The sequence below is a fragment of the Urtica dioica genome, chromosome 7, assembly GCF_054948205.1.
Source record: "Urtica dioica subsp. dioica isolate 48M chromosome 7, U.dioica_male_clone48M_v1_H2, whole genome shotgun sequence".
Taxonomy (NCBI): domain Eukaryota; kingdom Viridiplantae; phylum Streptophyta; class Magnoliopsida; order Rosales; family Urticaceae; genus Urtica; species Urtica dioica.
In genome coordinates, this window is record NC_142762.1 from 27620158 (window position 1) to 27691899 (window position 71742).

General features: G+C 36.6%; 6 protein-coding genes across 8 annotated transcripts; 3 read left to right on the forward strand and 3 right to left on the reverse strand.

The window, feature by feature from the left end:
• Window positions 1-4676: 4676 nt before the first annotated feature.
• Window positions 4677-8605, reverse strand: PGI1 (phosphoglucose isomerase 1). The gene is made up of 14 exons (XM_089620170.1): window positions 7912-8605; window positions 7717-7833; window positions 7537-7635; window positions 7351-7434; window positions 7024-7167; window positions 6863-6928; window positions 6492-6560; window positions 6313-6420; window positions 6134-6186; window positions 5893-6031; window positions 5653-5809; window positions 5393-5471; window positions 5125-5191; window positions 4677-5018 (listed from the first exon to the last, which is right to left on the reverse strand). The coding sequence occupies exons 1-14, from the start codon at window positions 8404-8406 to the stop codon at window positions 4884-4886; spliced, it is 1812 nt and encodes a 603-aa protein (XP_089476296.1). The 5' UTR covers window positions 8407-8605; the 3' UTR covers window positions 4677-4883.
• A 12579-nt stretch (window positions 8606-21184) lies between these two features.
• Window positions 21185-23039, forward strand: LOC149390635 (uncharacterized). Its single transcript, XM_089618511.1, has 5 exons — window positions 21185-21512; window positions 21596-21673; window positions 21779-21854; window positions 22497-22570; window positions 22653-23039. The coding sequence occupies exons 1-5, from the start codon at window positions 21414-21416 to the stop codon at window positions 22722-22724; spliced, it is 399 nt and encodes a 132-aa protein (XP_089474637.1). The 5' UTR covers window positions 21185-21413; the 3' UTR covers window positions 22725-23039.
• A 340-nt stretch (window positions 23040-23379) lies between these two features.
• On the reverse strand, window positions 23380-25531 carry LOC149390636 (Pentatricopeptide repeat (PPR) superfamily protein). Its single transcript, XM_089618708.1, has one exon. The coding sequence runs from the start codon at window positions 25220-25222 to the stop codon at window positions 23708-23710; it is 1515 nt and encodes a 504-aa protein (XP_089474834.1). The 5' UTR covers window positions 25223-25531; the 3' UTR covers window positions 23380-23707.
• A 6284-nt stretch (window positions 25532-31815) lies between these two features.
• On the forward strand, window positions 31816-33119 carry LOC149390637 (14-3-3-like protein B). The gene is made up of 3 exons (XM_089620160.1): window positions 31816-32283; window positions 32769-32891; window positions 32994-33119. Exons 1-3 carry the CDS (start codon window positions 31816-31818, stop codon window positions 33117-33119), a joined length of 717 nt encoding a protein of 238 aa, XP_089476286.1.
• A 2009-nt stretch (window positions 33120-35128) lies between these two features.
• On the reverse strand, window positions 35129-36959 carry LOC149390638 (protein CutA, chloroplastic-like). 2 transcript variants are annotated; one of them, XM_089621214.1, is made up of 7 exons: window positions 36794-36943; window positions 36708-36760; window positions 36488-36603; window positions 36003-36065; window positions 35891-35922; window positions 35665-35759; window positions 35129-35516 (listed from the first exon to the last, which is right to left on the reverse strand). In XM_089621214.1, exons 1-7 carry the CDS (start codon window positions 36872-36874, stop codon window positions 35435-35437), a joined length of 522 nt encoding a protein of 173 aa, XP_089477340.1. In that variant the 5' UTR covers window positions 36875-36943; the 3' UTR covers window positions 35129-35434. The 2 variants fall into 2 exon arrangements, with proteins under 2 accessions (XP_089477340.1, XP_089477339.1); XM_089621213.1 differs by having other exon boundaries at window positions 36708-36959.
• A 30060-nt stretch (window positions 36960-67019) lies between these two features.
• Window positions 67020-69505, forward strand: LOC149390639 (cyclin-D4-1-like). 2 transcript variants are annotated; one of them, XM_089620804.1, is made up of 6 exons: window positions 67020-67667; window positions 67999-68085; window positions 68190-68285; window positions 68376-68592; window positions 68748-68878; window positions 69073-69505. In XM_089620804.1, the coding sequence occupies exons 1-6, from the start codon at window positions 67356-67358 to the stop codon at window positions 69313-69315; spliced, it is 1086 nt and encodes a 361-aa protein (XP_089476930.1). In that variant the 5' UTR covers window positions 67020-67355; the 3' UTR covers window positions 69316-69505. The 2 variants fall into 2 exon arrangements, with proteins under 2 accessions (XP_089476930.1, XP_089476929.1); XM_089620803.1 differs by having other exon boundaries at window positions 67025-67667; window positions 68187-68285.
• Window positions 69506-71742: the final 2237 nt, after the last annotated feature.

Below are 71742 nucleotides of genomic sequence, written 5' to 3' on the forward strand. Positions count from 1 at the left end.
GACTTCAGGATATCTAGTATAGTGTAGATCATAATCACGAGTGAATCGTAGATACCTCAGTACCCTTACGATTGCTTTCCAGTGTTCAACACTTGGATTACTCGTATATCGAGCTAGTCTACTCACGGTGTAGGCTAAATCCGGTCTCGTACAGCTCATTAAGTACATGAAACTGTCTATCACCCTCGCATATTCAATTTGAGAGATGCTTTCAGCTTTATTCTTAGACAAGTGTTGACTAATGTCTATGAGAGTTCTCGAGACTCCAGAATCGTCTTTTTCAAACTTGTCTGGAATTTTATCAACATAGTGTGTTTGACCTAGTACAATCTCATTGGGTGTTCGGGTAATCTTGATCCCTATAATTACATCAGAAATTCCCAAATCTTTCATATCGAACCTTGAGTTCAATATATCTTTTGTGGATTGGACCATACGATCATTATTTTCAACTATGAGCATGTCATCTACATATAAACAGAGAATCACATATCCATGTTCAGTGGTTTTAATGTACACACATTTGCCACACTCGTTGATCTTAAATCCATTTCACATCATAACGTTGTCGAATTTCTCATGTGATTGCTTTGGGGCTTGTTTAAGGCCATAAAGCGATTTGACTAGTTTACAGACTTTTTTTTCTTGTCCATGTGTAATACAACCCTCAGGTTGATTCATATAGACCTCTTCTTCTAGATCTCCATTAAGAAAAACAGTTTTTACATCCATTTGATGAATTTCAAGATTGCGTAATGCGGCAATTGCAATTATCAATCTAATAGATGTTATTCTCGTCACAGGAGAATAAGTATCAAAGTAATCAACACCCTCTTGACCATATTTTAATTTCTTTTACAAAAAAAAAAATTTAAAAAAAGTTTGTATCTTTAAATTGTTAAATTAATTTATAAGAGCTACAATATCGCTGACGTGAATTGTTTACATTATCAATACAAAAGTCAATACATCGACGTTCCAAGCAAAGTTGCAATTGAAACTTTAGGTTTCGTTCGGCCATGTTATCTCTGCTTTGTACCCAACACAACACAGCGAGCACATTGTTATCATGTGACGTGATTGAAAAAGAAACGTCAAGGTCAAGCCATTTGAAAAAGAAATTTGGTATATACTGTAGACCTTATTACGAATGAGATCATTAGTTTACAAAAAAAAAAAAAATGATAATGGCAACAAACATGAAAGGGAATCTAATTCTTTGGGTTTTTTTTTTCGTTGCTTGATTTTGTTGTGAGATATAATGTAAAGACAAGGAGAGTCACAACTCAAGCAAAGATGGGGACAAAAAAAAAACTACACTCATTGTTAGAAACATTGAGAGGATGAGAAAGTCACGAGGGATGTAAATATACAAATGGGGTCCAAAGTTTGGAGGCTTACTTTAATTTGAATATTTGAATTTTCTTTTTCCCGTTCTTTGTTTTTTATTATTATTATTTATTTGAATATACCCCCTTTCTTTGGTTTTGGGTGGATTAATTTACGATTAAGTGCTTCATCATCAATACAAGTGACGTGGGCCCATAAAATAAGTAAAACTAAAACTGGAGACAAGGGTACAAACATGCACAACGTTTGTCGTTTTCGTTGAGTTATGTAATGTAATTGGTATAATATTATTTCTATTTCTTTCCAAAATAAATAAAATTATATTTCATTCAAATAGTTAACTGATTCCCCGAACCAGCCATCCGATCCTGATTTGCCCGTTCTCAAAGTTAATGAGCAAATTCATTCACATACATGGAAACCCACTTAAAAAGAGTAACAACAAAATGAGTATAGTTAATGTCGTTTTTTTTTTTCCGGATCTAACACTTGAAGGACACGTGACTATTCAAGAACCGAATTTGAGATGCCAAATGTTCTATTGACACTGTTAACATCACTTTTCCGTCGGTCTAAAAAAGATCGTATTGCAACAAGAACAAATGTCATTTTTCGTTGTCGCGAGGAGACCGTGGAGAATTAGAGCGGATTCGAACATCCACATTCTCCACAGAGCCTTAGAGAAGACGACGAAGTTGGTGGTGATAGTCTTCATCTTGACCTTCTCTTCGTCGAAAAATTGATTTTCCGATCTCGGTCACCTAAATGAGAAAAGACAAATGAGTTAGAGGGCGCAGAGTGATTTTTCTCGACGCGCGCTCCGACAATCAACATTAATTCGGAGATGTAAATGAGCTTGGAGGTCTCAACTCGTCTCTAGAGGGTAGAGATTGAGATAAAACTTACCTCACTTTTGTATAGAATGAGGTATTTGTTGGAGTCTTGACATGGTTTGGCCCTGGCAGGCTCACTTCGACAATTGCGGGGGAGGTCGGCCTACTTGCATGGTGGCACAAGCTCTGGTCGAGCTTGGGAGGCCGGCCCACATGGGAGGACAAACTTCTCGGAGGGCCGGTGCATCTCTCCTCGAATCTCACAATCAATGTTTATCCCTCATTTATGATTGATCTAGTAACGCCTACATTGATGCCAGCTGTTACTTGGGAAATAGCCTCAACTAATAGCAAATATTTTATACTAAAATAATATCAACTATGTTTTTTTTACACTTTTACTAGTAATTGTAGATTTATATATCTACAATTGTTGTTAATTGTAGCCTTGTAAGTCTGTATACTTTCATGTTCACAGTTACTAGTAAAAGTGTCCAAAACATAATTATTATTATTTTGGTCCAAATTATCAAAATTGATACTAGTTGAACCGTTCAAATTTGTTTTCCACTCTTGTCCCTTGAGTTGAGATAGGCCTGGCCCAATTAATCTTTCACGATCAGCATCTTTCTTGAGTTGAGATGGGCATGACCCAGTTGACTTCTCGACTATTTTTCTCAATGGTCAAATCCTCCAAGTTATGTTGGGCTTCCTTTTTATATTCAAGTCCAATATTCTATCAAATTAAACGTGGACGAAATCTACACCAGACAATGTTCATAACTTATTAAAAATGACTGTAAACCTTTATAAATATATAGAAGAGATACAAAATTTTCTATGTATTTTATTTGACTATTTGAATTAGAATATGAGAGTGAGGTGGAATTTAAAAAAAAAAAAAAAAAAAAAAAAAAAAAAAAAAACTAATTGCTAAAAATTTGGTATATGAATTAATTTTTGTCTTTTTAAAATTGATTGTGTTTTCTCTTTTAATTCGTTTAGTTTCTTCTTTATTCAATTACTTTGAAAACGTGAGCTAATAATTATTAATTTATTTTGATCTTTATTAACTCATTTATATTTGTTATTGGCTAGATAGCAGAATTAACCAATTGTTGTAAAATCAACATTGTTTTTGTTTACCGTTTCATTTTGAATAGTATCAAAATCGTTTGATTTTTTTTATTTGATAAAAAAGGTATTTTATAGAAAGTTTCAGAATCTAGGTATTTTTAAAATTATTATTTTCAAATAAGATATCTAGGTAACTCTAATCAATGGGTTGCCATAATTTATCTAGTTATTTGTCTTAGCCACTTGGCCCACGGGAAGGATTTTCTAGGCAATTTTATCCCGTAAATATACATCTTGTTTTTGTTGTCTGTTAATCAAGGATTAAAATATCGATACCGATACCGATGTTTTGATTTTACTGATATATTGAGTATCGACGGATATCTTATAACAATTTCAATACCAAGTACCGATGATATAGATGATGTATCAATGATATATCGACTACCGACGGATATATCGACTACCAACGGATATATCGATAAAAATCCTATAAAAATAGATATTATGTATATATAATTTAATGATACATATAACAATTATATTTTAAATATATATATATATATATATATATATAACATATCTATATATATTTATATCTATAAATATACGTAATGAATGAATATATAACATTTATTTGAATTTTGGACCACTTGATTTTAAATTGAAACAATGGAATGCAAAAATATAAATAAAAAAATAAAAAATCTTTGATGTTATTTAGCTAACAAATAAAGTTAATCTTATTGTGAAATTAAAAAATTTAAAGAAATCACTCTATATAAACCTATGTGGTTCTATAAATTTTAATAAGCAAGAGTGGGTCTTCATCCTCCTAAGAACTTAAGTCTAAATTTTGGGCCTGTTTAGAGCTATAAAAATAGGTATTTCAGGAATAATTTTTCTGTTTTGGCTGTCATAGTAATTTTCTATAAAAAACAGTATTTTGGAAATAAAACGATATTTAAGCTGTTATGGTAATTTTTTTTTTACCGAACTTCCCATTTTTCCTAGATATCGATGATATATCGGGATATATCGTCGGTATTTTGAACATTAGTCTACTTCCTGAGTTTGAATAAGTTTACTTTCACCGAGAAGAAGAAGAAGAAAATCGTTGATATATTCTGGCTTGCTTTGACCATGACTACAATTATGTCACGTGTCTATTTTATGATTACTTGTACTTTCTGTCTAGTAGTATTCTATAAGATTCCTTTTACCCAAAAAAATCGTCCTATTTCATCATGGCGTCGTAGTATCAATGATTTTCAAGATTTGTAACTGCTGTCACACATTCGAGCAATTCAACATCACTTAAATCGTGCATGAACGTCACTTTCACGGGGAGAGTGGGACGGAAAGAGCCAAAATTCCATACAAAATATCAGAATATGGCGCTGTACTTGCTAAAGGTTTTATCAGAACAAAGAAGCGTCTAAATATTTTACAACGGCTCAGATTTGTACAATTCATGCTTGAAAACAAATGTTGAATAGTTCTCCTCCTTAATTTAAATTAATCCATGACTCCAAACAAACAATTTGCCGAACCCAAAATATTGGTTTTTATTTTTATTTATTTAAAAAAAAAAAAAAAAGCATAACTTGAGAAATAATTGACTCAAACATACATGTCGTCAACAGTACACTCTGGAAGAAAGACTTTAATGCTTCGCGGCGATCCGCAATGGCCTTCGGCGATCAGTGCTCTGTCGTTGGCGGCCATGTGAGCGATGATCTTGTAGATCATTTCAATCTACCAAAAAGGAGAGATCATTTCAGTCTATCTACGCAATAATAATTAAACATACTACAATGCAAAGATGTGCAAGTCTCAAGACCAGAGGGCATGAGATACTTACATCTTCCGGAGCGTGGCAACGGTCGGCTACTTCTTGAAGAGTCAACGGTTCAAGGGGATCTTTACAGCTGAAACAGAATCACAACGGTGATTACTTTAAAAAATGACGACGAATATTCGCAGATGCGATTTATGCAACGTTTTTTTTTTTTGGGTCTATTTTGGAGGGTGCCTTGACATGGCTAGAGCTCATTGCTTCAAATTGATTCTTGAAACGGCCGAATACAAATCGTCCTATTGTTTATAGAGTAAAGCAAATAGAATAATACCTGGCTTCATTGAGCACTGACAAAACCCGCTTTTGAAGAGCTAGTACCTCCCCAGCTGCTTTCTTCCCAGCTTCTACACCTGAGAATGGATGGGATTATGAGATACAAAGGCGAAAGCAAAAAAAACAAAAGTTCAAATTAACAAGGCGTAATTTGAATTTCGAATGAAAGGCGTAAACTAAAATCCCAATAGACAGGGATTGGTATGTTTTTGCTTGAGAAACACAGTGCATAAATGATCTGGTGAATCAATATTGTACCAGGCTGGTGGTAAGCATTAATGTTAACAACCGAAGCATAAATCCCAACTGCTCGCTCGTAAAGAGCTATCATAGCACCCACAGCTCTGGGTGTCACTTCTTGCACGGTTACTGTGATCGACTCTCGATCATTGGAATATAGCGCTGATCTCGTGCCCTGCAAAAACAACACTTTTTTTTCAATTTACATTTTGGGTAAAAAGCAAAACAAAATTCATGCAGAAAAAGAAAAAAACCAACCTGCAACATTCCGAAAAGGTAGTCACCACATGTAACACCCGGTTCAAGCTCCCAGTCATGACCCGGAGGCCTATCACGCAGTACTTCAATGAAAGTCACAAAGAAATTATGCACGCCTTCCCTCAGTTGTTGGATGTAGCTGCATAGTAATAGAAATAATAAATAAATAAAAACAGGTTGTTCCCAACGGCATTCAATACAGCAGAAATGTAAGAGTTTGAAGAAGAAAAAAAGAACTTACGCATGCTGGTCAGTGCTTCCTTTGTTTCCGTAGACAGCTAAGCCTTGATTCACCTGAAAAATCATATGCATACTTAAATATTTTTTTTTTAAAGTGAAATTTTATTATGTAATAATGGAAGTAAATATCTATTTAAAATATCAGGCGCCGAAAAACAGTTAAAATACTGTTGGACTTACCCGATTACCATCAAGGTCAAATTCTTTGCCGAGAGATTCCATAACAAGCTGCTGAAGATAGCGACTGAACAATAACAGGCTGTCTTTGTAAGGAAGAACCACCATATCCTTTTAAAGGCCAAAGAGGAAACAGTCAGTGCACACAAATAGGAACAAAGTGTAATGGAACGAGATGATACCTTGGATCCTACTCCGTCAGAAGCCCAATACCAGCACATTGCCAGCAATGCCGCGGGGTTATTTTTCAGCTGCATGATAAAAGTTCGGCTCAGCAAGCTTTATACTACTCGTAGACAAAGACAACTATGAATTCACAGTAAAAACGAGATGAGATTATCCATTCTCAACTCTAATAGACAACATTCTAGCAAAATGGTCGAATTCGGGACAATGTAGGAAGGCCATACTAAGATAATCCTTTGCAAGATGTTGTATCGTTTTATGTCTTTACAAATGGGTTGTTTTCACCACACTGTGGGGATTTTATCTAGTTGATCGTATGATAAACTAACCAAATAGTGGTTGGGAGTAGTAGAGACGATATACTGACCTCAGTCGTCCTGTTTGACTCGTCCATCAATTTTGCACCAGCAAGCATTTCTCTAATGTCGATTCCCTGAAGCACAAATAACATTCATAGCATCGGTAAGAGATCTGAGTCTCACTCAACCAATTCACCATCAAAGTGATGAAAATAAAGCCGAAACCAACCTGAAGTGCTGCTGGAAGGAGACCAACAGCCGACATTTCGGATGTCCTTCCACCGACCCAGTCAAACATAGGAAATCTAGCCAACCATCCCTCGATTCTCGCAGTGTTGTCCAGCAGCGAATTTTCTTGTGTTATAGCGATGCCCTGCGTGATAAAAATAAAGTGGCGACATGGATATATTAGAAACAACATTTGGGTTGTTACTGAGACATGCATTAGATTACTCCGCGAATTGAGCACTACATAGCATTGGACTAAGATATGCATGTAAAATTAGGCGGAGGAAGCCAATGAACAAGCGGAAAAGAAAAACCTGAGGTTTGAGACCTGTTTTGCGAAATTCAGACCGGCTTCACGAAACGCCTTTTGAACTTCCAATAATCCGTTCCTAGTTTCAGGAGTGCCTCCACTCTGAAGAAGAGAAAACAAAAATGAACTATAAGTTGCAATGCACATTTGCATTGGACAATATCATCAAGCAAACACAAACGCTTAAGTAATTCAATGTCATACCTTAGAAATGACAATGACAAGAGTGGATGCCAGCTCAGGACCGAGCTGAGCAATCTGATGATCAATCCCCGCCGGGTCGGTATTGTCGATGAATCTTATCTGCCATCACAACAACAAAAAACTCACAAAAAGGAACCCCAAAACTCGGCATCAGAGCTGCGAACGGGTCAATGTACGTACCTTGAGAGGAGGATTATCCGGAGCCAAAGCCTCGGCAACGAACTGCGGCCCGAGCGCAGAACCTCCAATCCCGACCGACAGAATCTGGGTGAACTTCTCCCCGGACGGTGTCTTGATCTGCAAAACAGAACCCCAATTCACACACAAGACGTATTCACAAAGGGATAGGCCATTTGGTCGAGGATTTTGACTGACCTCGCCGGAGACGATGTCGTCTGCGAAGGAGGAAATGGAGTCGAGAGTCTTCTCGATCTGCGACTTGAGGAAAGTGGTGGGAGCGAGGTCGGGGTTGCGGAGCCAGTAGTGTCCAACCATTCGGCCCTCGTCCGGGTTGGCTATGGCACCGCGCTCAAGCTCATCCATGGCTCGCAGAGCATTCCGGAGCCGAGGCTCCATCTCCGCCACGAACTCCTCCGAGAATCCCACTCGGCTCACGTCAAGGAAGATCCCCAGCTCCTTGTGCTGGTACAGCCACTCCACGTACCGCCCCCAAAGCGCCGCCGGATTCTTCTCCAGCGGGACCTTCGCCGCTGCGGACTGGACGGCCTGGACGCGGGATGAGCCGCCAGGCCGGAGAGGCCGCGCCGGGAACGAGACGGAGCTGTGGCCGGCTCTGAGGAGGGGCTTCAGTCTGGACTGCTTCAGCGACGGCGTCGACGGGGACGAGCAGATTCCGGAGATCGACGCCATTGACGCCGATCGCGACTGGTTCGGTTTAGAAGATTCTGTTTTCTGTTTCTCGCCTGGCTTCTGATATTTTTTTTTTTTGTCGATTCTTTCTGATTTCTGTTGGCGTCGATATCAACCTGTGTCTGTCTGAGAGAGAGAGGGGTTTTGTGAAAGACCGCTAAATGGTTTTGGGAATGAATCAGCTTTCAATTAAGGTGTCTTATTTTTTTTTTTTTAATATTTCCAACATTTGTTTATTTATTTATTTATTGGGAATCACTGTTGTTTTTTCTTTATGATTTGAAAAGGCAAATTAAAAATTAAAAGGCATTAAGAATCGTCACCAGCCATTTCATTTTATTGAGGGAGGGTAAAAAAAAAAAAAAATTGATAAATATTTATTAAACCATTAATCACACCTGTTGAAGTGGACTAATTTCTTATTCATACAATTTATTGATATTAGAGGGCTTTTGTCAGTATGGTTTGCTTCAATTGGTTGAGTTTGTTTAAGTTTGGGTTTGTTAGTGCAGTGATGGACATGGTTCACACACATTCGATTGGTTCTTCTACTTTGCCGTTTGTTGACGGGAAAAGCCAAGCTTTGACTCTCATATTACTATCCTACCATCGAATATTCCTTTTTTGCGCCTGCCTCGACCGTATCGATAGTTTGTCTTTCTTCTTTCTCTCTACTTTAACTTGTTTTTTTAACGCATGAGAGTTGCAACTTTGTTTTAGAAAATTGGAGTTATTTTCGAAATAAACTAATCAAATTGCAGATTTTTTTTTTCTTACACCAATCAAATTACCGTAAAATATATTGCTGATCTTTTAATAAAATTCGTAAGCCTTGCGGTTGCTTTGTCCTAAGAGCTTTTCTCTCTCTATACATATACTCAAGGTTTGAAATTCCGCGGATTCCGATCGAAAATCGGACCGAAAATCATTTTTTTAGAGTCCCAATACCGGTATGTAAAGTATCGAAATTTTTCTTGGATTTCGAGGGACCCGCTCCGGTTTCCGGTGGTTTCCGATGAATCTTTCCACTTTCCGGTTGTCTATAGGCAAATTCTCACGCATTGCGACGAAAACTTATCAGTAAGTGGTCAAATACTGATCATTCTTAAAATCCGATGATATTTAGTGTTCTTCACGAAATTTTTCGTGAGTTTTTGATGATTTAGTTCAAATTCTTAGTTTCTAACTTCATTATTGTGTTTAATTGGAGTTTGTATCCAATTTTTTTCAATTTTTTTGTTACATAAAAAAAGGGCTATTTTGCTAACTAGCCAAATCAACCTATTAAATTTAAGAGAATAGCCAAAGTTTCAATTAATTAAGGGAATAGCCCAACTAATCTAAACTACCTAAATTACCCTTTCACATAACTCTCTCTCTCTCTCTCTCTCTCTCTCTCTCTCTCTCTCTCTCTCTCTCTCTCTCTCTCTCTCTCTCTCTCTCTCTCTCTCTCTCTCTTCAGCATATTCTTCTGCGTCGCCGAGGCTCCGCTCGAACATGATCGCCGCCGAGAGCCCGAGGTAGCCGTCGAGCGCCGCGATGGAGACGAGGTCGCTTGCGCCGCTGGTTTTCACGGTCAGGGTGCTTCGGGATCACCGCCACCGCGTCGCCGTCGCTCAGGCGGCGGAGCGCGCACACGGAGAGGCCGCGATCGGGGGAGTCGAGGATGGCTATGGCGTCGCTGTACCGTTTCGATGTCTGTACGCTCGTCCTCGCAGGAGATTTCTCCGGCGACGGCCTCGAGTCGTCCGAGCTCTTCCGATCGTTCTCGGAGATGGCGCGGAGGGTTTGGCTCCTCCACTGCCTTGCTTTCACGATCGAACCTGAGGTCTCAGAAGTCGACGGCGAAGCAAAGCCCTAAACCTAACCCTAACCTCGGGTTCGCTGGAGGTGGAGAAGAAGAAACAATTCGCGAATCGGTTAATTTAATTAACCTACTGGAGTGAGTTACGTTAATTAATTAACTGATTCGTGAATAAGTTAATTAATTAACCTAACTCACTCCAGTAGGTTAATTAAATTAACTTATTCGCGAATTTACCAAGGGCGTTATGGTCTGAGCCGAAAATATGGGCTATTTGCTTAATAAAATGAAACTTGGGCTATTCCCCCAATAAGAATGACAAACTTGGCTAGTTACAACAAATTTCACTAAAAAAAATAGAGTTTAGTTTGAATGTGTTTTTGGTTATCTTTTTTTTTTTGTTAAATTAGTTGTAGAATATAAAATTTTATGTATAATTAGTTGATTTTTAACATGAATATTATCATTATTTTGATTTTATACTTTGTATTAAACTATATCATTAAATTCGTGTTGAATTTTCGTTGAACTATTATTGTAGAGTTTTTCTATTTTTATTCTATGTTATATATGAATTTTTTTAAAAATATTTATTCACTACATTCCTCTCGGTAAGTACGGTATTTGACGGTATTCCCAACGGTACATTTTTTCTTTTCCTTTTCTGAATTCCACGGTATTCCTATGGCTTATCTTCGGATACAATTAAAATTTGAGTCCCGGAACGGTAACGGTAAATGTATTAATTTAGGTAAAATAAACAAAAAACAATAAGTTAGAAAAAAAATGAAAAAAAAACTTAAAAATCGACACATGTCATATTATCGTCTAGAGAAGTCACGTAGTGGTCTCTAGATGAAAGTTAGAAGTGTTGGGAACGAGAGTGATATCATAAATGAACAATCGCTCTAATACCACTTGTTGGTGAAACACGTAGGATATCGGACACGAACAATCGCTCCGATAAAACTCGTCGGGATTATCTGCTCACCTTGATAACCATATAAGTTGCGGAATCACTACAAGAAATACCACATTTAGCGACGAAACTATTAGCGACGACTTAATCGTCGCTAATCACCCTTTTAGCGACGATTTTATCGTCGCTAATTTTTTGGTGCCAAAAATATTAAAGTTTGGCGGCAAAGATAATTAGCGACGACTTTATCGTCGCTAATTCTTTTTTGTCGTCGCTAAGTTCCCGGGAAAATAATTAGCGACGATAATATCGTCGCTAAATGTTTTTTTTGTCGTCGCTATACAATTAGCGACGATAAAATCGTCGCTAAATGTTTTTGAATTTTGACGAATTTTAAAGAGGGAAAAATCCCTCACATTTAATTACAACGAAATGATTTAGCGACGAATTTTGAACATTTAGCGACGATTTAATCGTTGCTAAATGTTTTTGAATTTTGACGAATTTTAAAGAGGGAAAAATCTCTCACATTTAATTACAACGAAATGATTTAGCGACGAATTTTAAACATTTAGCGACGATTTAATCGTCGGTAAATGTCTTTAAATACCAGGTCGCGTATCAGTTCCCTCGTGAGCTCCCAAACCCTAAAAAAAAATTCAATCGGCCATCATCAACCGAGCTCTCTCTCTCGGCAGCTAAACCCCCCACAGCACCACCCTCTCCTCATCTCTTCTTCTCCGTGCTTGAGCTCGGCCAGCCGCCCATCTTCGAGCCGCGTGCACACCACCAGCCGAGAGGAGAAGGTCGCCGCGCGTCCTAGGAGCTCTGGCGAGCACCTCCGGCGAGGGAAAAAAAGGGTGAAGACGGTCCAAATGGTCCGACTCTTCAAGTGAGGTATGGATTTCTTGGGCTAAAGTGAAAGATCCGAAAATTAGGGTTTTGATGAAATTGATTTGGGGGTTTTACATCTGAACGTGGTTGATGCTTTGTGATGTGATTTGTGCTCGGTTTAGTGTTGATTACTTATGGGAGTGTTGATTTTGGACTGAATTCTTCTTTTGATTGTGGTTTGGACGGGTTTTATGTGTGGAACGTGTTTTGGCCGTGTGTTTGTTTGCTCAGCTGTGTGGTGTGAGTTGAGATTTTGGGTTTGTGATGTATTGATTTTGTTTGAGGCTATGATGATGATCTCTTGGATTTATGAAATTTCTTGAGTTGGATTGTGTTTTTCTTTGGCCGTGAGATTCATTTGGCCGTGTGTCTTGTTCTTCTGCCGTGTGTTCTAAGGGGTTGATTGTGATTTGTTATGGTTAAGTTGATGCTCATATTTGTGAAGGAATTTCTGGTTGAATTAGGAGGCTATGAGGATTTTTGGAATGTTATGTAATTTGGTTTGGAAATGGTTATGGCCGTGAGTTGTTTTGGTCTTGAAATTTTTATTTGACCCTGTGATTTTTGGCCGTGAGCCATATTGTGATATTTGTGGCATTGAGACTGTTTTGTGATGATGAAAGTCTGAGCCTCGGGAATTTTTGAAGTTTGGAGTTGAAAGTTATGATTTGTGATTTGAGATGAGATTGTACGTTACGGGTTTTTGGTTTGAATTTAAAATGTGGATTTAATGACAAGGTTACGAATTTTGTGACAAGTTAGTTTGGATTCGTGTTTGGTTGTTGACTTGGTTGGGCTCGGGTTTTTGAGTCGAGATGTCGGATTTGGAATTTTGGATATTGATAAGAGTTTGGATTTAAGAAATTAACTCGATGTCGGATTTTCGCGGTTTGATGACAGATTTGGGCGGACGAGCGGGAACCGGACGAGTCAAAGGTGACGAAGCCGGATTTTTGAAGTTTTCAAGAAAGAGTTATCCAAATTAAAGCTCGATTAACTCATGATTTTTTTAAATCGCTTATAGCGTTTAAATACTCTCATTTGGTTATTGAAATGTATTTCATTTATTTAAATAAATAATTTATGATTATTTATTTAATAACGTTCGAGAATTTAATTAATAACCACGATTCAATTTCAAGTATTTTATATATAAGTTCATTTCGATAATATAATTTGATTTTTATTTGATTTTTCATTTTAGAATTTCATACACAAAAAAAATAAATAATAACTAACGATCATAAAAAATGAATAATTTAAAAAATTCAAAAAAAAATTAATAATTAGCGACGAGTTCACCCGCGGGAATGAATCGAAATTCACCCGCGGGAATTAGCGACGATTAAGTCGTCGCTAAATAATTAAAAAAAACTCCTAGTTTAAACATTTATGGACGAAAAAATCGTCGCTAATATCGTCGGTAAATATTTAGCGACGATTAATTCGTCGCTAAATATATTTAGGCACGGGCATTTAGCGACGATAAAAATCGTCGCTAAAATCGTGATTTAGCGACGATTATGGGGTCATTAGCGACGAAAAAAATCATCGGTAAATGTCCTATTTGTTGTAGTGAATAAATTAATTACACTAACAAGAGCTAATTAAAAGGATGGTTATTTAACAAGATCTAGATTTACTTTATTAATTAAATAATGAAAGCATTCAATCAAGTCAAGCAACCAGTAAGAACGAAGAACAAGGTTCATAGAGAACTTACGGATTGGGCTCACAAACAGAAACTTCTAGCTTTCACAATTCGTCTTCAAACGCATTGATCTCCTTCTTCAAGCTTTTCAAATCCTCGTCTTTGAATGTCTTGGTCTCCTTCTTCAAGCTTTCAGTTCCTCGTACTCCTCTTGATGACACCGTAGTCTTCCGAAACGTAATCTCCGGACGAATAAAGAAATACAGCGTGTGACCACAGTCTTTAATCTCACACGATCAAGAAACAAATATTGTTTCAAGATCTCACTCTTATTTTCTAAGAACGAAATAGAGCAATTCCAAGGGGTAGAGAGAGAGAGAGAGAGAGAGAGAGAGAGAGAGAATCGGCCAAGAGAGAGAGGGAGAGCCTCTTGGTCGATTTTTCTGAATGCACAGAAGTGTGTCTTTCTCTTCTCATGAACCTCCTATTTACAGTAGTGGAAATAATATATTCTTGGTAGTTTCTAAAATATATTGTTTCCTTTTATTATGTTCACACTAGTGAATCTAAACTTGGCCATTGGATCTTATCTCATGAATCATACTTTCTCTCTTAGGCATCGGATCAATATCTATGAGATTTTATTTCCTGTTTAAATAGAGAATATTTATTAATGAGAGAATAAATGAAATATCCTATTTTCTTTTAAATATTATTCTCTAATTAATATTCATGAGAAAGAATAAATGACAATATCTTCTCTCCTAATATTCATGAGAGAGAATAAATGACAATATCTTATTTCCTTTTAAATATTATTCTCTCCTCATATTCATGAAAGAGAATAAATGACAGTATCTCATTTTCTTTTAAATATTTCTCTCTCATCATATTCATGAAAGAGAATAAATTACAGTATTTTATTTCTTTTTAAATATTTTCTCTCTCTTTTATGTAAACAGCTAAAGAGAAAATATTGGTAACTACCAATATATGAGGAACGAAATATAAGGCACACGGCCATGTGGGTTTGGCGCAAATCCTTGTGCCCGTAACCCTAAAAATTCGACATCCTCATTTTGTGCAAGGCTCAATTGCTTAAAACCCAATTAATTAATTATTTACTTGGTCCAACAATAAAATAATAAGTAATTGATTAATTATTTACTTGATCAAACAATAAATAATTAATACTACCATAAATAATTATTTAATTATGCAAATACCCATATTTCATAATTGATGCTGTCAATCACAATTACAGCTAGTGAGATTATAATAATGAAACACATTATTATTAGAGGTTCTTTATTCATATTATCGAAGCCGAATCGGAGACTATGGACCTAGTAATAGAAGCTTAACAAATCCGATGAAAATACGAAAAAATCATTTCTCTTTTCCACATCGATTTGTCTAATCTTGGTCAGACTTGGTGGAATAAATTTAGGATTAAGAATAATTTATCGCTTCTAGCAAGCGGCGGAATATAAAAAATTCTTTAAAACACGTAAAACAATTTTATTACCAAGATAAAGTGCATGAACATATAATTTAAAATTAAAAGCTATAATGAGTTTTCACTAGGTACCAATCTCGTTAGAAGCTTGAGCGTTGAGAAGCCTTTGGAAAGGTTGAATCGCTCGTCTCCCTACTTAGCTTGTCTTCTTCGTCTTCTTGAATCCGAGTAACCACGATAGTTTCTACCACTAGAGTCTTCGAGCTTAGAAAGGATTTAGTGTGTGGGACTATTAAACACAATGAATCAAGAACTAGTCTTAGAGCCAAAGAGCTTATACAAAACGCTTGGTCTAATGAGGACCTAGGTGCCAAAACAAAAGAGCAAGAAGAGAGAGAGAGAGAGAGAGAGAGAGAGAGAGAGAGAGAGGGGGGGGGGGGGGGGGGGAATGGGCGGCCAAGCTAGAGAGACAAGCTCTCAATCTCAAAAACTTCTGCGTTCAATATTGTGAATGAGGTGTGATATTTATAGGAGGAGAGATTGCCTTGAAGAGGTAGTTTCCTCTTTTCTATTGAATATCATATATTCTTGAGCACAATCTTTATTTCCTATTCCTATCATAATACCATTGTTGGAAATTTCTCTTTTTCCTCCTATGTTGGCCGTCCATGTGTAGCGTCATGCTACAAATTTGTTTCCTCTTTTTCTTTTGGCAATCATACATCAATGGACAAAATAATTCTCTCTTTCTCTTGATGGTGTGCACGAAATTCTCATCTAGAACAAGCTTTTAGATGTTTCGTTATTTGTTTATGACAAAACAAGAAAAACCCATGTAGAATTTTCACATAAAATTCCATAAAATGAAATTCAATCCTCAAGATCCAATTCTCATTTATGGACGTGTGGATCAATTTACAATGTCATCATATGACAATGTCCAAAATCTTATTTTAACATTTATACCATCTTATGTCCTTATGGACAAAATTACCATTTAGACAATTTTTGTAAAATTCGTCTAGTTCAATACTTGAACTTGTTTTGACTTAGTTACTAGTATAACAAATCCTACTCTAATGACTTGTGGTAGTGACCTCAAGGATCCAAATGAACAAAGCTTGAGCTAGCATGCTTGGACACAAACGTTCACAAACCTTTTTCAAGTTCTATCTTAATGTCAACTGACTTCATTAAAGAGTTGACACTGAAAATCTCTTTGTTCAAATGAATACATTTTCTACTCAAAATTCTACTTAATTGTGATGAGTGGATCCATTGAATATTATCTATATTTAACCTTCATGAATATCATCAACTAGATGAGATTTATAAAATTACCATTTTACCATTCTAGTTGTTATTTCCTCAACTCATTTGTCACTTGTGAATAAGTTAGAAACAATGTATTGACGAGGATCTAACAAGTCACATTGATTCATCCAAAAAATTCATGACTCAATTTGGACACTGACCAGTTCATTTATTCACATTCCAAGGAACAAAGCATGAGGTGATATACATTGCATTTGAACAATCTTGTACATGAATTCCATATCTATGAGATCTTCACAAAGTTGTTCATGACATCTTCATAACTTAGTACTTCATCAATAGGTCTTGTCTATATCACATAGTGAATCTAGAACTCTGACTTTCTCAAATGAGAGTATGTAAGCTATGAAATGACATGTCTCATTTCAGGATTGAGGTAAGCATGATGCAATACATATATAGTGACTTTGAGACAGAAGAGGTTAAATGGTTTGTTCTTATAAGTCTCTAGAAGTGCACTGGTCAATTCAGTATCTTCAGAAGATACCTAGGAAAAACTATAGAGTCCCCAACTCTCTATGTCTCATAACCAGACATCATAGGTTCTCCTAATAATCATACTGAGATCAATAGCCCTTTGATCCTTAGATTGTGAATATACTGTTTTAAGCAAACCATGAAGAGTTTGTTGATGCAAATCTATATTTGACTCTTCATTTGTTGTTAGGTTTGTTTAACGACTAAAGACTAAGGTTTATCATAAAGCTTCAAACAAACAAGGAAGAATGAATGAAAGTTTCAACTCTTTATTAATTATTCAGCAGTTGCAAGCAAGAGTCTTCGTGAGACTTTATTACATCAAATGTATATAAGTTATAACTACTATTCTTCTTGTGGGAACCAATGCCAACAAGACTCCACCTAGATAAGCAAAGACTGAACTCTCATTTGTACTAGAATTATATTTACTCATCGTGACGAGTGTCCACTGATCTAGTCAGTACGTGATCAAGATCCTCCAAGTTCAACCCGTATCGAGAAAAGTCAATTAATCTGTTATACATTTCTTGATACATATATACCCTAAGCACTGTTGCTTCCCCAACGAAAGATTCTTCCGAACGTACATACCTCGAAAGTGCTGAAAATCTATCGGTTCTGGAATCAACCCTTAGGTGAGGGAACATTGACCTTCTTTCATGAAAGCTGGATTCTGTATCTGTCAACCACTTCCCACTCGAATCATGCTCCGAAACTCTCAAGACATAAGCTGTGATTAGCATGATAGTAACCTTTTAGCGAATGAGTCAAAGAGTTCGATAACATGATCCAGTGTCCATGATCACTTCAAGATTTAGATCAAGTCTCATTGTGACCATCATAGCGACCCCGGTTAGTGTATCGTAACGGTACTTAAACGACACATCTACAACCAAAGTCTGTCCGGGTCGTACATTTACCACAAATGTAGAATGCTCGCATGTCGTGATCAACCTTCACTAGTGTTCTGCATATATGACTTCAAATACAGCTGTCAAGGCATGTATCAGTCATCGACCATATTTTAGCAACACCGCCCGAACTCAGGTGCCCTGCACGTGACTCAGTTTAATACGGAGGCTATAGATGATAGTTGCTATTGATTCTGATATTCATACCTCAACCCACTAATCATATGATGCTAATAAAGTAAACCATTATTCTATTTAGTGATCATTTATTTATTATCTCTCGTGGGCAAGAATTTCTAACAAGAAGTGTCTTTGCTACTTATTATATATGATAACAAATTTATAATTGTTGATGACAAAAATAGCTACAACAATAATTTTTGTGGAAACCATGAACATATTTGATGGATGCAACTAGACACGAAGCCAATAATAAATCAGGGTGCTCTAGCCCCCTTTAAAACAATTTTTTTTTCGCACTTTTTGTCAATTTTTTTACCCAAAAAATTTGCAAATCAGCTCCCCTCAACTTTATTTCGCATATTAGTCCCCTTTAGTTTAAATTCATGGTTTCGTCCATGGATACAAAGATGATGTCAGAGGCGGCTCGACTGAATCGGGAGTCTTGGTTGAGAGACAAAAAAATATATTTTATAATCATATTAAAATTAATTAAAAAATCACAATAACACATATATGAAAATATATAAAAGAAAATTATTTATTTTGTATTTCTGAAGACCCTTTTTTTCTTCTTCGCTATCTAATCAATTTTTTTCTATGTCTTTTGACCTTGTTATTTTTTTCTTTTAAACTTCTAATCACTTATTTTTATGTTTTGAATATGGTAAAATCACTTGAAACAAGTATAAATAGGAGGAAAACTGTCAAATTGAGTATTTTTGGAATAATATAATATGTTATCGAGATAATAATGAAAATAGAGGTATTATCATAAAATGTTTTTAAAATAAGCTAGCTAGAGTAATTTTCACACTTAAAACAAATATAAACAAGAGAATTATACTCTTGGAATATCAATAAGGTATTCTCATATTAAGAATAAAAATGAAAAAGTAGGTATTCTGAAAATGGAGATAGTTAAGATAATATTTACAAAACAAAGTTTTTTTTTTTTTTTTTTTTAATTCTATGGCCTTTGGGCCATTGCCCACCTCACTTCCCCCCGGGCCGGACCTGGATCACTACTACAGATATAGGCATTTCATCGCACCCGATGCCTAAAATGTCGCACCCAAAAGTTCTTCTGGTGCGACTTTAGGTGCGACATTATCGCACCCAAAAATCTGTCGCAAAAGGCTTTGAGTGCGACATGTCGCACCTAAAAGTGTCACATATTAGGTGCGACACTTTTCGGTGTGACATGTCGCACTTATTTGGCTTCAGAAAATTAAAAAAAAAAAGAGTATTAGGTGCGACATGTCTTGCCTCAGCCCTCGCCGCCCCTCCGGCCCCTCCTCCCTCGCCGGCCTCCCCATCCTCCCTCAACAATCTCCCCTTCCTCCCTCATCGGGCCTCAGCCCTCGCCGCCCCTCCTCCCCCTCCTCCCTCGCCGGCCTCGCCCTCGACGGGCGAGGGAGGAGGCGTTGTGCTCTGTTGGAGGGTGGAGAGCAAAAGAGGTCGGCCCTCGCGGTCTTGGACGGTGGAGGTGCTCGGCGGAGGTGGCTGAAGTCGTCGGCCGAGTGAGAGAGCTTACCTAGGCTCGGCGGTGAGGAGGATGGGCGGCGAGGAGGACGGGCGGCGGCGAGAAGGACGGGCGGCAGCAGAGGGAGGAGAGAGAGAGAGAGAGAGAGAGAGAGAGAGAGAGAGAGAGAGAGGCGTGAAGAAGAAGAAGAATGTGCAGTGTTTTATAATTTTAACCTAATACTTCCAGGTGCGACATGTCGCACCGAATACTAAAAAAAACTTTTCAATTCAGGACAGTAATTTTTTTTTATAATTTTAAGCCCACCTAAAATTTTTAAAAGTTTTAGGTGCGACATGTTGCACCGGATAGTATCGGGTGCGACATGTCGCACCAGATACCCTTCCACACCAGAAAATGAAATTTGTAGTAGTGGATGATCTTGGTCAGATTGTTCATAATAATAGATGAATCTCAATTCAAGAAGTGTAAAATCAAAGTAAACAATGTGCTGAAAATATATGAAGTGATTATGAGATAATTAATTTATGCGCCTCATTTATGTGTGCATGTGGACAGAGTTTAGATCGTCGGTTGATCAATCCCCATGTCTGAGCGGTTATTTTGATACTCATTTGGGCAATGTGTTGTCTGTCAAGATAGTTATTTGATAACTAAGTGACCTTTAGTGAGTCTCAAACAATAATATGGTGTTTATGTGTAGCTGTTGTGAACATTATTTTTTTAAAGTCTTATGATAATCGTTCACTTCTCCGACCTTCAACCATCCAACTCCGCTGTTGATGTCTGGTAGTCACTCTCGAACATGATCGAGAACCTTGTGTTTTTGGTTTTTTTTTTCGATCGCCCCCGTCATAGCATGTATGGAGCAACTATGGATGCTGACTTGGTGAGGGTTTTGGAAATTGACTATGTCTTAAACGGTGGTAGTTGGAGGTCGCTCTCAGTTTTCACGCAAATCATGTAGACGAGATCTTTTCAGATTGAGTGAAATTTTTCGGGTGGAACGCCACTCTTTTTCTTCGATTTTCAACTCTTGGAGAACGTTTAAGTTTGGGACAACCAATGGCGCATATGAGCGATATGAAGTGTGTTTGGTGTGTGAGTTGGAAATTTATCGGTGGGGTTTATTTGAAGGGTGTTGTTCTTTTTAGTGTTATCTTATGAGTTTTGATGAGTTCATTATTTTTGTTTAGTTATTTTCAGCATTGTTGTGTTTGAAGATTGGTTTTTTATCTCCACATTTCAATTATGGGTCTTTTGCTATGAAAGTGGAATAACTATTTTTCAAGTTAATTATTGTGTCGGAGTTTAAGTCGTACAAATACTTGGACATCTTTTTATGAAATGAGTGATTATCAAATATTTGACTTTATTGATAAACTTTTGAGAAATATTTGAACGTATGAAATTACTCTAATTTTAGTGTGTTTAATTGTATTTCGTCGTTTGAAATCTAATACATTTATATCACGTGTTATCACTCGATTTAAGGTTTGAATCGTTTCTAACTTATAGTAATAATTTTCTTGATATAAAGAGTTTTTTGTTTGTTTTTTTTTTTTTTAAGGATGATAAAAAAGAGTTTGGTGGCATGAGTATTTACTATTTATCTAATGAGAGCAATATCTGAAAAACAAGGGGAATTATTTTTTAAAGGAGGAAAATATTGATTCTAAAAATAAAAAAGGGAGGAAAATATATATACGAGCGCAAAAGTGTTCGATGCTCATCCTCACACCGCACCAGATTGTAATTATCTAATCTCTTCTTATTTCATCGCCTCCCGAGTCGGCGAGTCTCATCCCGAGTTGAAAGTTGAAACGACTCTCTCTCTCTCTCTCTCTCTCTCTCTCTCTCTCTGTGCGAGTTTTCAAGCTTAGACATAATGATTTGGGACGACTGGGACTATTGGGAGGAAGAATCATCAAACGCCCGACAATCTCACCTCAATTTCGATTTCTTATCTAATCTTTCCAAACCCAAGGTCTCTTTTTATTCATTCTTTTGATTTTCTTCGAAATTTTTATCACAAATTCACCGTTTCTTCAAATATGAAACGATTTGCAGGACTATTACAAGATTTTGGAAGTTGGGTTCGATGCCACGGACGACGCGATTCGCTCCAACTATATTCGTCTCGCTCTGGTTTGCCCCTTTTCTATTTATTTCTTCTTCTTTGTGTTTCTAGATATTCGACCGATTTTTTTGAGTTGCAAATATAAAAATGGGTTTTGTTGTAATGTTGTGCAGAAGTGGCATCCGGATAAACAAAAGGACCAGGACTTTGCTACGTCACGGTTTCAGGAGATTAACGAGGCTTATCAGGGTAATGATTATCTTGGAGCTTTATACCTATAATCTCTTGGCTTCTATATTCTCGTTGGTGGTCTGTAGAGCTTTATGACATTGTTTTTATTATCGGGTTAGCTAGGTACCATTTCAGTTTTTCTCCATTATATAACAAGCAGATTTTGAAGGATATACCGGATAAAATCCCAGAAGATTAAAAGTACGATATATCTGAGTGGATTAACAATTGAATGTAGTTATCAGAATGTAAGGCCGTTTGCACTGGTTAACTTTCTAGAAACGCTATCACCTGATGTTTTGAAACCTTATTGCTGTGCTTTTCCTAATGTACCTTGCTACATTGAAATACTTGTTGAATGCCCGAGTTTTTTTTTCTAAATGAAGCAAAAAAACAATTTTCTAACATGGTGACTGGTTTCGTAAGATTTGCTTGCTTATTATAATGGCAATACATTGAGTTGTCAATTTTCCTGTTATCTTCAGGGGATGCACCTAAATTTCCTCTTTGATAGTGTGTGCGTGTGCCTATGTTCTTTTTTGATGTCCAAATGGGGTCTCATTATTATGAAAACAGAAAATAAAAAAACTTGACTAGCTGCATAGAATATAGACTCAAATAACGTGGTACTCATTCTGATTCTCCCGATCGCCTAAACAGTGCTGAGCAATCCGGAAACGAGGAACGAATACGACACCAAAGGGATGCAATATGTCTATGACTACAACCTGATTGTAAGATTTTTCTCTTCACGTCAATCTTCTTAATGTTTTCGGTGCCAAGACCGCCCTCTAATTTTCGCTCCATTTTCAACAGGAATATCTCAACCGGTACAAAGGTCTGATATTGACGTGCAACGGACTTGGGATCAGGCATTCGATTTTGTAAAACTAATACAGGGTCACAAAAAAAGGAAGGAAAAAAAAAATCCTTTCAAAAGGAACGGAACATATTAGAGATATCTCCTATCTCCATTTAATCTGCTGGTTTGTGTCACAGTTAAGGACAAGGATGATCTGTGGTGTGGGTGTTTTGGGAGGTTTTTTTTTTAATTGGTCTATAATATAATCTCAATGTATAAATACGAATAGCAATACCACTCACGGCCATCCAAATCATGCTGTTGTGACATGTTAGTTGTACCTTCCCATGTTACATTTGGAGAGTTGTGTGATTAAATAAGATCTTCTCTTTTGCAACCAATCTAGTCTGGTGTTTGTTCTTAATTTAAAATAGAGAAAAAAAAATCTATTCCAGTGTTTGTTGTCGGTAGTAGGTCAATACTTTTTGTAAACCACGGGAATTAACTTTTGATATTCTTATTAAAAGGAACGTTAGATGTTTTAATATCAAAGTATATGTTATATAGAAAATTTAACTGCCAAGCTTATGTTTATTGTAATTTATTTTTAACTCATAGTCATGTTTGTTTAAACTCTAGTCCGTGATGATTGGGTTTGGAAGTTGGACTGTCGTCAATTTGAATTTTTTTTTTTTTTTGACAAAAACGATCTCAAACTAGCGTAAACCTTGGAACTCCCTAAAAGGTTTTTTCAAGACAACTATTCTGAACTATGCAGTTTTAGACAATTCAGTAATTTTTTTTACAAATTTCGGTTTAAAATAGTACTTAGATTATTACACTGGTACAATTTAATTATGATGTTTGAAATCTGGAGACGGGGGTAAGTTCAGGGGAAACATAATAATTTCAATTTTGGTATTTATTATTGGGTAAGTCCGTAAGTGTAAAGAATTTGTTGAGCTTTATCGTTAGGTTTTAGCTGCTGTCTAAGCACGACTCTTACAAGATCGTTGTAATAAGACTTTTGATCCATGTAAAAAAACAAAAGGGAAAACGAACGATCAGGTCAGGTGATTAACTCGTCAAGCAGCCGAAACGCAACGGACTTCCTCGGCTTGGAAACGAAGTGGACCATCAACGCCCAAGAATCAGGGTCGGGGTTGAATCCGGCGCGGATGAGCCCGAAGAGAGCCGCGACGGCATCATCAACTCTACGCGCAGCGCAGAGTCGAGCGAGCAGCGCGTTGGTGGTCTCAAAGTGCGGAACGAATCCCCTCTGGAGACTCAGTCGGAGCACACCCAAGGCCTTCCCGAGCTCGCCCTCGTCGCACAGCGCCCTCATCACGACCCTGTGGCCCGCCTCGTTCACCTCGAAGAGCCTTCTCCCGAGAATGTTCAGAGCCTCCCCGAACCGCCGTTCCCGGCACAGCCCCGCGAGAACGGCCCTGAACGTCACCGAGTTGGGTCTCACCCGGCTCTTCTTCATCTCCTTCAGCAGCGCCAGCGCGTCGCACGATCTCCCGGCCCCGCAGAGGCCCTCGATGAGGACAGTGTAGCCGATCACGTCGAGCTTCAACCCGAGGCTCCTCATCTCGCTCGCAACGCCCTCGGCTTCGCCGACCGACCCGGCCTTGCACAGCCCGTCGATGAGGGCCGTGTAGTTGAAGACGTTGGGCTCGCACCCGTTCCTCCTCATGAACTCGACGATCTGCCGCGCTTTTCCCACGTCCCCGCCGCGGGAGAAGCCTCTGATGAGAACGTCGTAGGTGAACTCGTCCGGCTTAATCTTGTCCTCGCCGATCATGCGCTCGAAGAGCTCCATGGCTTCTCTCAGCCTCCCGCGCTCGCAGAGGCTCTTCATGAGGACCGAGTACGTGATCACGTTGGGGAGGCTCTCCCAGGACCGCCTCATCTCCTCCACCACCGCGAACGCCGAGGAGAGATCGCCGGTCTTGCAGTGGTGCTTCACGACGATGTTGAAGACGCACGTGTTGGGTTTTAGCCGGCGGGTTTTGCGGGTCCCGAGGAGCAAGCGGCGAGCGAGGTCGACCCGCCCGGCTTCCACCAAGAGGTTGAGGCACTTGGTGAAGGCCTTGCGGGAGGGCTTTTCTCCGCCGATGTCGGAGATGGCGGAGAACATATCCAGGACTTTCTCGTGCATCGAAGCTCTCGAGAAGTGGGTCATGAGGTTCGTGAACGCTCCCTCGTGGAACTTGCGGGCCTCGTGGGTCATCTGCCGGAGAACGCCGTCCACGGCCTTGAACTTCCTCGCGTGGGCCAGCCTGTGGAGGATCATCGAGTACGTGGCGGTGCTGTGCCGGAACTCTTTCTGCTCCGCCGCCGCGTTGAACGCCTCCAGCGCGCTCTGCGGGTCCTTCGACCGCCTCATCGCCGAGATGGCCTCTTCCTCCGACATGCATTTCGGTCTGGTCCGGAGATCCGAGGGCTCCGCCGTGGGTTCCTCTGGCGGGTCTGGTTCCCGGAAAGCCCTCGACTTTGACAGCCGGATCGGCGATATCCACGCGATCGAGGACGACGATAGTCGCCGGAACTGGACATAGCGGAATCCCGGTGTATTCATCGCAATGGACTTCTAGCTAGTCATGGATGGAATTCCTGGAATCCAAGTACAGAGCAAACAGAAACTTCGACATCAGCTCCTATTTCTCGACCAAAGCCCCTTTGAGCTGTGAGATTGGTTTTTGGAGTCGCCATTTCTATAAATGCAGAGGGCTGGGAGATTAATGAAGAAAGGCTATAGTCGCCGTGGGGTCGCCGGTGCGGTTGCACTGGCCGTCGTGGCCGGAGTGCTCTGTCGTTCGTCGAAATTCACGGTGGCGAGATTGATGGTGGTTCTAGGGTTCGTTTTTATTCTCTTAACAAATCACATGAAACTAATCATATTTGCATATTTTAAGGAAATAAGTTCAAATTAATTTTAGGACCGAAATAGTCAAAATAAACTATAAAATTTGTTTTTAGCCTTTCACAACTTTTAGCGAAATAGCCAACATGATTATGTGGCAATAATTAAAGTCTTATTTACCATTATTTATTAATAAATTCGTCATTTTCTCTCTCCTAGTTTTTTCCTACACTTTTTTACATAAAAACTTCAAAAAACCATATCTATCTCATATCAACTCGAACTTGAGTGATTCCAAATCCTACGGATTCGTGACGCCGAGATCTTCAAAAATAGATCCATTGTGTTTGATGAAAAATAATTTTTAATACCATAGATGTAGAAAAATCTACCTTAAATATGAAAATAACTGAAATTTTTTGAAATTATAAAAAAAAAAAAAATGGAAATGTAAATATGATGCATTACAAATAATTTTTATCAAACACAATGGGTCTATTTTTGAAGATCTCGACGCCACGAATTTGTAGGAATTGAAATCACTCAATTTCGAGTTCGTATGAGAAAAATACAAATTTTTGAAGTTTTGATGAAAAAAAAATTATTTGAAAAAAAATAGGAGAGAGAAAGTGACGAATTTATTAATAAATAAGGGCAAATAAGACCTTAATTATTGCCGCATAAGCCATTTGGCTATATCCCTAAAAATTGTCAAACATAGGCTAGATCCAAAATCACATGTTTAAAGTGGCTTAATTAGTTAAAAATCTCTTAATTTTATTGTTAAGAAGATGCAAATTTGTTTATTAAACTTGTTTTTAGTTTTTTCTAAAAATTAAATCGTATTTAAGTGTTTGATAAAATTATTTTTTATAAAAACTAAAAAATACTTTTTAATATTTTAACTATAAAATTAAAAGCTACAATTTGAAGTTTTAGTTTTTAGTTTCTCTCTCTTAACTTTTTTTTTTCTCTTACACTAACTTTTAATTATAATTATCTTTATATGCTTTTATCAAATGATTTTTTTGAAGTGAACAAAATTTATAATTTATTTTTTATAATCTATAGACACCCACTTTGATATATTTTTTATATACAAAAAAATATCTTATTATTGTTATTAATTACATTTTATATAAATAATTATTACTTATAAATATTAAAATGTATTTTACCAAACATTAAATCAGCTTTTGCTAACAAACACACTTCTGTTTTTTAAAACAGCAGTTTTATCGTACGACTATTTTAAAATAACCTATTTCAAAAGCAAAGTTACGCCAAACGCAGCCATTATTTGTACGAAGGTTCTAAATTCTGACCAAAATTGGCGACGGCATAGCTGTCGAAACATAAAGGCCGACAAAGAACAATTTTTTCGTTTTGTCGTCGAATGCCATCATTTTGTTAATAATTGAGAGAATTTGACATATATGAGATTTGAACTCAAACCTTACACATTGAGTGCAAAAATTCTTACTTGATCAAGTCGATTTTTTGTCGGCGTGTCGATTTTTCGTTACTCATGAGGCCCAAAACAGCATAAAAATGACATTTCGATTGGACAAAGAAACGAGTGTTTTACTTTTTATTGATCTTCGAAAATTGGCTTTAGAAGCAGAGGCCATAAAACTGTCGGACTAGCAACTAGAAATACCTCCATCATATGATATGTTTTGCCTGAGCTGCTGCAACATTACAACACCAGTCTCTCTGGCAAAGATGGACCCCGTGGAGGATGGGAGTGGATCAATGGTGGAGTCGAAGCTTGCCAACTATTAGGTTTTACGTGCCCGAAGGCAGCCCCAAAAAGTGGCATGATAAAGTGTCACAAGATATCTTTCACGTATTGCGGGCAGCACTCAAAGACGGTAATTCTGCAGCGAAAGAAGACAGTATGCTCTAGTATTCACCCTTACAGAATTTGCCCACACCAGGTGCTTGAACTTGGGCGGATTTTTAAGCGGTCAAAGCTTAGACTACCATTTTCTCACTACCTATAGACAATCTCACCATCATTATCTCGAGCTTCAATGGCCACTCGATATCCACTTTGAACCATGTATTCGTAATCTTTGAAGAATTGAATATGATTGAGGGCCATAACACGGAAAATTGGAGAATAGCATCAGCATCCTCCTTGATGAACATTACCAAGATTATACTCTCCTTCGTGATCCAAGCTCTCGCAGACTTGCAAACCACTCGGGAGAGGAGCAGTGAAGGTAATGGTTCAAGGTCAAGTAGTCTAAGGCTTGCCAATAATATTCACATATTTACCATTTCAAAGTCTAAATTTGCGATCTGAAAAGTAACTCTTTGAGAGCTTACTAAATAGTGAACTCGGGCAATGAATAGTTCACCACACATTCTTAACTTGTTGAACATCTCAATATCCCAAATATTCACCTTTTTTTATGATCGGATCTCATCAGTTCCCTTGTAACGGTTGGTCACATGTCTCTTCTACGTGTCAGCTTTTGGAGATGCTCATGTGGCTTCACTTCTGACTCTCTGATTATTGGTAAACCTAAAAATGCCAGCCGATATTATGTTATTAAGTTATTAACATTTTACATAGTCAATACTATGTTATTAAGTTTCCTTGATATGGAAAACCAAAAATGTTTTACATCTTTGTAGAAATGGTTCGATGTACAAGTCACACGAAAAATCTAAAAAAGGACTCGTTTGACTTTTTCTAAAAACATATTGGTGGCTAAGTTAATAAAAACCTATTAAAATTGTTCTTATATTTTTTTATAAAGTAGCTCGAGGTTTTCTATTGGAAAATGAGCAATAAAACCCACGATTACAAACAACAAATTTCTTCTAACAAAGAAGAATAAGACCCCAAGATAAGTACAATGATTCAAGTATAAATTTCGATGAACTCACATCATATGTGAACTTTTATTGCACATGACCATACTAACTTTCGAGCAAGACAATGTGTCTTTCACAATACCTTCTGTGGTTAATGGATGAACCAAAACGCTCGAGAACCATCGACCCTGGATAAAGAAGTTCGATTGCATGTATCGCCAAAAAGACCAACAAAAATCTCAAACTACGAACCCGAAAGATGGCAACATCTTCGGGACGCAAAACCCACAATGGAAATGTAGACATAACATCGTAATCTACACAACCTAGATGCAAGAAAATATCTAGAAAAAAATGAACACCAAACCAGTCCCCAAACATAAACAACATAATAGTGATCTAAAAAACACTCAATTTTTTCAAACAATGGCTTAGCGTATTTCAAGAAAAAAAAAGAATTTGGGAGCAGCGAGGCCGTCGGTTAATACCGAATCAGCGTCGTAGAGGGCAGACTCTACCTCCGAGGGGTGTCCGGAATCGGTAGCTCGGGAGCCACAAAACCACACCGTCGATGACAATAACGATTTCAATTAAAAGGCGACATTCAGAGAAGCTGCATGTAAGAAAAAGCTCAGCCACAACTAGAGGAGGACGCCGCCGTGTACATCCAACAAGGCAGAGCACCGAAGAACCGCAAATATCTCACAGAGAAGGCTAAGGCCGAGCTCAATGAGGAGACCTACCACATCGGATCTTCAACCGGCGAGGGCGGTTGAAACTATCGGGGAACAACTTGAGATGGTGACTCTCTATGGCGGCGCACCACCGGAGCTCCACTGCCAATACCTGAAAAATATTTTCACAACATAGGCTACAACTTCGGCTTAAGAGCAAGTTATATTATATTTTAGTAATATTATATACCTACATTATAATATAATATAATATAATATAATATACTTTAGTCTAATATATGACTAAAAAAATCAAGATGAAGAAGCATAGCAAGAGAGCATTATCCAGCTAATCCTTACGAAAAATTGCTCAACAATGCAAAACAAAAAATAGCAACAAAAAATTCAACAATTTACCTCCTTAATGAGATTTGACGTCTATCATGTGTACCCTTCTTCATTCCTCCAACCTACGATAACTGTCCAAAATAACCATGATAATATATGAATGAGTTTTAAAGAATTTTCAACAAACAAAAAAGAAAAAAAAATTGAAAAAAAGCAAATAAGATATTTTTACATATATTTTTTATTTTATTTTTTTATTTTTTTTATATTTTATTTTTTTATATTTTATTATTATTATTTTTTATCATTTTCTCCTATGTGTTTGTGCCACACCTCCCAACTGGTTCTGTAAGTACATAAAGAGGAAAGAAAAAAAAAGTTAAACCTTCTTATGTTTAACAAAACTAGGATAAGGATCTTTAAAACAACTGTATCACATTTAGGAATGATTTAGATACTCACAAAGGCAGACCGAAGCTCGAGGTAGCCTGCTTAAGAACTGTTTCTGCAAAATGCGCTATCGACCTGAAACCGCTGCTGCAAAGCAAGCATAAGACGTCATGGTTTGGTTATAAAGCAATGAATAATGTTCAAAAGAGAAAATCTCAAACAAAAAAAATTACACAGAAAGAAAAAAAATTAATGTTTGGCGTAGTTATAAAGCGTAAACTTCCTCGTACTTCTAAGATCTCTTTTAGCTTAAAAGCAAGTTATATTATAATGTATGTATATGACGTGTAATAATATAGGTGTAGTTGTATTATATGTAGGTATATGCATATAATATAGTGTTGGTGTAGTTATAACTTATAACTACACCCAGGGTTTAAATTGCTAGCGAAAGTCGCCGGAATTCGCCGGCGGAGCCGCTGCCGAACTAAAAACGGCCGGCGACAACTCAAATGTCGTTTTTTCACGTATTGTCGTTTGGGTGCCGACGAAACGACACGCTGTTTGGGTAAAAAACGACGGACAATTTTTGGCTCATTTGGTTCACAAAACCAGTAAAATATCGAAGACATTCAATGACATTCGTACGAAACGAAAAAAATAGAAAAAAAAGGGAAGCTCCATATCTAGCGGCGGAGATGATTTTGGTGCCGGCGAAAATCGACGACAATCAGAGGCGGCCCTTTTGTTTTGACATGTTGGAGAGCAAAAGGCCTAAAACTTCAGTGACATTCGGCATCGTTTTGAAACCCGGTCTGTATTATATATTTTTGAGATGTTTTTGAGATTTCCGGCTGACCACCTATTTTTTTCGGAGAACACCTATTTTTTCGGCGAATCATCACTTTTTTCAGCGACTCAAAAACCAGATTTTCAACCATTTGTCTCCGTATTTTTATGTAAGCTTATGTCTTTACATATACACATATTAATGTTTGAGTAATAATTGTTGGAATTGAAATTGTTTGGAATGATGTCGATTGAATTGAAATTGTTAGAAATGATTTTGAATTAATGAAATGATATTGTTGGAATTGAAAGTAATTGAAATGAAATTGATTGAAATATTGAAAGGAAATTGATTAAAATTTTGAATTCAATATGTAGGTATATCAAAATATGAGCCACGAATGAGTTCGTAAACATTGTACACTAACTGCAACAAATCCGAACCATTTTAAATGTAATTATTGTGGGCATGGTGTAACTGAGTGGTGGATGAAGAACGCGGATGAAGTTTCACTTAAGTGGAAAAGATCCGAAGAAAAATATCAAAAAATGTCCTAGTTGTCCTACAGAAGTACGGGATGAGATGAAAGCATTAGTGGGGGTGACTATTCAGGTGAAGAAAAGCAAGTCCGTTCTGGACGAAACAGTTGATGAGCACTTGATCGGACGCTTTAGTCTTACTAATGAAGAGTTTGACCCCGATCAACGCTTCGGCTCGCGAGCAAGTTATATTATAGACATAAATTATATTATATTATAATGTAGGTATATATATGACGTATAATAATATAATAGGTTTTGACAGGTTAATTTAAGGGTTCATTAGGTATATCGTCAACCTAAATGTTCGTTTTTGCAAAATAATCTACGTTTTGTAAATGTTAGGTAAACATTGCATTTTATTTACACTTATTTACAAGCGTATATTTGCAAAAGTACCCATAAATACAAAAAAATGAACTTATTTATGAGTATTTTTGTAAAAATACACTTGTAAATAAAATGCAGTGACTATTTTTGTAAAAATGAACTTATTTATGGTTATTTTTGTAAAAATACACTTGTAAAAAAAAAAAACTTATTTATGGGTATTTTGCTAAACCCAAATCGTTTAAGTTGGCTATTTTGTTAATTTTCTATTTATTTTAATGAGATAATAAAGTAATCAATAAAAACTAACCGTAAATATCTCTTCTAAGCGGTTGAAACCCACAAAAATCTATTAAAAACAAAAACAAAAAAAAACTGCCTCACTAAGTTTGCACACGTTCAGTGACGATGGAGAACCTTTCCCGGGAGCAGTACGCGTACCTAGCGAAGGTGGCGGAGCAGGCGGAGCGGTACGAGGAGATGGCGGAGTTCATGCGGAGCCTGGTGGTGTCGGCGGCGCCGTCGTCGGAGCTGACGGCGGAGGAGCGAGGGCTTCTGTCGACGTCGCTGAAGCACGTGGTCGGGTCGCTGAGAGCGTCGTGGCGCATCGTGTCGTCCATCGAGCGCCGCAACAACAGCGTGGGCGAGATGACTCAGTCTTACAGGGCCGGCATGGAGGCGAGGATCGAGTCCGCTTGCCGGGCCGCCCTGGGGCTGCTCGAGTCTCACCTCCTTCCCTCCGCCACCGCCACCGATTCAAGAATCTTCTTCCTCAAGATGAAAGGAGACTACCATCGCTACATCGCTGAAATTCACGCCGGCGAAGAGCGCGCCTCCGCCGCCACCATCTCCTTGGCCTCTTACTCCGCCGCTCAGGTCACCCCTGGGACCCTTTTTTTATTATTATTTACGCAAATTGCCATTGGTTTTATTATATCGTGTGAAATCTAGTTAATTTACGGATAGAATTTTATTCCCCATCTTTTGGTTACTTGGTTATACAGTTATACGACTGAAGTAATTTATCAACTTATTTATTTATTATTATATAAGAAGCTAAGTTTATAAGGCAGAAGGTCTTATTAATTTAATTTTCATAAATGAAATAATTGTTTATGGTCAAGATTATAATTGGAGTATTTTAGATGACTACTACGTTTTGTTTGTGGTTGGTACAAAGTTTTTTTTGTTCACGATAGTATAAAATCTGTAGGTTTGCAGTTAGAATTTTCATCCGCATGTTTTGCTAGATTTGTTCGTTACATCCTTGGTTAAAATTAAAACAACAATTGTTGCGTATTATAATGATTTTTTTTTTTTTTTTTTTCCGTTTTGGCTGACCGTTGACTCGTTGTGCTCAGGAGTTGGCGGAGGCAGAGCTTCCAGCGAGGCACCCACAAAGACTGGGCGTGGCTTTGAATTTCTCAGTGTTCTACTACGAGATTCTCGAACAACACGACAAAGCTTGTAGATTGGCCAAACAGGTACTTATTCATATTTTATTTGCATGTACATGCATGCATGTTTTACGCACGCTAGAAATAATATTCAAGTAAAAACGGATGTTTGATTTGATATGACAAAAGGCATTTGAAGACGCCACGGATGAAGCAGAAACCACTGTGGCTGAAGAATCGTACAAGGAGAGCATAATGATCATGCTACTCTTGAGGGACAATCTCAGTGTCTGGACCACAGATAAGCAGGTTTGACACACACACACCCACCAAATTAGAATTCTTATTCGTTTCAAGAACATGATTGATTTGACTCAGAATTGACTTTGTTGCGCTGTGCACTGAATAACAACAATGGTGTATCAGCACTTGTCGTTGCAGGAACATAGGCTCACGGAGTCATAGAAAGATAGGCACTATTTGAGTTTTGCAGGCTCCTTGATTGATGTGTCGTTCCTCGGATTTGTTTAATTTAGAAGCTTAATGTTATTGTTTTATTGATGTGTATATTGTTTTATTGATGTTCTATGCTCAGATCACTTTTGCTGTTCAATTTGTTTAAGGAGTTTGTTTATCTAATCTAGATGTATTGTTTAATGTGTTTGCTAGAATTGAAACTTCGGTGAATTGTGCATATCATATTAGGCTAGCTCTCTTTTTCTTTTAATCAAGTTTAAATTTTTTCCCAACATATGCTGGAATAGTGGAATCTAGCAAAAGAAAAAAAAATGAAAGTAAAAGCACCGTCATCAAATTTAACACTATATCACAAGTTGCTTCTATACCTATTCCATATGTAATGTTTATTATATAAATATCTCATATGTTTACACGACTTTGTAATTTTTCACTGTTTTGTCTTTATATTTTTAGATTACAAAAGTAATTCTGCTCATTGTTTAAGTAAAATAATGAGAAAATAACACATTTATACCTTGTGTTTTAGTGAAATGTCGAGTTTAACCCTTGGTTTTCAAAAATGTCAAGTTCATACCCTCTGTTTAACTAAAATGACGAAATTATACCATCTGTTTAACTAAAATGACGAAATTATACACTGAAATAAACAACAGTGTCACGAATATTCTTTTTATTGACTTTTCATTGACGTTGACTATAATATTTATATATAAACACCAATTATCTTTATTCATTCGTGCCATATATGTAATTTATTTAAAAACTAAAAAATAAACAACAGTCTCTTAATTGTGAAGAACATAGAAAGAGGCAAAGGGGTAAACATCGATAGTTGATAGTCATCAAAATCGCATATTCGAACAGAGAATCCAGGATTTAGAGTTACAATTTGAACACGGAATGAAGTCATTTCTTAGGAGGTATGAGTTTTATTATTTAATTTCAATTTAAGGCTATTTTTATTTCAAAATTGAGAATTTGGAAGTTAGGGTACTGATTTAGATTTGATTTGATTTTTCTTATATAAGAGTTAATATCAATGAAAGGGAGATTTGTGACGCTGTTATTCATTTTAGGGTATAATTTCCTCATTTTAGTTAAACAGAGGGTATAATTTCATCATTTTAGTTAAACAGAGGGTATGAACTCGACATTTTTGAAAACCGAGAGTTAAACTCGACATTTCACTCAAAAACATGGTATAAATGTGTTATTTTCCCTAAAATAATAGTATGTTTTTTTACCTTGTCAATTAGATTCGAATTATTTATTATATATTCTAAATCATAGCTTAGAAAAATCATCGAAAATGTTTTTTTTTTTTAATTTTTTTAACCAAGAGTATTTTGGTATTGTAAAACGTAATCAAAGGGGAAAAAAAAGTTAGCGATCAAGTACGGATTTCGCAAGACACTGTGAACATAAGAGTTTCTATAATAATTAACAGTTCACTGTTGAGATTTTTTTTTATTTATTTATTTATTTTTTTTATAATAAGATGTCGAGATTAGGGGATAACTGTGGTATTACCATTAAATTGAAGGTAATAATTGACATTTTCCTTCTATGTGTATATGTCAAACTTATAAAGTTCTGTTGAAATTTAGGGGTTGCAGATAAATTTCAATAAAGAATACTCCTTAAAGAAAATAAATTAAGAACTAAAAGCTTGTTTTAACGGACGAACAAATCTAGAAACTTCAACCACAGCACTCTCTTGGCAAACAGGGATTTGATGATAACCGAAAAACTGTTTACCAGACTGGGGTTCCATTTGATGACTTTAAAGTGGCGTCCCATTTAAAATATAAGGGCAGTAATTTATATCGGCAGAGAGCACAAGATGGGAAAGAAACGCAAAACTCTAGTTATCGTTGCATACGCAAATTTATTTAGATTCAGTCATTGCATACACCGGATTCTACAGATGGTAGCGAATGCTTCGAAGATCAGACAACCCATGACATAAATTTCAAACCTTGCATACGAGATGGGAAAGAAACGCAAAGCTCTAGTTATCTTTGCATATGCAAATTTATTTAGATTCAGTCATTGCATATACCGGATCTACAGATGGTAGCGAATGCTTCGAAGATCAGACAACCCGTGACATAAATTTCAAACCTTGCATATACAAAAGCTTGAGAAACTCAGTCTCGAGTGCTGTTTTTGATCCATTCAAGGTACGGGACACTTCCTCCGGTTATAGGCAAGGAAATTACTTCTGGGACACTGAGACAAACCAAGAAAAAAAATCAGTCACTTTTGATTTTATGTGACAGCAGTAACAGCAGATATCTGTGTCATTCTCTGAATTAAATTCCTAATACGATAAGTACAGAGCTTATGTTAAGGTAAATGAGTAAAGCTCTGGGCATACTCATATGGATGATTTGCCTTGACATGCTCTGTCAAGGCTTCCAAAAGGGATTGTCTAGTCTTGATGATTAGAAGCTCCTCCGAATCTGTCTGGACCTAATTTGCATCACACAGTAACATAAGCAATTAAATTCTGTTCTTCTACTCTCGGGTAGTTGAAAAACTTGAGAAAGCGCATTCATATACAAAATAATTTAGATGGTAATAAGATTAGTTAAGTAATTTACCTCTCCCTCCCATTGGTAGACCGATTCAATACCTGCGTTCACAGATTATATCGGAGCTCACTGATCAGACTACATACCTGAGAATTCGGGTACAAAATAGTGAAGAGCAGACCTGGTACTCGATTAACACACGCGGCGAGTTTTTCTCTGACCAAGCTTTCAGCCAACTTCTTTCCTGCAAATGACTTAGCCCAACAGTTAAAATTAATTGACTTTCACATAGAAAAAAAACAACATATACATTGAAATTGTATAACCTTTATTCAAGGTGCGTTTTATTCTTTCTTAATTGCAATGAAACCTATGTTACACATCGCATATAAAACAATATACACATACCCTTTAATTTTTCTTCTTTAAAAAACCCTCCTACTAGCTTAGGATGGTGATTAAATTACGCTTATTCGGGTCTCACAACACTCTTGTCTACAAAATCGCTTTTCTTTAAAGAATTCAAACTTTAAAGCCAGTTTAGATCTTTGATGTCACATATGAATCTCAACCTAATCAAGTCTGTTACGACAAGATAATCAAAGATTTCTGAAACTAATTACGGTAAAAAAAAAAAAAATTTATAAAAATTGTACGGCGACGAACCTTCGTCTTTGTTAGGGACAGTGACGTAGACAACAATGCTGGGAACAGTGGTGCTTCCACTTTCCATTCTGATAGAAGATGAAGAACTAGACGACGCTTTGCACCTGAAATTCGATCTAAACAGACAACGAAAATTAAACCAGAAACCAAAACATTTTGAATGGAAGTCGAGTAAACAGAACTGGGTTTTGTTTTTTTATTGGTAATTCGGATTGCTTACAAGATAGACTGAGCACAACCCGTGTTCAGGGAAAGCGAGGGATAGAGATTCGACAGTCCCAGGTTGAGCACCCAAAACGCTCCGATCAGCGGCAAACGACGTCGTACTGTCGAGAAGGTGAGAAAAGGTGAACAAGCTCTTGCTCTGTAATACAGCGATGATGCCATTTTCTTCTTTTTATTTGTGCGGCGTATCTTTACCCATGGACTTGTTAAAATCCATTTGAAATGTTCACAATTTTACTGAAATGTTCCCAATGGCACTAAATGAATGTTCCCAATTTTATGATTCTAGTAAAAACATATATTTCTTTTAATTATAAAATTTCATTCAAATAAAAATCCACAAAAATTAGATCTACTAGACCAATCAAATAAGGCGTCTCTTAAGAATCACCGAAAACATAAACGCATAATCAAACCTACTCGAGATTTGTCGAGTGTCTTTCTACCCCGAGATCGGAGATAAAGTCCTACAAACTCATGAGTGACAAACAATAACAAACATCCAGACAACAACCCACCAAATAATGGCATCCAACCTCCACAAAGAGGACCACCTCCTCAAATCCGACACTCGCGATTAAGCGAAAATTTGCAGAGGGCACTCGAAAACCCAAGGTCAACAAACAATTCAATATCTTCTTCTCGAGCATTACGCGCCTGAATTTCAAAAATAACCTCGGTTAAAAAGCGCACATCACTAAAAAAAAGACTCGGCTGACTAGCATAAACAAAAACAAACACAAATATTTATAGGCAAATGAAATCTGTGCCTATAAACCACAAACAATTAAAATGGGAAAACAAAACAGTAAACCTTCTAGACTTATCTCATACTCAAACCACTCTACAACACGGTCCCTCACTCCATACTCAGCCCGATCAAAACCAAGATGCTCGAAACCACCAGTAAGAACCATAACCACAACCGAGAGGAATGATACACTATTAATTGATGCAAATATGTACTTTAGAGAGAAAAAAATTAGGAGATACATAAGAGATGCTCTTAATACTTTTTTTTTTATCCTCTTATAACGGATTATTTTTTAATTTAGAAAAATTAGTACTTTTCAATTACTAATCTTATTTTAAATGATTTTTTTAGCAAAATTTCCCTTGAAAGTACAAATCCAATTAATAATTTTATATTTTTGGATATAAGTCATTTTAAATTTTATTTCCACACACACACGCACACACAATTGTAAACATTTCATCAAAAAAATAATATCGGCATTTCATGCTAGTGATATTAGAATAATATCGGCCAGATACAAACAAGTAACGGAGATAAATCAAACATCATTAAATTTTAGAAGATTATACTAATAAATAAACAACTAAAATGGAAAAAAGGTTACATAAAAATAAATAATAAAATAACCGGTGTAACCTTAACCGATATTAACAAGCTTAAAAAGAAATTATTGAGGCCCGTTAGCTGGTTTTATGAAGTTTTTTATCGCTCTCTCACGAGTGCTGAAATAAGTGACCGAAAGCCTCTGTAGACACAACGATAGAACAAGACGATTTACACACCACAAGTCTCGACTTTGGCGAAAAAGAACCACGTTGCCATAAAATATCATCGGAACACAAAGGAAATAAATAATTTTGGAGAGGAAAAGAGAAATGCTAAAAAAAGCTTGCTTTTAGTGTGTTCTTAATAAGAGCATTCAGGAACAATAAGGGTTTCGGGTAGGCCCAAACCCAACCTTGCTCGGCCCGACCGGCCGGACGATAGCGTAGTCCGCATGTGTGCACACACCCAACCACAACACTGGGTCACCATTGGGAGCCCAAAGCCTTATGCAAAATTCATATATATAAGCATTACAGAGTCCACATATCTCTTTCAAGTGAACCTTTTGTATGGACACACTCAACCACAACGCATTCATTTTTATTTTACAATTATTGATATTTTCTACCACACTTTAAGCATCAATTACACATTCAACTTAACTTTGATTTTGGAAAATAAGTATTCCACCTTATACGCCTCGCAACGAGAATTACGAATATGATGAAATTAAACAATTTCAATAAGTGGATCATACTCAAATCTTAACCTTAAATAAAGTACTCACGAGATAATAAATACTTTTTACTACCAAAAATTTCAACATTTTATTATATTTGAAATGCATGTTTAGATTCACAAGAAGGCACTAATATAAATCATTCCTACCCTTGAACGTTTGACAAATAAAGCTTCCCCACACTGAAGGTCTTAGAACCTTATAAGAATAAAACTACGTTGGATGATGAAAATAAAGTATACCCAAGCAAGAAAGGCTAATGAGATTAGAGTATAGAGAATTCGAGATGCCATGTAAGATAGTGACATACTTGCTATAATTTTATCATAAGGTATAGTATCTTTGTTTATTTCGTCTATAAATAGAGACCTCGATCATCAAAATTGAGACCAACCTGTTGTCCCTAAAGCTTCCCCACACTGAAGGTCTTAGAACCCGCTAAAGCTTCCCCACAAAGGTCTTAGAACCTTATAAGAATAAAACTACGTTGGATTATGAAAATAAAGTATACCCAAACAAGAAAGGCTAATGAGATTAGAGTATAGAGAATTCGAGATGCCATGTAAGATAGTGACATACTTGCTATAATTTTATCACAAGGGATAGTATTCTTGTTTATTTCGTCTATAAATAGAGACCTCGATCATTAAAATTGAGACCTTCTTGTTGTTGCTCATTTTTGGAAAACTGAAAATATCAAAATCTTCGCGACTTACAAAGATTTTCGTGTAAAAAAGCTAAGCAAGCTGAGCCCTGAAAAAGTTCAGCAAGGGTCAAGAGAGTCGAAAAGCACATCCGACATGGGCCCAAGCTGAGCCCAAACTCTAATGCGCTGCGACCGCGCACTGCCCAAACATAAGTGCACACCCCGCGGAAGGCATGGCGCGCTAGGCAAAGCCCGCCGGCGCGTTAGGCAATCCTTTCTGCTCTCGCCTCTTGATGTGAAGCGCGCCGCACCCCTTACCTACACGACGCGGCTATGCCTAGCGAAAGAGCGCGCTATTTACTCACCTAGGAGAATTTATTCAGCCTTCCTTCACCTATAAATAGACCACTCACTCAGAGGGAAGATGTAACTTTTTCTAAACACAAATTACTCGATTCTAGAGTTTTGAAATGTTGCCGATGACTCTACACAGTTTTCTCTTATCGAGCAAAAAACTCCTAAAATACTTTAAAAGAATATCAATGCCTCCACCTCACTCATAACAATAAGACTGATGTTAAGCGTCAGAGTGCGCGCTAGAGGTATCCGCGACGAACTAGCTCTTTTCTTCATATTCTTGCTCTTTGATATCCGCGACAAATGAAGAACCTTCTTGAACTAGAGAGCGACACTCATGACTATTGAGTTTCGCATACCCGACTCGAGCGCGGCCACTTGATATGGCATCGAGTCGAACCGTCCGAAATCTTCAACTATTGTTCAATTATTAGTGGCAACACTTCAATAGCTAAACACTTGAATCAGAGAGCAAACAATTAGGAATTTTGTAATCATCCTTTGATCACTAGCCTCTTGATAGCTTTGCGAGAAGGTAATAAAATGAATGTTGAGTCATGTACTTAAGTATAGTGTTTGTAATCGTAATCTCATTTCTTGCATAACTAGTTTAGTGAGTTGTCACTATGTTTTCTCTTGCGATGGTCATTTTTTGTATGTTCAATATCTTCTGATTGTTTGATTCATTGAACTAAACAAATAGAATTTTTTTGTGGAAATTGTGTGTGATAAATTTTTTTTTAAAATTAATGAATTGCGTTTGATAGTTTTTTCTTAAAACTAATTTGACATTAGTGCATCATAAGATTAAATGTAAAAATAGTGTCTTACAAATTGTAAATAACCTTTTTTTCTTGATGTTTATAGATTTTTTTATTATATAAAATTTTTTATTTTACTTTGTTTCCAGTTTATAGTTTCATTCGTATAAGAAAAATAATATCGAATAACTATTTTTTAATTCACTTTTTATATATAACAAATAGTTTCAAAACTAATTCCATCGTCAAAATTAGGCAATAAATTTTCAAAACATTTAATCATGTCTTCAATTTTGTTAATCCTGTTTCAAAACACACAAGAAGTTACATGATTTCAGTCAAGGTATATGATTTCAAAAAATTTAATCATGCCTTCAAAATATTGAATCCCCATCTAAACAGACAATAAAATGTTTGAAGTCTAGTCACCTGCAACTAGAAAACAACGAAATGTCAAAATATTTGATCATGCTTTCAAAATATTTAATCCACTCTTGTAAGAAGAAGAAGAAGAAGAAGAAGAAGAAGAAGAAGAAGAAGAAGAAGACGAAGAAGACAATGATAGTGTTGGTGATGACGATCGACGACGATGCTAGCCACAAATATAAACGATGATGGGTATGACAATCGAAGACTATGGTGACAGAAATTGACAACGACGGTTACTAGATCGCCGACCTTCTATCTTCGACAGTGATATAGAAACCGCCAAGCCCTAGCCCATTCACGGAGATTTCGGAAAAAAAAAAAAAATTAGGTTTCACATCGGAGAAGATGTAGATGAGGCGCTAGAGCTTTCGTCGAGTTCTTCGTCGGAGGCCGACATATTGGAAAACTGGTTAACAACTCAAGCTTGACTTTGCTGGAGAGCTGCGACAACGAATCTTGCATCACGACGGTGGTGCTTTCTCTAATGTCAATGGTGACAGAGTGCTACGGTTTAGCTCGGCGATGCGTCGATCTTTCTTACATCGGAAAGCTTATGATGCAGAGCGATTTGGATGTGATCACAGCTAAGTTCGACGACCACTCCAGAAAGCTCGCCGATATCTTGGACGCTGGAGTTATAATGCTTCGTCTTGTGTTTGGGTGTGAAATAGAGAGTCTGTGGTGAAGGGTATTTTTGAGATTTTTTTAATTTTTGGGCTATTTTGTCTCAACTTTGCAAAGTTTGGCTATTCTGCCAAACTCAAACTTAAAAATGACTAAATAGCCGCATCGCCTTTTTTTTAATCATGCAAGGAAACATTAGAGATACTTCATGAGATGGGCCTAAATTGGGTAGCAATTGGGCTAATCAACTACCCTATCATCCATGGACCGTGACTAAACCCGATATCAAAATTTAGGGCTCGTCAATTTTTCTTTAATCATGGCATATTTAACATCACATTATTGAGTAGCGGAACTATAAATAGAAGGATAAAATTCCTTGTAATGCCCCATCACCCAACTCTTTACAACGGAACCTTCCACACAAATTTTAAATCGTAAAAAAAATAGCTAATCGTTTTTAACCTTTGTGGAAACAACTAGTCATCCTAGAAGTTACAGTACATAAGTTAAAAATATATATATATTGTGTGTTGTTGATGGACAAAATTAGTACAACAAATATCTCACGAAGAACATTTGGTTCCGAGTACACAGTCTTGAGAACTCCGATTGTCTAGACAAGATTATCCCTAAGTACAAATGAATATAGCAGAAAGAGAGAAAGTAAATAAGGGTGATGAACGATAGGTGAGAATTTTGGCATGTGTCATGTGTGTGTGAAATAGCGAAGTCCCTTTCTTCAGCGAGCTCCTCCTCAATTTATAAAGGTTTTGGGTCGAGTACCTGGGGTGATCCCACGTTTTGACGGTTATTAAGTAACTGTTCCCAAGACGTGGGTAATGAGTGGTTACTCCTAATATGCTCAACATATAATCGTTGAGTTGCTCGTTTTCCTTTAATTTTGATTTATTTACACGTGTTTGGTTTGTTTTGACTAGTCTTTGACCTACCATCTTCTTTTCTCTCTGAAGTTCTGACTGGTAGGATTTGTTCTTGACTTATGAACAATTCGTTCCTTAATCTTCATGAGCCTTCAGGCCTATTTGACTTGGGCTTGATATTGGATTCCTTTTGTTTTCATAGCATCTGAGCATGTGCTCGGACATGCAATTTATAAGAGTAACAACAGCTTTCCAGTTTCTTAATATTTTAGTACAAATGGTTATGAGCTATGGTATGATCTTCAATTCAATTATACCTCGAACACTTTTACTATTTTTCTACCCGGTATGTTCCGAGTATGATTTTCTCGGCCTCTTTTGATTATATTTTCTTTTGTGTCGTCGCGACCTTTCGTTTTCACCGTCAAATTGACGAGGCTTCTTGGACACGCTTCATCCTAACCGTCTATCAGGTATATATGGCTGCTTTCTGGATTTTGAAATCATTTTTGTTTCTTCCAGAATTTTCAACTCTCATTTCATTATTTGGATTTCTCGTCGCGATTTTTGACGAATCTTCAATCTTACGATCTTGTTCATCCTGTATTCGGTTTGGGTAAGTGTTTATTCTTTGTGGTTGATTGTTGTATCCAATGCATGTTAGTTTTCACTTGATTTTCCTAAGGAAATTTGTGCGAATCAAAACATATATATTTTTGATGCTCGGACACTATACATTTTCCAGTTCTTAGGCGTTGTAGCATCGATTGACATTTATTAGGGAATGGAGGGTTTCTCGCTTCCAGACCTGATATTTGATCCTCAAGTGCTTCAGAGGACGGATCTTGATCCCGTGGACGTTATCCTCCCCCCAGGGGATGATGTTCCCTTTTTCGAGATTTTGAATGGTATCACGTTCCTGAAGTTGGTTGGGACCGACCTTCTTTTGCGATTGCCCTGTCTAAAGTATATCATTGGCCACCTGCCATCATGGCAGGGAAGAAATATCTACTGAATCTAAATTTTTTATCCTTCCTCGTTGTATTGTAGAGAAGAAATTGCTAACGAATATAGCGCATCTGCCACCGTGGTGATGACCGAGACTCCTCCGAGCACTGGGTTGGAAACTTCGACTATTCTGGCTATGGGAATGGAGCATGTTCAAGAAACACATCCGAGATATGAACAAGTCGGGACCAGTGGCTGCTCCTTTTTCGTTGACACTCAACAAATAGTTCATGGGAGAAAGGTGAGTTTTCTGGGTCCTGGAGGATTAACCCGTCCTGCAGCGAGTTCTAAGGAAGAATATTTTGAGAGAAAAAAGGGCCAATGGTCTGCCAAGACTTGGATTTTGAGGGTCAAGATAACTACCTCAAAGGTGTCTATCGAAAATTTAAAATTCCAGATGGAATTATTTTTTCGGTCCCTGGAGAGCACGAGAGGGTATGTAATCATCATCTTGACAAGGATGCTCTTAACAATGCAATTTTAAAGGTGATATGAGGACTTTCCATGCATCCGCTGACATCTCCATTTCTGAGCGAGCTCGGATTTCCTCTGACCCAACTCATACCCAATGTTTACAAGATTTTAATTAGGATGACGGCTTTATGGGCCAATTTTTACAGTGCACCTCCGAGATTGGAGGATTTTGCTCTCTTTTATAGGTTTAAGTCATGTCCTGACCAGTACGACTAGTACTATGCTTGTACTCTTCGATACTCTGAGAAGAATGTCGAGAGCCTTCCGAACAGTCAGAAAAAATAGAAGAGCTATTTCTTTTGGGTTGAAGGGCTTATGATTTTGACAGATGCCCGATTGCTTCCAATTTTTCAGGACTTGCTGCGAATCGGAGCTTACTTTTGACTATTTTCATATTTTTAGCACTTGTTCCGTGAGATCTCGAAATTTTAGCCAAATAAAAGTTAGACATTTTGTAGTTAGTTTTAATTCTTTCTACTAGTATTTATATAAAAAAAAAGAAAAAAAAAAGTACGTGATATATCTAATAACCATATATATAATAATATAATATAATATAATAATATATAATGTATTTGTTATATACTTTGTACATATGTTATCATACCCAATATGTAAAGTGTTATTTATATACATTCATGTGTATGTGTTCTTTTTTATATAATATATATATATATATATATATAATAATAATAATAATAATAACAACTTGCCGAATAAAAGGTAAGAGATACGTTATACTTATATATATATATATATATATATATATATATATATATACTCGTAATAACAATAGACAAAAAAAAAATGTTTATACGTAGGGTTTTGTCAAACAGTTATAAATAGCTCTTTTCGTTTAATATCTTTTTTTTTCTTTTGACGCACTTTTCTTCTAGCCCCATGAAGCCTCACGCTCTGATCTCTCTCCCTTTTCTTCTCTATCTCTTTCTTCTCCATCCAAACAAAATAAAAACTCTAGCAACCCAATATCTTAAAATCTATCATCTTTCATAGGCTAACGCAATTAGAAATATCAAGTTTCTCTCTTTAATCATGATGGTATTTATGTTGTTCTTCTTTTATTTTTTGGTGATTTGTCTTTTAAACTTGGTTTTTAAAATGCTTATTCTGAGTCTTGGTTAATTATTTAGGAACGATTCTTATTTAGTTTAAATGTTCATGGTGTCAGCTATAAAACAATTTATTTTTACAATTCTATGATTTCGGAAAAATATTTAACAAATATAATAAATCAGGTGTACAGACTGTTTCGCTGATTGACCTCTTTCCAATTTTCATATTTTGAAACGCTTATTACTTTGGCTACGTTTATCGTTTTAATTTGATTCTTTTTGCAAAAATATTTTATGCATGTCTTCTATTCAAAACAATAATTTTAAACATTTTTGAATGATTAGTGTTGATTAAAAAACCGTTTCAAAATCAGTGCGCAGATCAATTTATACATGTAAACCCTAATTTGTTTTAGTGTTAATAATTTGCTTTGTTTCTCAATTTTCAAAACTGATTTTGACTCTGTTGTTTCAGAGCTTCTTGTTCAAAATATTATTTGCGAATTAATGGAATGTTTATAGATTTTTCTCAAACTTATGTTTTCTCGACCCTAAGGGTATTTTTGTAATTTTACACATTCAGCTGAAATTATGAAGTTTTATAACCTGAAGTGTCTTTAAAACTTCTTTGACAGAAGCTTAATAATTTGTTTCCTCAATTAGGTTCTGAGCCGCTTAGCTTTCCCGAGCCGTCTAGTTTTCGTGAGTTGTCCACGACGAACGGTAGTACCTTTTGAAACAAAGGTGAGAATAATCTCATTGCAACACGGATTAGTTCAAAAATAAATTTAATGACTATGTAATCTAAAGTAGTTGAGTGTTATTTTATTTTTTATGTGTGATTGATTGTAATATGTTTGATATGATATGTGAGTTTATGTCATGATATGCAAAAAAAAAATAGTATAATCTATAACACTTCTTATTCTTCTAGATATGTTATCATGCATGTTTACATCTTATATATTTCATGCATTTAACATTTAACGTAACGAATACTAATAATAAGATTAGTAAGCAAGAGAGTCGTATCAGCTCGAACTACGAAGGTAATTAGAGGAACTTCTCGAGCCAAATTACAGGCTCACATCGAGAGTTCATCATATGTTTATGTTATATGATGGGGCGTTCTATTGGAGGTTGAAGCCCTATGGTTTGTTTCCAAAGTGTAAACTGAAAAATCGATACGACTACTTTAGGGGACCCCCGAAATAAAATATGATAGACTTTTAATAGGATCTTATGTCACGGTTTAGTTCAAAATACTAATAACCGGTTCATGCATATTTACTTCCTATGTTTTGTGAGTTATATTTATTCTCACTGAGCGTTAGCTCATTTATGTATATCTAGCCGTGTTTTAGGTAAACAACGTATGAACAAATGAGGAGGGTGGATCAGCGACGGCGATAGCAAGATGGTTGGCTTATGCTTGCCGTTTACGAAAATAAAAGACTTCCGCTTTGCTTTCAGTTTTTAAATAATTCAAACCAAAGGTTTTATTCTTCATGGTTTAAGTTACGCATTTCAATTCCGTTAAAGGTTATGACTTTATTTATGGTATTATCTATAATCGTATTTTTTGTTTTAAATTTTGATTAGGCAACTTCTATTTTTTTGCTTGTTTTTTTTTTATCAATTTTTTAAATGAAAATTTATTTTTAGGTTATAAGTTTTCAAACTTATATTCCAAGTTACGTTAAAAAAAATTACCTTAAATTTTTTAAAGTTTTTATAAAGTAAGATAAGTAAGACGGTCTGAAAAATCGGGACGACACAGTTGGTATCAGAGCAACGAACCGAAGACCCCCTTCGCTATCAATCACATGGCTGCCCCTACTCAAGTAAGTTAATTATTGTTTTATTTTTTGCCTGTAGTTCACTTTTATTTTCTCTCTTTCGTTAGATGGATGATGAAGTAACAAAGCATGTGATCGTGGAAACTCGAGAGCGCAACATCGATCGTGATGTCATGCTCCAAGAACATGGATATGCGTTTTAGAGTGTTGCGAGTTCGAGAATCCCTACAAGTATCCTTGGCGCAACTACATATCCAAATTCGAGCACTAGATTATTGGCTAAGAAAGATAGAAGATCCCCTCGAAGCTAGCTGAGAGTTCATGAAGAAAAGAGTTATACGAGATTTCACCACCCAAGGATGGCATGCCAAAATGGACAAAAGACATTTCCGTCGAATTTTGGGTTCATGGAGGATGTAGACTGGAGTGACTGCTAAGGAATACTACAAACGCTTATTCGACATGTTTATCCACTATCTTTTTAATTTCGATGATGAAGAGGCGATTAGCGTTTACTGGGACAAACACTCTGAATAAGGGGCGTATCGCACTTATGAACATGTGTTTGGAATAACACTTGAAGAGTTCATTAGAGACGTGAAACATCAAATGAACTATAGTTGACCTGTCACCGGACGATGATTCTTACATGGACCCAGTCGAAGAAGAATTAGAGGAAGATCATACTAAGGATTATCCAGTCTAAGACTAGATTTGCCATCATTTCTTTGATTTTTTTTTTCTTTTCCCGCATTACTTATTAGGTTACTTTATTTATTCTTTTTAGGTTGTTCAAAAAATATTTTTATTTTTGTCCTTTCACTTGGCATATTAGATTTATATTTTGGATTCAAATTTAATTTGAAGAATCATGGGGAAGGAGTTTTCTTGGTTTAACAGGCTACTATAGAAAATTTGTGGAAGGATTTTCTATATTAGCTGCTCCACTCACCGTCCTCACGAAGAAAGATAAGAAGTATGAGTGGACCGAGAAATGTGAAGAGAGTTTTCGCAAGTTGAAGAGAAGACTCACCACCGCGCCAATCCATTTAGTCCCTGAAAGTGGAGAACCTTTGTCTATCTACAGCGATGCATCAAAGACAGGTTTTGGTGTTGTGTTAATACAAAACGGAAAAGTAGTGGCTTATGTGCCACGAAAAACTCAAAAATCTCGAGATGAATTATCCTACTCATGATTTGGAGTTAGCCGCTGTGGTTTTTGCCCTCAAAATTTGGAGACAATACTTGTATGGTGTTCGGTGTGAGATATTTATCGATCATAAGACCTTAAAGTACATTTTCACTTTAAAGGAGTTAAACATGAGGAAAAGAAGGTGGCTAGAATTGGTTAAGGACTACGACTGTGATATCCATTACCACCCTCGAAAGGCAAGCGTCGTAGCAGATTCATCAAGTAGGAAGGATGAGGCTGGTCTATCAATGATGCGAGCATTACCTCTTCAACTCACCAATGAAATCAACAATTTGGGAGTTGAAATTATCACAGGAAAATTAGCCAACATGACCTTGCAGTCAGATCTTTTTTAAATTAGCTTATTTACTTCTTCTTTCAAAGCAGCATATCTTTCACTTTTTAATGCTCTTCTTTTTTGCCTAATGGGCTTTTCTTTGAGATCTATATTCAGCCTATGACACACTAGCTTGTAATTTATCCTTATCATATAGGCTTGAGACCATGCAGAGATATTTAGGTTATTAGAAAAAAGAGAAATAATATCATTCTTGGTACCTGATTCAAGGTATATTCCGACCTTTAGCTTCTTCTCTAAGTGCTTGGGATCTGGGACAACTTCTTCCACCTCATCTCTTGGTAGTCGTGGATCGAGGTCTATGTTGACCATCATTACTTTGTGGATTTTTCGGCCTTGGTTGTCCTTGAGGTAATCAGCGTAGAAGCTTCTTGCAAGGGCTTGAGTACCTTGAACTTCCCTGAATCCCTGCTAGTTAGGGAATTTCATTTGCAGGTACTGCACTGACGTGACAGCACCGAGTGCTTGCAAGGTTGGTCTCCCAATAACTGCATTAAATGCCGACTTGCCTAGAACTATCACCCAATTTGTGTTCACGGATTTTTTTCTCGGATGCTCCCCTAATGTTATGGGGACCGTGATCATACCCTCTTGCTTGATTAAATCCCCAGTGAACCCATAGAGATTTTATGGGGAAGGTGCCAAGGAATCTTTCTTAAAGCTCATTCTATTAAACATTACTACGTATAGAACATCAACAACACTCTCATTATCTACTAGGATTTAATGGAGATTTCTATTTACGATGAGGGCTGAGACCACCAACGGGTTGTTATGCGGGAACATACCCAACGAGTGTCTTCCATCGTGAAGGTAATTGACTTTGTGCTAGGCTTTATAACCTTGATCGGTCTTTGTTCGACCGCAAAGAGTATCTAGCGATGTTCTGCCTAAGCTTCTCTGACATAGCTTTTCTGAGCGCTTCTCGTATTCCCTCCTACATGTTGTCCGCTTACGATCATAGAGATTTCTCTATACGCTTCACTCTTTTGCTCAACGTTTTCTCCTTGATCTGCTCGGTACTTCCTTAAAGATCCTTTTCGGATTAGGGCTACTATACCCTCCTTTAGGTTAAAGCATTCTGAGGTCTTGTGACCAACGTCGTGGTGGAAAACGCAATACTTTGTTTTAACTCTCTTTGAGATGCCCTTCTTGATCCGATTTGGCTTTGGGAAATCCTCCTGGTCTATATGAGACTATATTTTCCTCTATCAGGGCATTCAGATGGTGATATTTATCGTCCTTACTAGAGGATGACTTGAGCGGTCCTGCTCCTGATCGACTCTTCTTTGGGGAACGAGTGTCCTCGGAGTGATTTCCCCTTTGTTCTTCTCGTCAACCTTTCATGCAGCCAATTTGGCTTCCTTGGCATTGATATATTTTTGAGCTCTTTTCAAAAAATTGTTGTAATCCCGATGACTTATTTTAAGGAGGGACTACCAAGATTCTGATTTCGTGGGGATCCCTGAGGTGATTCTGAAGAGCTTGAAATCTTCATCTTGGATCTACTTGACTGCGAGAAGCCTTTCATTTGGAGATTTCCCGGAATTGCTCCATGATCTTTCGAGCCAGTTGCTTCCATGAACCCACTGAGTTCGGCCTAAGCTTTTGGTACAACCTTTTGGCTGAGTTTGCAAGGGTGATAGAAAAAGCTCTGCACATTACCTTGGGGTGGATGTATCGAGGTGATCTCCTAGGTCTGTCTTTCCATTAAAGGTATGGATGCTCGGCATCTTGAAACAATATGGCAGGGGATGTTCTAATACCCAAGTCGTGAAAGACGAAACCGCATCTCCGATCTTTGGAGTTAGACCCTTCTGTCTTTGGGGCTACCTCATTGATCTGATGTTTCAATGTTTTGAAGTGGGTCTCATTGGTGCTTGGCTGTCTCCGATTTTTGAATTTTCTTCGAAACCGTTAATGGTCCGAGACCTGCTTCTTTCGGTGTAGGATTGGTACCGATCTGAAATCTTTTCCTGACTGACCTGATACCCTTTTGAATCCGAATCTCCCACCCCTTGAATCGACCGTTGGCATGCTTTCGGGATTTCTTAATCCGCGGTTCCTGCTCCAAATGCTCTTTAAGTGGTCGGTGCCTTCATCAGGAATTCTACTGCACTTCATAACTTGATTTCTTTGTCCGGAGTTTTTCCTCCAATTCTTTACTGCTGGCTTCCAGAGCCAAGGCGCTCTTGCATCTCTTTGAAATTTTCAACCAAACTAGGACGAGGAAGATACTCAGCGAGTTCCTCTAATGTGAGTGGCAAGATGCGGTTGTGGTGCTCAATGTGAGGATTGGGACAAACCATGTTGGTATTTTCGATTGGAATTAATGAACTAGCCATTGATCTTCAACGCTACCCCCTCCTTCTAGCGCCAAATTGTTGACAAAAGTACAACAAATTTCTCACAAAGAGCACTTGGTTCCGAGCTTGCAGTCCAGAGAACTCCGAGTGTCTAGGCACGATTATCTCTAAGTACAAACGAATTTAGAAAACTAGAGAAAGTAAATGAGGGGGCTGAACCGTAGGTGAGACTAATGGCATGAGTCTTGTGTGTGTGAAAAGCCGAAGTCCTCTTCTTCAGCAAGCTCCTCCACTATTTATAAAGGTTTTGGGTCACGTACGTGGGGTGATCAGTCCCATGTTCTCGACAGTTATTAAGTAACTTTTTCCAGAACTTGCGTAATGGGTGGTTATTCCTTATATGCTCGGCATATAACTGTTGAGGTGTACGTTTTGTTTTGATTTTGATTTATTTACACGTGTTTTTTTATTTGCTTTGACTAGTCTTTGACCTACCATCTTCTCTTCTCTCGAAGTTCTGCCTGATAGGGTTTGTTCTTGACTTATGAACGGATCGTTTTTTTAACTTTCATGAGCCTTTGGACTTATTTGACTCGGGCTCGATGTTGGATTCCTTGCATTCTCGGAGCATCTGAGCATGTGCTCGGACTTGTGCAATTTATATGAGTAACATTTGTCTTATATGTATATATGTTCTTACTAAATCAAGTAACAAGGAATCGCGAAAACTTTTGAGATTATAAATAAATTATATAAAAAAAAAACCAAAATTAGAGATGACAAATGGAGAGAAAAAAGAAACACAAGGTCTGGAATTGGAGTCCATTGGAGTTTGGTCTCCTATTTGTCATTTTGTTACTTAGCACTTAGTCCGTAACTTTGAATATATATATATACATACAGTGACGGAGCCAGAAAAGCCCATCAGGGGGGGCTAATTTGAAAAAAAAAAATTCAGAGGGGGGGTTTGATTGTAAAAAATTTATAAAAATTGGGCCAAAAGTATAAATTTTCAAGGAAAAAAATGTAATTTTTTTTTAAAATGGGCAAAAAGTGCAAAAAAAAAATTTTTGAGGGGAGACCTGGGCCTTAGCTGGCTCCGTCACTGTATACATATATATGTATACATATATATATATATATACATATATATGTATATACATATATATATATATATATATACGCAGATACACACACACATCATAGAGAGAGGGTCCATTTCTATTGCACTTCATTAATATTGCGTAAATTAGAGACTAAAATTCATAAACTAATAAACACCTAAGGACATAACTGACTTTAAAGCTGTCCCAGTAAGACTATCTCTCCTCTGAAGCCCCCATTTTCCAAACATAGGGTCCCTTTTAAACTTCAAAAATTGAAATCGTTTTATCACTGAATAATAATGCGAAACTATGTGCCTTTTAATTTACTTCTTTTTACGATTTATAATCCAAGACTTTGGAGAAAAGACAAGGGTTAAAGCGAGAGGATTAACACTATATTTGCTATTCAGAGCATGTCAACAAAATAATAATTGCATGAGTACGCACGGAGGCATGTGGGCCTATTCTTGATCCACGTGTGACTTTATACTTTGATCGGACGGTCGTAATTGAGTGAAAGGTGAGACACGGAATAAGTGCCGTATGTTCTGGATTTGAGTTGGGATGGCAGACCACGGCGTTGAAGAGGTTATTGCACATGCTTCTTGAAATATAAAAAATAAAAATAAAGTTTAGGCCTCAATGCAAATACATAGAGAAAGAGAAGTCTTCTTTTATAATTATTGATGATTGTTGTTACTTTGCTTAAGCTGTTCAAGATCTCTTTATACACATAAATACATGTGTATATACGTGTAAGAGGTGGTTAGTTTAATGTGAAGGTGAATCTCAAGGACTAATTTTTCTTTTCTTTTTGGAGGCCGGTTTCATGAGTTTCGTGTACAGAGAATCCTATATTAATCATGCTTTATAATGTCATTTTTTCATATTATAAATTCAAGCTCTTGAACAATTGGTTGGAGCTAGATTAGATGTTTCCTTTGTTAAAAATTAACAATACAACATTTTTATTTATCTATTTATGCCCCAGATTTTGTTTTGCATTCGCTATTAATTTTATAACGGATATAAAACGTAGTGCAAATGGTGTGGTAGCAACTGTGAGTCAGTGCTCAGTATTGGTAGGAGTTATAGATTAAATACTTTAAATCAATTTTTCTTTTTAATATAAAAGATAGATCTTTTGATGGATAGGTAAGAGAGATTTTAGAGATAGCGTGTATAACAATATTATTATGACAAGATTATTGGTTATGAATGTTGTCTACTTTGCGATCCACATCTGTGTTCATTAGTGTGCGTATGTGTGTGTGTGTATATATATATATATATATATATATATATATATATATATATATATATATATATATGTAAATGTATATATTGAGCTTGTTATGCATTATTGCAATGCATGTGTTATTTTTCTTTTGTTCAACAAAAGAGTACGCTACAAATATAAGAGTCTAAATATACTTGGAGGAGGTAAGAATAATTCTTTAGGTGATCAGCACTGAAATTTGATAATATTATTTAATACAACAGTGTAACTAATTTCCAGCTGAATTATAATCTATGTAGATATCATCGTTGATGCAATATGTACGGCTGTAAACGAATTAAGCCAAATTCTCGTGGGTCGTGACCTATTAAGCATTGAACTAAAATTTGAATTAATGATAGGCTCGTTTGATATATGAATACAAAATTTTAACTCTCAAATCAAATACCCTGCTTTCCTCAAAAAAAAAAAAAAAAAAAAAAAAAAAAAAAAAAAATCAAATACCCTTCTTGAATAAGTTTGTGAACAAACTCGCGAGCATGCTCATTTACGAGGTCATGAACTTGTTAAATAAATAATTATCAGGTAAGTTCATTAATGAATTGATAGCAAAACTCGTATAACAATAGGCTCATTTACGAGTTCATGGACTAGCTCAATTAATAACTTTCAAGCAAGTTTATTAAGGAATTGGATTATGAACTCGTATAACAACACATTTTTATTTTATGTGTTTTAAAAAAACTGCAACCCAACTTTGTTGAAAGAACATTACAAATTGAGTTTTTGTTTAAGTCAAACGTTATCTAATTTTTTTAAGCACAAAATGTGTTAGTATTCGGGTTTCTGAAATATCATTATCTATCTTCTAAATGAGCACTCTTCTAAGCCTAAAATGTGCTTGTACTCGTAGGTCAACAAGTCAAACTCATTTATAGTAGAGTTGAGCATAAATCTTAATTTTATCAAACTCCAACAGGGTAGTTTTTCTTTTTAATGAAGACAACTTGACCATTCCAATACTCAAATCGTTACTTTTTTTCTTTTTTTTTTTGCGTCAAACTCAATTCGTTACATGTTACCATGTGCTAAATACTTTTCACTATTCACAGTAAACATTGCAGTAAGAAATAAGAAATAGGAATCAAAGATGTGCTAAAGATAAATTAATGTGCGATATGGAAGACACCCTGTTAAGCTCGGATCTCAAACAGAAGCCAAGACCATCTTTAGGATATTTGGACCAAACAAACACACTGAGAGAGAGAGAGAGAGAGAGAGAGGGTCCTCATATCATATCATATATGTACACTTGTGATTCTCTTGAAATAAGATTAATAAAAAAGAAAAACAAAAGATAAGGAGTGGGAATATGGTCTTTGAGATTAGCACAAACACTGACATGAGTCATATGGGGGTGGGGAGAGGCAAAGTGTTTGGAATTCGGTTCCCAATATGGCACCTAAAATTTCCAAGAGAGACTCAAGCTGCAAAAAGGAAAAAGATGAAAAAACACAAAATTTTAAAAAGGAGAGAATTTCAAAGAATGAAGAGAAAGATGGAAAAAGGATATTTTTTTCTCTGTGTCTCGTAAAAGTCTCTTTTTAGAAATCTGGTTTTAAGCACGGCTTAGTGAATCCAAGAAATTTAAGCATCCGAAGTGAAAAAAATAAAAAAAAAAATTAAACATCAACCTTTTGTGTTTTGTCCCTTCAATTTTATCAATTGTCCAAAAGATTATTACCGTTTAAGTTTGTTGGTCTCGTGCCAATTTATATGATAGATCTTTGTCATTTTGAATGAAACAACTCGGAGGGGTGTGATTTAAGATATGTAATTTGTTTCACATTGTGGAACAAATGACTAACCAACACTAGTACAAACACATTTAATTACATTGCCTTGGAGAAACACATAAGTACATTTCTGAATAATCATGGAGTTTTACTAAAACAATATATATAGGAAACGTTGCACCTAAATAATCGTCCAACTAGATGACAAAAGTCACATAATTTGTTATGACTTTACAGTCAAAGGAATTAGCTGATCCTTGTAAAATTAAAATCTTATTTTTCACAATAAATATTTCTGCCTATAGATCTACCACAAGAAACCCGTTGTATTTCCTAGTCGAGGGCATCTAGAGAGGGATTTTAGATGACCAAATGAATTACGTTGGACTGGCTTTTAAGTTTTAACTCGAAAAAAGTAATATTCTCTTTCTAGTTCAATTTAAATGATTCGTTGCTCTATAAATAAACGTAAACGTAACGTGTGTATATATATATATATATATATATATATATATATATATATATATATATATATATATATATTGACTGCATTTTCAAGGGTAAAAAAAGATAAGAGTAAACATGATTGTGGTTTTGACAAACTCTATGGCAATTAGTCTTTCTTGACAAAAATAAGTAAATAAAAATTTTAATAACGTTTTAAGTGTTGAATCATCACCTGTTAAATCGTAACCTAGCTAATTAGAATGTCCAAATTTAGAAGGAATCGCTGAATGTTAGAAGAAAAAAAATTAGTTGTACTTAAGTTCAGAATCCAATTTCTTTTGCAAATCCCAAAAGGAGAGACAACGCTCCCAAAAGTGAAAAAAAAAGGTGTGATAACAGAATAAAAAAATATAAAGTGTCTCTCTTTAAGTGGCGATCTGCGCTGTGTAAAGACAAGCCTTTAATTTCATTTCAACAAAGACAATTTTGATGTGTTTCATTCTCTCATCCCCTTCACCACCATCATCACAATTTTAGCCATTCTCATATATACAAATACGTTACGTTTTTCTTATAACTTTTTGCATGCATAGGAGATTTGATATCCTTCCATTCTCCTTTACTCGGCTTCGGAGTATTGTTCAAACGAATTATTAAAAGGGCCTTGTAGTCCGTGTGATTTCTTTTATAACGAGGTCAAGTCACTAAATTTTAAACATATCTAAAACGTTAAATAGCCATACGTGAGGGCTTTTATGATATTCCGTAGCTCCGACCACGTTTCCTAAAAAAAAAAAGTTTTAAGTTATTCAATCCATGTAATATTTTTTTTATCAAAATTAATCAATAACATAATAAATTACCCAAAATTTATCTATCCATGATAAGTGATAGTGATATTTTTAAAGTAATTTACATCTGGGCATTTAGAAAAAAAAAAGGAAATTTCAGTCCTTGTGCATTTCTGGGAGCAGGCACGAAGCCACATATACACCAAACCCCCCCTCAAATTTTATTTTTTGTCACTGATATTCTTTTTTATTTCTCATCAAACGAATGACATCTTCTTCCAGATCATATCAGAATTCCGTAGTATTCGGTTCTAGTGTCGAAAAATTCTGGTATATTAAAAAAAGTAAATAAATTTAGTAGTTTAGCAAATGATTAAATGTGGAGTTTTTAAAATATGGATTATAATGTAAAAATGAGATAGCTAAAAATAATTAATTGAAAATGGTCTGGTTTTACCTCTACGAGCAAACCCAAAAAAATATATCAGTATAGGAAATAGTGTCTTTCAATTTTATTCATAATTATTTAAAGTTACAAATATGAATTTATTATATATGCTCATTCACTAATTTCTTCAAAGTATTGCCATATTTTTTATCTCGATCATTTTTTGGTCAGTGGAGGGCCTTTTGTTGTGGTAGAGATGGTTCTTCATGCTCATCCTCTTGTTGTGGTTGTGGAGGTTGTGGTGGTAGAGGTGGGTATTCGCGCGCTTCCTCTTGGTTTTGACTTTAGAAATTTTGAAGTTGTTCAGGGTATATTTGACAGGGATCTTGATATTTTGGTAGTCTATAATAAGGATAGGGAGTCTCACGCGTTGCTCTATGTAATTTTATGGGAGCAATGTATATAGAAGAAATTATATTAAATAGTTTAATGATTATCCTTAATTAAAATTATAATCAAATTATTGAAATATAAGTGAAATTGTCAAACTCATGTCTATGTCTCATATAAGGCGACACATGTACCTAGTCTCAATTTGGGTCATCTTTTTTATTATGGTATAATTAGGCTGAAATTTTAAAGTAGGGTATTTTAGATACAATAAATTATGTAAATAGATAACTAAAACGTTTGGGATTGTTATATAGCCAATGTTTCGTAAATCTTAAGTAAATAGCCATAAAGATGACGTGACATTCCGGTTTGCACTTTCATTGAAATAAAAGGGTGGGGTATTTATGTCATTTTATACGTCTAAATACATGGATGTTGCTATTTATCTAAGATTTACGGAACGTTGGTTGTATAGTAATGTGAAACTATACATCCCTGACGCCAACAAGCACATTGTTTGGCGCAAATTACGAACCCCCACAACTACATCTCAAACATCTCGCTTCTGCTTAGGGATACAGATGAACTGGGCTCGAACCGCGGCCCGTGGACACAATGACTCAACAACTTTGGAACATCGAAACAACAATCAGGAACTATCTCTTTGTTGGTGATTATTGCACCTTGATAATCATGTTAGTTGCGGAATTAATTAATTATACTAACAAGAGCTAATCAATATTATGGTTATCTAACAAGATCTAGATTTACTTATTAATTACTCATGAAAGCAATGTCAAGCAACCAATAAGAGCAAGGTTTAAAGATTCAGAGAGACTCACATGATTTGGATCAGCTACAGAATCTTCAAGCTTTCACTCCTCTGTCTTCGGTCTTATAAAGACTATCTACAAGCTTTAGCTCCTCGATGATCTAGACTCTATAATGATGAACCGTAGTCTTCCGAGACGTAATCTTCGAGGCGAATAAGAAAGATGAATGGGTACAATCTTCATCTCACTACGATCTAGAACGAGGTGTTTAGATTGCACCGTGTTTATGAGATTGGAATCATAGAGTTCCAAGAGAGGGAGAGAGCTCTTGGTCGATTTTTTCTAATGCAAATTGTTCTGCCGTTATTTTTCACAACTGAAAAATGACACTTCTAATAAAAAAAACGACAAGCAAACGTCTAAAGACTGAGCCGCAAAACGGCTCTGGAGGCTGAGCCACAAGTGGCTCTGAAGACAGAGCCTCTAATGACTCTGAGCCCCAAACGTTCCCACAAGCGACTCTGAAGGCTGAGCCGCAAAATGGCTCTGGAGGCTGAGCCATAAATGGCTATGAAGGCAGAGCTTGTAATGGCTCTAAGCCCCAAATGTTCCGATAAGCGACGCGGAAGGCTGAGCCACAAAATGTATCTGGATGCTAAGCCACAAATGCATCTGAAGGCAAAGTCTCTAACGGCTCTAAGCCCCAAACATTCCCATAAGCAACTCTGAAGGCTGAAATCGCAAAATGGCTCTGGAGGCTGAGTCACAAATGGCTCTGAAGGCGGAGCCTCTAACCGCTCTGAGCCCCAAACGTTCCCACAATCGACTCTGAAGGCTGAGCCGTAAAATGGCTCTGGAGGCTGAGCCACAAATGGCTCTGAAGGCAGAGCCTCTAATGTCTCTGAGCCCCTAATGTTCCCACAGTATGAAACCACTATTTGAGACAAGTCAAAGTTCAACTCTTCCTATAAATACCATCCATGATGTAGAAGAGAAAAAAACAAATTATAGAGAAGAAAAATACTACAACTTCTCTCTCTAACTTCTCTCTCTTAAAATTCACTCAATACATATCCGCAAAATAATGCTAGAGTTACTCTACATCCCTCACCTTGATTTAGAAAACACAAAAGATGAATGATCTACTTCTTTTCTCTCTAGAACTGAAGAAAAATTATTCTCTCTCTGTCTCTCATATTTCTTTTCACAAACAAAGGCTGAAATTATCCCACATTATATTCCCTCTAAAAAGGTGTTCAAGAACTTGAGAAATCCGATTCTCATGTTCTTCACTTAGTAAGAGGAACATTCCATTATATATCACCCTTTGTATCTTCTATTTCAGCTAAGGAAAAGGAAGATCATAGCAAACCATACCACCCACGTCGAGTTCTCGAAGGTCTTCCCAACAGTCGTAACGCCACGAGATATCTCCGACCCGTTACGATCCATTCGGAGCCATAAGAGATTCGAAGCCTGCAACCCAAGATCGATACACGTCGCAAGCTCTCACCCCGACATGTGTCTCATGAATGTTGATCAAAATAACACAAATCACTTGTTTTTTGTCTTCTCATGAACCCATATTTATAGTAGCGGAAAAAAGATATTCTTCGTAGTTTCCAAAATATATTATTTCCTTTTATTGTGTTCACACTAGTGAATCAAAGCTTAGTCCTTGGATCTCATCTCATGAATCATACTTTATCTTTTAGCCATCGGATCAATATCTATGAGATTTTTTTTTTTTGTTTAAATAGAGAATATTTAATTATGAGAGAAAATAGAAATATCTTATTTCCTTTTAAATATTATTCTTTCTAAATATTCATGAGAGAGAATAAATGACAATATCTTATTTTCTTTTAAATATTATTCTTTCATAATATTCATGAGAGAGAATAAATGACAATATCTTATTTCATTTGAAATATTATTCTCTCATAATATTCATGAGAGAGAATAAATTACTAAAATCCCAAAAAATTCGTCCACCTAATTTTGTGTCAGGCCTAATTGCTTAAAACCCAATTAATTATTTATTTACTTGGTCCAACAATAAACAAATAAGTAATTGATTAATTATTTACTTAATCAAACAACAAATAATTAATACTACCATAAATAATTTTATAATTATGCAGATCCCCATATTTCAGAATTGATGTTTTCAATCACAAATACAATTTGTGAGAGTATAATAATGAAACATTATTATTCGAAAGTTCTTATCCGTCTTTATCATAGCCGAATCGGAGACTATTGACCTAATATTAGAAACTTAACAAATCCGATGAAAAGATGAAAAAGGTCTTTATCTTTTTCACATCGATTTGTCTAATATTGGTCAGACTCTACCTTGCAAGCCAAAACTGAGTCCTCATTGGTACTAGAATTATATTTACTCATCGTGACGAGTTTCCACTGATATAGTCAGTTCGTGATCATGATCCTCCAGGTTCATCCCGTGTCGAGAAAAGTCAATTATTATGTTATACTTTTCTTGACACCTATAAGCCCTAAGCATTGTTGCTTCCCCAGCGAAAGATTCTTCCGAACATACAAACTTCGGAAGTGCTCGCAATCTATCGGTTCTGGAATATACCCTTAGGGGGGAGAACATTTACCTTCTTTTAGGAAGGTTGGATTCCATATCTGTAAATCATTCCTCACTCGAACCATGTTCTGAAACTCCCAAGACATAAGCTATGATTAGCATGATAATGACCTTTTAGCGAATGAGTCAAAGAGTGCGGTAACATGATCCAGTGTCCATGATCACTTCAGGATTTAGATCAAGTTTCATGGTGACCATCATTAGCGACCTCGGTTAGTGTGTCGTAACAGTCCTTAAATGACACATCTACAACCAAGACATGTCCGGGTCGTACACTTACCACAAGCGTAGAATGCTCCCACTAAGTGATCAACATTCACTTGTGTTTTACATATATGATTTCAGTTTCGGCTAAGACTTGAAGCAATCATCGACCAGTTTTAGTTCACCGCCCAAGCTCGAATGCCGTGCATGTGAATCAGTTCGATACGGAGACTATGAGTTATGAATGTTTGATAAATCTCAATATATAAGAAATAACGCTTTCGATTCAAATGAATTATAAATGACAACTTTATTTTATTAATAATTCAGCGAAAATTTACAAAAGCATCTTCTCGTTGACAAGAATTCCTAACACCCATTCCTCACAGGCGACTTGAGGCAACACCTCAACGCCCTTCGAAGAAGCTCGAGAAACTAGTTTTCCCTTGAAAACGGGGCCGCGCAGACAGCAGCCAGACTCGGCCGAAACAACCTCGCTCCGCCCCGTATGACCCCCATCGACCAGGCCTCCAATGAAAGAGGGAAAAGTGCCTCCCACTCGTCCCGATCAGTGTCCCTACAATATACGCAGACGTGGCTAGCATGCTCCACGACTTTAGAAATTAGGTCATCAACCTCGTGGTCGTTCAGAACATAACCCAAGAGGTTTAGGGAATGATATAAAGACAACCTCCCTGTTCACAGATGACATCCTCGGAGAAGAGTTCTCGCCGACTTCTGTCTAATGGATTACCTATGCTACGAGGGAAAGACATATCCTCTTCACCACATCCAACAATACCGCATGTGGGTGGATGTGAAGAGACATGCGCTGACAATCTTGTGCCAGGCAGTCAGCCTCACGCTAGGCGGAACCACCTTCAAATGGTTCGGAAACCGGAGGCCCGAGTCAATTAACTCGTTAGGGGAGCTACAACGATCCTTCCTCACCGCTTAGCGACTCTCGCGAGAGAATGCTAGGAAAATCTCACTTGGGATCCCTCAAGCAAAGAAAAGGAAAATCACTCCGTGGATACTTTATTAGATTCACTTTCTAGTTTGAAGATGGAGACGGCATTGCAGCTATCCTCGAAAAGGCTCAAAATGGGAGACTTCCTTTGCTCAATCATCCCGCGAGAGCCACGAACAATGACTGAGCTCTCGACTCGTGCAGAATACATGTCCCTAGAGGGCTTCATTTAAAGGCGAAAATCCCACTAAACACACAGCCTTAAACGATCCTGAAATTTCGCAACCTCGCGATCTTGAGAGCTGGCACGCATCGAGATGTGACAAAGTATTGTGCGTTTCACAGGGATCACAGTCATTTGACATTCGACAGCAAACACCTAAGGAGATACTGATCTTGATCTTGAACATGGGGTTTATATATTCACCCCCTACATAACTAATTAGACCTTTGCCTGCATATATTAATTACAACCCGCCAATTTATTTTTACTTCGTCCCTCATGACAAGAGGTGAAAGTTGAAGTCATGATGAAAACCTAAATGAAAGAAATAACGTAGGAGAGAGTGATGAGAGAAATAACGGTGCAAGTTGGAGTCTATGACATAGTGATATTTTTTATTTTTTTATTTTTTTTTATGCGAGGGTAACTATATATATATATATATATATATATATGTATAGTATTTTATTCTATCAATTTATGTCTGATTTTTTAACAAGGAACCCAAAACAGCATTTGAATAAATTAACCCTTGTTTATTTGTCATCATGTTTATTAGCAAAAATATGCAGAATGATTTTGGTATTTTAGGTAATGTAATGTTGATCCTAAACGAAGTGTAAAAAGTATAAATCACGTGAGTGTCATATTTTAGAATTGTAACAATATCATTATAGAATTCATATTTTTAATAAATCATAACGTTTATCATTGAAAGTATTCAATAGACGAACAAATTTACTTAAAGAAAATATTTTAGCATTTATAAAGTGATATTTATTTTAATCCTGTCCATGTATATGCAAATAAGTATATTAACCGTGTTCATACAAACATGTAGTAACCGTGTTCGTCTTTTTGGCATATGTTAGGAATCAAATTCTGAACTCAAGAATACAATTTATAAAACAATATAATTTAAAAAATTATCTTAATTAAAAATAAGCAAAGTTATGCTCATTAACAGCCCGTTTAATTGCATGCAGAAAGAGTGGAAGAGAAAGTGTTTTTTCACGGGGCAACAAGCCAAGAATTAAGTCATAAACATAGTTTTTAAATAAGATATTTTTGAGAATAATAACCGATAGCGTATATTGAGGAATATAGTTGCATAAAAAGCACTAATTTGACTGAGTAAGCCAAAGATGTTAAGTTTGAAAAGAAATAAAGCACTGTAGCGAGTAGGTAAAGAAAAAAGAATTGCTGTGTATGGATGGAGTGTCAAAGTCGTAATTGTAGAGAGTAAATACAATGAGTGAATCCACGTCATCATTTACCACGATTGTATGCGTGTCATCTTGGGACGATATCGAAAATGACAGCCTGGTGGGCCAATACCCTATTGGTTGCTCTTCAACTTTTTATTTATTTATTTTTAATTTAAGAGATTTAATTTCCACTTTTGTTTACACTCATCTTCTCGGGTTTTTTTTATTTTTTATTTTTTATTTTTTTTTCGTGGTGTATTTTGAATTTTGAGCAATGCTATTTGTCCCGAATCGTAAACCGTGACGATCCACTCACGTTCTGACACGTGGCAGTTCTTTGCCACGTGTCAGCACGTGAGTGGATCGTCACGGTTTACGATTCGGGACAAAAATCAATTTCCTTGAATTTTTTATAGCGTTACGGCGTTACCCCATAACTTATAAAACTACAGGTTAAAAAAAAAACTTATAAAAATACAACTTTTCTCTCCAGAATTTCTAAAACCAACCGTAAAAAGATGTTTAAATTTATTAAACAAATATTGAAATGAATAAAAAATAAATAAATTGTTACATTTGATATTTTTTGAATTTGGATTTTAATGAAAAGGTGTAAATAAAGGAGGTTTTGCAAATGTCACGTCGACATCTACTTTCCTATTATATTGTTGCATGACAAATCTAAATTATATCTCCTCTTTTGTTTTAAAAAAAGTCTAAACAATCTAGACCTACTTGTTATATGTTTAGTAATTTTCAAGATCATTGACCCAAATAAATGCTTCCTTTGTTTATATAAATGGTAAATCTTTTATCTTTTAATTTTCATACGAACAAGAAATGTCAAAATCAGAATCAGAGATAATAAATAAAACAATAATAGTAGTAGTATACTAGTAATGAGTTGTAGAATTAATGACATTTTTGGCCCCTCGTCTTTGACCTCTTTAACACTTTGGTCCCTGATTAAAAAAACCTGCAGTCTTGGCCCATTATGACCAGCCAATTTTCATATTTGGTACTCTTGTTAATTTTTCTGTCAAAATTGCCGGATACTCATCACGTGCTGGTCACGCCTGCGAGTTGTGGAGGGTAAATATGTAATCCCGCTAATTTCATTAATTCTTTCGTTTAATATTGTAATTTTGAAATTCAAAAAAATAAAATGTAAAAACTGAATCGAATAAACAATAAAAAGAGGGAAAAATCTGAAATAAAAAATTGCAAAAACCCCAAAAACTTCACATTGCAAATCGCAGAAGAAAGGACGGACTATGAAGCAGGCGTAGTTAAAAAAGGGAAGGGTGTTCTAATTGATGACTCTGAAGATGATAGCGACTACAACATAGACGCTGACATTGGAGGCTGTGAATCGGACTCAGAAGACAACCAGGAAGAAGAGGTTCGTGATAAAATATTAGAATTCAAAAATATTATTGCATTTTGGTATGATAAAATATCTTTTACAATTTTACATTTTGGTATTATTGCAAATGATAATCAGTCATCCAACTCATAACTTTGCAAATCCTAAATAAAAGCAGAATTAAAGTCAATCAGTAAAAGCTGAATTTATGGCATATTGACCATAACTCATAATAAAAGCTGAATTAAAGTCAATCTAAAATCCTTTTTATACAAACACACATACAACTAACGACAAGTCGTTTTACACTTAAAAGGAAAAATAAAAAAAACGCAACATACTTAATAAACAGAAAGAATAAACTGGCGAACTGATTACTGCGAGCTGCGAACTGATTACTGCGAGCTAGCGAGCTGGCGAACTGATTACAACCTTCCATATATTGATGTCTAGAACACTTCGATGTTTTTAGCTAACTTTTTTTGGCAGTTATTAACGAATGACATTCTTTATTAACAACCAGGCAGAAGAGGTTCGTGATGGCGTGAAGGGCAAGCAGAAGGTACACATCAAGAAGAAGCTGTCACGATTTCAGGAGTTCAGAGAAGAAATTGATACGCGTCACGTGATACTAAAACTCAGTCAATCCAACCAGTCACCTATGGCTTCTCAGTTATTCAGCGACATGGAAATGGACAGCAAGGACGCCCATCACGTCGAGGACAAAGGTCACAACCACCCAGTCAATCCAACCAGCCACCTATGGCTTCTAAACCATCCCAACCACCCAGTCAATCAAACCAGCCACCCATGACTTCTCAACCATCTCAACCATCCCAACCATCCAGTCAATCCAAACAGCCACCTATGGCTTCTCAACCATCCCAAGCAACTCGAGGATCACAACCAATCCAGCCAACAAGGGTATGTTTTTAATTTGAAAAGTTGTTGTGATATTTGAGATAAGGACTGGCATGGCTCATTTTGAATGTAAACAGAGAAGTCCGCGGTTCAGGAGTCAGAACACAAGGACCAACGTGATGCAACCGTGGGGTTTATTCAGAGACAATTAGATGCTGTTTTTAGGACTTAGATTAAGCCTGTCTGAAGTCCTTATTTTGAACACTTTTTTTGGTTTACTGCTTTGATTATAATCAAGCTGGTATATGTTGTAAAAAAGGCTAAAACTTGTGGCAATCTAGATGTACATGACATTCTACTTATCTCATTTTTTGGAACTTTAAACCAGATGTATAACTAACATAATTTGTCTCATATTATATGGCATAACTTACTAGATATTGAATGTTACAATTTTGTCACATATTTTGACAGTACATTGGCAAAATTTACATTGTTCATCAATTGCTCAAAGTACAAAATAAGACTTGCTCATAGATAAGTTACATAACCAAAATAAGTTACAAAATAAGACCTGCTCAAAGATAAGTTACATAACCACATATTTACCATTGATAAGTTGCATAACCAAGCTCAGTTACCACAGTCACTTCATCAACAACACAAACACAATCAATAAAATCAACAGAATCATTCGCTTCAGGAGTTTGAGTTCATTCTTTTCTTCGATTGATAGTAAATGTTATTGAATTGCTCCTAATTGTGCTTCTATTGCTCTTAATTGTTCTTCGACTGCTCCTACTTGATCTTCTTGTAGCACATCGGCAAACTCCGGGAACCTCTTTTCTTGCAAATTTATCCTCTTCAAAAGCCCGGGAATAATCATTTTTGATCTAGCACAAATAGGAGGGTCGACCCACTCAATAAACCCACATCCATTTTTCTCCTGGTATAAAGTTCACCAATTCAAACATTGAAAAATCTCAAACTCGAAATAAAATCCAGAATAAATCCATACCTTATAATAAGGACACCCATAAAACTTTCGCCCATGATTTTCCGATGTCCATGAAGTATACTCCACTCCGATATGACCGCATTTACACGACGGAACTCGTCCACGACGCTCACTTGTCACCTTGACCGCGTTGTTGCCTTGCGTGCGCAAATTCCTCCGCGACGATGAACTTTGACTCGACTCCATCGATCTTCCACACTTGGTCGCCAATTTCTCCGATCCGCTGAGTCACGAATCGCACTTCTCTCTCAACTGGTTTTCTAGGTCGGACTTTCGATTTGGGGTTAACAGATATAATTCTAATTTCTATTCTAATTTATATATTCATTTAGTATATTATTTTGTTATATTATTTTCATCTACAAACAAGGGCAAAACGATAATTATCCTCCATAACTCGCAGGCGTGACTTGCACGTGATGAGTATCAGGCAATTTTGACTGAAAAATTAACAGAAGTACCAAATATGAAAAGTGGATGGTCATAATGGGCCAAGACTGCAAGTTTTTTTAATCAGGGACCACAGTGTTAAAGAGGTCCAAGACGAGGGGCCAAAAATGTCATTAATTCTAAGTAGTAACACTGAGAAGGGGAGAAGAAAAACCATTGGATCAGTACGAATTGGTCCTGAAATATTAAACACTAGGTTTTTTTTTTTTTTTTTCTAAGATAAAAATTCATGCAATGAATTCTTAAATTATAGTAAGAAATTATATGTCAGGGATTTGTTTTTTTCTTTACAGTTTATGGGCAACGAATGCAATTTTCACAATAAATTTGAAATTCTCAACATGATATCCAAAATTACAAGAACAAGACATATATAGCAATGTTTTTAATTAAGTGGCTCTCCCTAGTCGCAAGAAAAAAAAAAAAATCCCATAAACCCTATGTGAGTGGTCTCTTCAGACATTTCACTGCAGATTCATATAATAAAAAGTTAAAAACACGCATACACTAACTCTCTCTCTCTCTCTCTCTGATTCCATACTAGTCTCTCTCTCTCTCTCACACTTTTTTACCCTAAAGAGAGTCTCACATCTTCTTCATAAGGCCTTGTTGAGACAGGCTATTCTATTGAAGCCACTTCGAGAGAGAGAGAGAGAGAGAGAGAGAGAGAGAGACTCTTCTTCCATTTTTCACTAATCAACCACTACTGGTTTATTCAAAACACCCATCATCGACACAATATAAAACCCATTTGCTATTCAAGTTGATATGAGATCTTGTTGTTGATCAACATACACATTTAAAGAAGGAAAAAAAAAGAGCAGATCTTTTCATTTTTAATGGCACCGAGTTTCGACTGTGCGGCGGCGAGCCTTCTGTGCGCAGAAGACAACGCCGTGTTCAGCGACGACGAAGAGTACGGATCAGAGACCACAACCCACTATTCTCCGCCGCCGTCTCATCGGAATCATCGAAACCGGGTCTTCGCCGACGAGCTCACCGAGCTTCCATTGCTGCAAAGCGACGACGTTTTGGGCTCGATGCTGGAGAGAGAGTGCCACCATTCTCCGGCCTCGGATTACTCGAAGAGGCTCAAGAGTGGCGATTTGGACCTCCTCTCTCGAAACCTCGCTGTCGATTGGATTTTCAAGGTCTGTTTTCTGATACATTTCGATTCACGCAAAGATCATCTCTTTTTGCCCAGTACTCAAATGGGTTGTCGAGTTTTTCTGGGTTTATGGATTTAAATCTAAACTCTGATCACTTCGAATCTAATGATGGGTGATTATTGTTTCTCCTTATTTTTGTCATTAGTACTTTTAATTTCCGGGGTTTATTTTGCTTCTCGTTATTATTATTATTTTAATATAATATTAATTTGGCCTTGGTTCCAGGTTAAGTGGTGGTCAGCTAATATTTGCCTTTTCCTTTTTGTCCGTACTTCTGACGATGAATGTTATTGTCCTCTTTTGGTTTCAACAGGCAAATGCCCATTTCGGTTTCGGACCCCTCTGCTCATTTTTGTCCATAAATTACTTGGATCGGTTCTTATCAGCCTATGAATTACCAGTAAGTTCTGAGGAATCAAACAAGCAATTCATAATAAAATCAACCATACAATAATGGTCAATAAATAAATTAATTTCTATTTTTTAATTTGTTTTTTTTAGAAGGGCAAGTCTTGGACCATGCAATTGTTGGCCGTGTCGTGCTTATCTCTCGCAGCCAAAATGGAAGAGACTGATGTACCACTCTCTCTCGATTTACAGGTGAAATCATAAATAAACGAATAATTTATGGAATTGGCCTCTTGTGATTAGGGAATTGAAAGTGATTAAATTCGTAATTTTCCAAAACAGGTGGGTGACTCAAAGTTTGTATTTGAAGCGAGGACAATCCAAAGAATGGAACTTCTAGTGTTGAGCACACTAAAGTGGAAAATGCAAGCAATCACACCCTTCAATTTTATTGACCATTTCCTAGACAAGATAATCAACGGTTGTGATGATGATCACGAGCATAAAATCCAAATCCCACTCCAAAGATCGTCCCAACTCATCTTGATGCTACTCAAAGGTCATTATTATTCTCATAACCGCAGTCAAAATTGACATATATATATATATATATATATATATATATGTATATGGTTGATTAAAGGCTAAAGGGGAGAATAATGAGGTTATTGAAATGGGTTTTTGGGTGGGTTTGGTGTGTGGAATTCAATGCAGGAATTGATTTCTTGGAATTCAAGGCCTCAGAGATTGCAGCGGCAGTGGCAATATCTGTAGCCTCAGAAACCAAAACAGTGGACACTCAGAAAGCAATCTCTCTGCTTATTCAACAACACCACCTAGAAAAGGTATAATCACTTATTAGTGGTCCAACAACAACAACAAAAAACTCATCATGCCCTTTCCTTTTGTTTTTCCTTGCTTCTAAGTTTAAATGACTATCTCATCATTTTAGTCTTGATTACCCCAACTACGCTATAGTAGTAAAGAAAGACAAGGCCAATTTTTTTTTTTTTTTTTTTAATTTTTAAACTTTGGGCAGGAGAGAGTGGTGAAATGTGTACAATTGGTCCAAGCCACAGCATTGATGAATGGGTCGGTGGGTTCGGTCCAAACTGTGCCACAAAGTCCAATTGGGGTTTTGGACGCCACGGCTTGCTTGAGCTATAAAAGCAACGACACATCATCAACATCAACAACAATTGCTTCATGTTCCTCTTCTGTCTCAAACAACACACACAACAAAAGAAGGAAACTAAACAGACCCTTTGAAGTTGAGCCTTAGATGCACTTTGGACCCAATAAAGAAGAAAAAAAACGAAAGAAAATCATTGTTCTTTGTATCAATGTAATGCACAAGAGAAATAAGGGGAGAGATGGAAAAATGGATGGAAAAAGAGGTACATGCGATATGGGAAGGGACTGAAAATAAGACTAAGAAGTCCACGAGGAAGGAAAAGAGCGTCATCAGCAAGCTGTTAATATTATTTTAGACTTCTTAACAGCAGAGAGAGGGGGGGGGGGGGGGGGGGGGGACTAAAAATATAAAGAAACTATATCAGAAAAAAAAAACCAAAAATAAAAAACAAAAAAGAGTTTATTATGTTTTAGTTCCAAATTTTTGATTGGTTCATAGAGATTATAATTTATAAAAAAAAAGGAAAAAAATATGACTGGCTCTTATTTATTTATTGATTTTGGTACGACAGAAATTTAATCAGTGTCGCTGAAGTGATCTACTTTATCCAGAATACTGTCAGCAGTCCTTCGTTTGACCGTGTGTCCATGTTTGACCCAGAGTTTTGGTGGTTCATTAAATAAACAATGAGTTGTGCTATATATGAATACAGTAAACGCCCATTTCATTTAAATTGAATTGATAATTTGTTATAGCATTATAACAATGGTATTTATTTATTTATTTATTTATTATTATTTGTTTTTAAACAAAAGCCTCCACCACAAGAGATCCCTTAACAAACATAAGCCCTGGCCTCCATCACTTTGACAATTTCGCTATTGTAAGCACGATTGGCATTGACGTTATTCTCTATGGCCTCCCATAAAAAAAAGTTCCAAGTTCCTACTCAGAAGACAGACCATTAGTCGGAACTCGGAACTTTACTGGCAGTTGGAAAGCTATTTGAGCCCAACCGCCATAGCAAGCTTGAGTTTTCTCATGAACACTCAACAGAGTTTGCCAAGTCGAGTATTTAGAATTCAAAGGTATATCCACATATAGCTCATTTAGAGCCAATTTAACATTGAATTTTCCATTCTCGATGCTCGACAACATCAGTCGATCCTCCTGTGAATTGCCCCGTTATTTGAAATATGCTCGCACGAGCCCTATACATACCACTATACGATTTTGTCAATGTTCCGGTTCTTGCGCTAAGAGGATGTCTCCCCTATAGGAGAATTGCCCACAATGAATATTATTGTAATTACCTAAATGTTGTTGATTGAAATTAATAGAATAAGTAAACATCATTTTAAATGTATTATAAATCAAAAGAGTAGTTATTTCAAAAGATATGTATAACAACAGTCAGTTTTTGGGAAAATGAAAGAAAGATGTAATAATTTTCGCACTTATTTGTGTTTATTTGAACTTGATTTATTAGGTACATAGTCCCCAAGTCAATTATAGAAACATGGAATCATATACTCCGTGATAGTATTGAATAGTCACAATCTCACTTTCACATTAAGAGTTGAACACGTTTCCGATTCGTATAAAGACTTTAAAAATAAAAATAATAATCGAAGTGACAAATTATCCCCTCAACTTTTTAAAAGAGTCTTGAAAGAGAGTAGTAAAATTAATCCACGAGGCCAAATAGGCATTATGATAACGAGGATGTCCCATTTTAGAAACGTATTGAGATTCAATGAATTTCTTGTTGAATCTAAGAAAATGAGTTAGACCACACTGCTCGTCAATTTAGAGACCGAATTGCAAGGCAAAGGCGTTGGCTCGCGAAAGAGAAGAAAACTGAGCGAAGAAGTTGAAGCTTCCACAACCCGAAGTGTTAGGATTCGACACACAAATCCGACCTAAAATCAGAAAAGGAAATTCGCGAAGAACAAAATAAACACATACAGATTTATTGTGGTTCACTTTCAATGCGAAAACTACATCCACTTTACCGCTGCACATTCTCACTAAACCCACATTCAGGAAATAAGGTGTTTACAACTCTCTTGCGCTCTCAAAAGAACATTTGCGCATAGAATATTTATAAGAAAAACGTCAGGGCTAACAGACATGCCTGAAATTCCCAAAACACATTCGACTAATAACCCTTATAATATAATTTTCACCCAGGGAGCTCTGCTCACTACGATCCTCGAGAACGGGGTTCATCACCCCCTTTCCAAACTCCACATCGACTTGAAGTTCCAAGTCGATCCATAAATTATCGTCTTAAGGTCTTCAACGCGTTACCTCGGTACCGATTAGGCTCCATACCTCTAACAATATCCCACTTGGAGACTAAACTCATCACGTGTCTCTATCAGCAGCGGCGACTCCGATCCTCAAGTAAGGAGTCCAAGTGAAGTCGAGCACAACTTCCGTTTGTCATATGGCACTGACTTCGTCAACATGCCTGTTGGATTTCAACTCCCTGTGATCTGCTCAAGAACTAGCACTCCATCTTCCAATTCCGACCTGATAAAGTGTATCCCAACTGTATATGCTTCGTCA

Bases quoted from the DNA above. Each gene is read 5' to 3' on its own strand.
- PGI1 (XM_089620170.1), bottom strand. From the start codon at position 8,406: ATGGCGTCGATCTCCGGAATCTGCTCGTCCCCGTCGACGCCGTCGCTG. The intron at 5,810-5,892 runs GTTGGTTTTTTT...TTGTTTTTGCAG, and splicing joins ACCTTTTCGGAATGTTGCAG to GGCACGAGATCAGCGCTATA. The intron at 5,019-5,124 runs GTAAGTATCTCA...CCTTTTTGGTAG, and splicing joins GTTGCCACGCTCCGGAAGAT to ATTGAAATGATCTACAAGAT.
- LOC149390635 (XM_089618511.1), top strand. From the start codon at position 21,414: ATGATTTGGGACGACTGGGACTATTGGGAGGAAGAATCATCAAACGCC. The intron at 21,855-22,496 runs GTAATGATTATC...TCGCCTAAACAG, and splicing joins GATTAACGAGGCTTATCAGG to TGCTGAGCAATCCGGAAACG. The intron at 22,571-22,652 runs GTAAGATTTTTC...CATTTTCAACAG, and splicing joins TCTATGACTACAACCTGATT to GAATATCTCAACCGGTACAA.
- LOC149390636 (XM_089618708.1), bottom strand. From the start codon at position 25,222: ATGAATACACCGGGATTCCGCTATGTCCAGTTCCGGCGACTATCGTCG.
- LOC149390637 (XM_089620160.1), top strand. From the start codon at position 31,816: ATGGAGAACCTTTCCCGGGAGCAGTACGCGTACCTAGCGAAGGTGGCG. The intron at 32,284-32,768 runs GTCACCCCTGGG...CGTTGTGCTCAG, and splicing joins CCTCTTACTCCGCCGCTCAG to GAGTTGGCGGAGGCAGAGCT. The intron at 32,892-32,993 runs GTACTTATTCAT...ATATGACAAAAG, and splicing joins CTTGTAGATTGGCCAAACAG to GCATTTGAAGACGCCACGGA.
- LOC149390638 (XM_089621213.1), bottom strand. From the start codon at position 36,874: ATGGCATCATCGCTGTATTACAGAGCAAGAGCTTGTTCACCTTTTCTC. The intron at 36,066-36,487 runs GTTCGTCGCCGT...AGTCATTTGCAG, and splicing joins TGTCCCTAACAAAGACGAAG to GAAAGAAGTTGGCTGAAAGC. The intron at 35,760-35,890 runs GTAAATTACTTA...GATGCAAATTAG, and splicing joins TCTACCAATGGGAGGGAGAG to GTCCAGACAGATTCGGAGGA.
- LOC149390639 (XM_089620803.1), top strand. From the start codon at position 67,356: ATGGCACCGAGTTTCGACTGTGCGGCGGCGAGCCTTCTGTGCGCAGAA. The intron at 67,668-67,998 runs GTCTGTTTTCTG...TGGTTTCAACAG, and splicing joins CTGTCGATTGGATTTTCAAG to GCAAATGCCCATTTCGGTTT. The intron at 68,879-69,072 runs GTATAATCACTT...AACTTTGGGCAG, and splicing joins AACAACACCACCTAGAAAAG to GAGAGAGTGGTGAAATGTGT.